This window comes from Tenrec ecaudatus, chromosome 2, assembly GCF_050624435.1.
Source record: "Tenrec ecaudatus isolate mTenEca1 chromosome 2, mTenEca1.hap1, whole genome shotgun sequence".
NCBI lineage: Eukaryota > Metazoa > Chordata > Mammalia > Afrosoricida > Tenrecidae > Tenrec > Tenrec ecaudatus.
This window is the reverse complement of record NC_134531.1, coordinates 38,970,157-39,042,245: the sequence shown is the minus strand read 5'-3', so window position 1 is coordinate 39,042,245 and position 72,089 is coordinate 38,970,157.

Here is a 72,089-nt window from a genome sequence, read left to right as displayed (position 1 = left end):
GTGTTCACAATATGAGCTCTGGTACCATTTCCTCATTTGAATTTTAGTATTTCCTCATTTGAATTTGAATTTTAGTATTTACAGTCCTTGGCTCATACCAGCTGGTATGTTTCTACCATGTGTACTTAGCTGACACTGCACTTAGATGGCTACTTGTCTTAAAACAAACGTTTAAGGCCATAGAAGCTATTCTTTCAGATGGTCAGGCATTATGTGATTTTTTAACAATATTTTCTATAACTTTTCCATTCTTTAATGATCTCTTCATGAGGGTGAATATCAAGCAGTGCCATATCATAATAACTGATTGTTCTTAGATGGGCTAGAATTAAATGTGAACCCCCAATCCATTCGCATGTCTACGGTTTATATATGTCTATGTTTCACTTAAAGACCTCATTAGCATTTTATAATAGAGAATAATATAAATCTTCCCCTAAGGGCATAGAGTAATTATATTGATAGAGGCATTAATTTGACCAATGGTATAGAATTTAAAACACAGTTGAGAAAAGAATGATGTGTGGTATTACATTGTGTGTATGTACCAAAGTTTCTTTATCTGTTCTTCCGTGGATGGTCATTTAGGTTGCTTCCATCTTTTTGCTTTTATGAATAGTGTTGTGAAGGTCCGTGTGTGTATATCTGCTGTGTGCTGTTCTTTAGGGCTTATATTCCTTTAGAGCAGTGGTTCTCAACCTGTAGGTTGCGACCTCTTTGGGGGTCAAATGACCCTTTCACAGGGGTGCCTAAGGCCATCAGAAAACACATATTTCCAATGGTCTTAGGAACTGAGAGACTGCTTCTCTCTCCGTCTCCAGGTGGGGCCACCCACATGCAGATATGCCCATATATGAGAACCCGGGCATGATGGCATCATGGTGCCAACCCCATCACATACACCCCTACAAATATAGGTGTATGTGACAGGGTTGGTGCCGTAATGTACTAATGCGGACCAATCAAACACGTATAGAGAGCAGCTACTATGTAGAAGGCAGCTACTGTGTTGAAAGCAGCCGAATTGGAGGTAAAATGAGACTTCATGAACTATAATCACTGGGTAAATGTAAAAACATTTACTGTAAAATCATCAACTATTTCAAAAACTATCTGTACAATAGGAACTTAATCTGGATTTGAATTTTATTTTTATATTCAGCTGTGGTTATATTTCATTTGTAACAATGAAAATACGTCCTACATATCAGATATTTACATTATGATTTATAACAGTAACAAAATTACAGTTATGACTTAGCAACTAAAGTAATTTTATGGTTAGGGGCCACCACAATATAAGGAACTATATGAAAGGGTCGCAGTATGAGGAAGATGAGAACCAATGCTGTAGCATATATCCCACTTTGCAGGATCGCTGGTTCACATGGCATTTCTATTTCTAATTGTGTGAAGAAGCCCTAAACAGCATTTCTGTCATTCGCTCCCAGCAAATTGAGAGAGGGCTGTCAGAATTTCAGGCCAGATTCAGAAGGAGATGTGGATGAACCATGGCTGAAAGCAGGGGGAAATGCTTGTTTGTTTTATTGACTATACCAAGGCATTTAACTGTCTGAATCATAACAAACCATGGATAACCTTGGGAAGAATGGGAAGTCTAGAACACTTCATTGTGTTCATGCAGAACCTGTGCATAGATCAAGAGGCAGTTGCAGAAACAGACCAAAGGAATACTACGTGTTTAAAGTCAGAAAAAGTGTATGAAACGGTGGTATCCTTTCAAACGCTTCTTCAGTCTGTATGCTGAGCAAATCGTCAGAGAAGCTGGATTATTTGAAGAAGAATGTGGCATCATGATTGTATGAAGGTTTATTAAAAATCTGTGATACGCAACGCTGCTTGCTAAACGTAAGGAGGACTTGGAGCTCTTGTTGCTGATCAGAATTTCAGCCTTTAGCGTGGATGATGAGTAAATGTAAAGAAGACCGAAATCCTCACCAACAGGTAACATAATAATTGGAGAAAGTTTGAATTGTCAAGGATTTTGTCTTGCTTGAATCCACAGTCAATGCTTATGGAAATAGCAGTCAAGAGATTAAAGGACATGTTTTTTAAATCACTTTATTGGGGGCCCACACAATCCTTATCACAATCCATACATCCATCCATTGTGTCAAAAACATGTACATTTGTTGCCATCATAATTCTCAAAACATTTGCCTTCTACTTGATCCCTTAATATCTGCTGCTCATTTTCCCCCTCCCTCTCCACTCCCCTACCTCATGAACCCTTCATCATTCATAAATTATTATTATTTTGTCATATATTTCAATGTCTGATGCCTCCCCCGCCCTCTTCTCTGCTGTCCCTCCCCAGGGAGGAGGTTATATGTAGATTCTTGTAATCAGTTTCCCCTTTCTACCCTACATTCTCTCCACCCTCCAGGCATCGCCACTCTCACCACTGGTCCTGGAAGAGTCATCTGTCCTGGATTCCCTGTGTTTCCAGTTGCTATTTGTACCAATGTACATCCTTTGTTCTAGCCAGATTTGTAAGGTAGAATTGGGATCATGATAGTTGGGGGGAGGAAATATTTAAGAACTAGAGGAAAGTTATATGTTTCATCATTGCTACACTGCACCTGCCTGGTTCATCTTTTCCTAACAACTCCTCAGCAAGGGTTGTCTGGTTGGCTACCATTGGGCTCTGAGTCTCCAGTCTGCACTCACCCACTTTTTCAATGATATGATTTTTTGGTCCTTGATGCTTGATACCAGATCCCTTCAACAGCTCATGGTCACACAGGTTGGTGTGTTTCTTTCATGTGGGTTTTGTTGCTTCTGAGCTATATGGCCACTTGTTTATCTTCGAGCCTTTAAGACCCCATATGCTATATCTTTTGATAGCTGGGCACCATCAGCTTTCTTCAGCACATTTGCTTATGCACACGTTTGTCTTCATTGATTGTATCAGGGAGGTGAGCACCCACTGATATGGTTTTTAGTTCTTTGATATCTGATAGCTGGTCACTTCTGCACATTGTGCTCAGACAGGCTTGTTTGCTTCTTCTATGTGGGCTTTGACGCTTCTCAGCTAGATGGCCACTTATTTATCTTCAAGCCTTTAAGATCCCAGATGCTATATCTTCTGATAGCTGGCACCATTAGCTTTCTTCACCACATTTTCTTATGCACACGTTTGTCTTCATTGATTGTATCAGGGAGGTGAGCACCCACTGATATGGTTTTTAGCTCTTTGATGTCTGATAACTGGTCTCTTCTATAACTCGTGGTCAGCCAAGCTGGTGTGCTTCTTCCATGTGGGCTTTGATGCTTCTCAGCTAGATGGCTTCTTGTTTACCTTCAAGCCTTTAAGACCCCAGATGCTATATCTTTTGGTAGCTGGGCACTATCAGCTTTCTTCACCACATTTGCTTATGCACACATTTTTCTTCAGCAATCGTGTCGGGAAGGTGTGCATCATGGAATGCCAAGTTTTAGAACAAAGTTTTCTTGCATTGAGTAAGTGCTTGAGTGGAGGCCCAATGTAAAAGATTCAATAGAAACCAGGTTATCAACACAGACACTTGGTCATAGACAAGTCATGGGCACGGAGAGCATAAAATACTAGGATTTAACTAGAGGTAAAAAATGGATCATGTGGCTCTCAGACAAGAAGTCATAAACTGGAATTGACCTAGAAATAATACTTTCTAGGAGCCCAATATATAATAGTAGCAAAATTACAGTTATGAAGTAGTCACAAAAGTAATTTTAGGGTTGGGGTCACCATAACATGAGAAAACCTGTATAAAAGGATTGCGGCATTAGGAAGATTGAGACCCACTGGTCTGGATGCTTGTTAAGCTAGAGAAAGGGACTCATGTCAGGGACAAGATTCAGAATAGAGACCAGATATTGACAGAAACTGGTAAATCTATGGCAGGGGGCGAACAAGGAGAGACTATTCTATCTTCTCTCACCCAGATGCGGGTTTCTAATAGAAACTAAGAGATGCTTCTCATGTCCAGGGACTCTGCTCATAGAGACAGGAAGCTGTTTCTAACTTCTCTGTATTATAGATTTTAAAAATTATTTGTGTTAAATATTTGGCATTTAAACCATATGCACCTTGTACATGTCTTAACCTGCATGGGTGAAAGTACTCTTTTCTGGATTTACATAGATTCCATTTTTGAAGACCTCTTATGGTTCAGGTGCTCCTAAGTTGTATCAAAATTTGCATGCTCAATTAATAACTAAAGGTTGATGATTGAAACCCACCGAGAGTCACCTTGGAAGAAATACTAGAAGTTCTGCTTCTACAAGGTTGCCACCTTGAAAACACTATGAAGGATGGTTCTACTCTATCACTCATAAGGTCTCACTGAGTCAGAATAGATGTCAACGGCAACAAATTTAGGTTGACTTCTTACATGTCAGGCATTTGGCCAGTGCTTTAAAACCATTTTGATAGTAGAGCTGTCTTTGTGGTTCATTGCAACGGATTAGATTCCTACTCCCTTTTGTCCATATGAGGCTTCCCGAGTGCTCCTTAGAAGGGAGGATCATAAGGCTTTCTCTCACGTACTGTGGGTATGCTACCTGGAAGGACAGTTCCTGTAGAAAGATGTTATGCCTAGGGTAGTAGTTGGTTGTGGTAGTTACATAACCTGGTCTCCATTTGGGACTTGAGAGAATTGAGAGTGAAGGGGTGGAGTTTAGTCTGTCTATTAGGTCATAGCCCATGAAGCCTCTGTGTGGGCATGGCCTTCTCATGAGGATTCTGGGAACTCCTGTATTTCCTCCTTTGGAGAAAGATACTTACCTCTTTCTCTCTCTGCTCACTGCCTGAGACAGGCTCTACTGACAAGACAGTGTTCTATACTAGAGAAGCCAGGTGGACCTACCCTGATGCAACCAGACTTCCGGAGCTGGGGAAGCCACATGGAGACTCCTGTTAGCACTGTGATGTTTACAATGCCACTGACTCCAGAAAACGTCCAACCCACTGGCCTGTGATCCTCCTGCACTTAGCATCATAGCATGTATTTCATGAGTCTGAAGAGGACTTTAAAGATTAGTATGGGACATATAGGCTAATATTGGACTTATGGACTGGCCTGGGACTTTTCCTTAATGTATAATTACTCTTTCTATTAAGCTTCTTCTTATAGGCATCTGCATGTCTAAATTTGTTTCTCTAGTCCACCTGGAGTAAGACATTGGTGGTGTTGTTAGGTGCCATCGAGTCAGTTGACCCACAGTGACCTTATGCACAATAGAAGGAGACCCTGCCGGGTTCCGTGCCAGCCTCACATCAGTCCTTGGCTTGAGCCCATTATGACAGCCGCTGTGTCGTCCATCTCCTTGTTGGCATTCCTCTTTTTCATCCCTCAATTTTCTAAGCATGATGTCCTTCTCCAGAGACTGCTCTCTCCTATCAACACGCCCAAAGTATGTAAGGCAAAGGCCCATTCAGGAAAAAAGGAGATCCATGAACACAATTGCTGCAAGAATTGCCTCACACTTAGCAATCGTGAGAAGGATGTTTAATTCTGCTGCACACGGGGCCTTTATGAGACAGCACTGACCGGACAGCACCTTAAAAACGGTGCTGAACATTGTAAAATGAGAAGCGATAACTTGTGCATGTTCACTCTGCTAGAAAGAGGCAGGGCTGGAGTTTACACTCAAATAGTAAAATGTCACAATCATTTTATTTGGAGGGGGATGCTGTTGTTTTCCTTGTTTATTCTCTCTCACTCCTCATGCCTTATTTATTGCCATGCAGTCACAGCCCGCACCACATCTTGCTGGATGAGATTGGGAATATGTGCATGGGCGCATAGATTCAGAAGCACAGATGGGTGCTGCTTATTAGAACAATACTTCTTTTTATGGATTTTGGCAATGGGAGTTGATAAATGCCTTCTAGGGCATCTGAGAATAAGAGTGTGGTAGAGGGATCATCAAATGAGTCATTCTAGGCTGGTCTCTCTGCAGGGTTGCTTTGAATGATAATTGTGAAAGAAGCATTGTTTTCCTTGGATCCCATCTTTCCACATAGGCAGGATTGGGATAAGCATGTAAAGCATCCAAAGCAGGGATAAAACACAGAAACAACCGACTTATCTTACACACAGTCTTGGTAAGCCAGAGGATCCCTGATGTTTCAGCGCATGAAGCCATTACGGTTCTACTGTGATTCCAATGGTCAGCTGTTCAAACCCACCTTTTGCCACAGGGGAAAGGTGAAGCGGTGTACTGTAGTTCAGGATTACAGCCCTGGAAACCCTGCTGGGCTGTTTTGCTTTGTCCTACAGTGTCAACATGAGTAAGAATCGACTCAATGGAAGTTTGTTTGCGTGTCATTTTTGTCCTGTGTTATTTTTGTTCTAAACCTTACCTGCTCTCCTCTAGCTCTTCAGGAGGCCAGCCATTCCATGCTAGCAGTGTGAGCGAGTTGGAGACTCAAATAAGAATCTGGTCACTTAACAGCCATGTAAAGTTTGAGTGAATCGTTTATTCATGTGCATACCAAGCTTTCATTTGTGAGATGAATACTACGATCAACTTCACAGAGTGGGTGAGACAACTAGATCCAGGATGACATGCGGAGCATTTAGCAAATCAAAATGATCTCATTGTGATCATGTGCAATTTACGATTATGCACATTTCTTGACAAATAAAATATTAGTTCTCAAAGTCAGAGGTGTAGGTGGCTCTCTTTTTGTACTCCCGTTAGCTGAAGCCATAAGAACATCTACAGAACAAGAACAAACGATTTCATGAAGAAGAGTAACTCTGCGTGTTGACTATCTGCCAGCATATACACTTGTATCTAGACAAGCTGGCTTCTGAGGGACAAGAGTAACTTATGATCAAGAACTGTGGTTTGGATATAGAAAATTCATGTCTAAGCTTCTGGAACAAAGTAAAACAAAAATTATTTGAAGTAGGCTATCTTAGCCATGAGTTCAGATGGAATTAATCTATCAGGAAAATGAAAATTAAAAAGTATTAAAGTCCTTTAATATGACCTAATTCTGAGAAATAGTTTGCTAGAGTTTATAATCTATAAGTTCCATCTTAGTATTTCTTTTGAGACATTTGGTAAGATTTGTGAATGCTTTAGATATCTAGGAAAATTTTCCATCTTGGGGCTTTAAGGTAGATTAAAAAAATTAAACAATGCCATATAAACAAAAGAAACCACATTTAAATAAATAATTTATTCCTTTGTATTAGAATTTTGGCAAAGAACATTGAATATACTCATGGAATACCAGAAAATCAAATGTGTCTGTCTTGGAAGAAGTACAGCCCGAACAATTGTGAGGATGGCTCAGGACTGAACAGTGTTTTGCTTTGTTTGGCATTGGGTTGATATGATTAGACACAGTGGTAATTAAAAATAACAAAGCAATAGCAACAAAAATAATTCAATTCCAATGATAGCATGATGATTTTTGGTGACAGTTCATTTTAAAATGTGTTTTGGTGAAGCTAATTCTCATGCTACCTTTAAATACGTGTTTACTTATTTAGTCCATTGAACTCCTAAATTCCATAAAAAGGTACACTGTCCCTTCAATCAAGTCTAAATAAAATCAAAAGGTTTTACCCTTGAAATTAGTGGACAGGATTCAGCAGTGCCGCGTCAAGCATGTGCCATTCCAACGGAAGGGCTTGTTGGAGTTTGGTTTTCCTCCATTCTTTCTCTCTGAAGCATCATTTTCTTGCACCATCATAAAATACTTTACAAACAGCCCCTGGCAAAGGATATGGCACAGAATCTAATAAGTGAAAGCAATGTGACTTCCTGGGACATTGTGGCTAGATCACACCCGGAGCCAAAGCAAACAGGAGCCAACACAATGAAAAGGGTTATGTCTGACTTTGAGTTGTTGTTCTCGTCATTGTCAAATGTTAGCCAAGCAAGATGTAAACTACTCAGCAGCTGACTGGATGTGTTGCTTATTGGAACTAGGCAAAGGGCATAAAGTTCAAGCTAATTCCTTGGGCAAAGGCTTGACTGCACTGTTCATTTTCTAAAGTAAACATCCTTAAAATTGTTGGGGATTTACAAAGGGCAAATGGTGTACTCTTGGACTTTGGGATTCATAGTTGCGGTATTGAATCTTTTTTTCTACTGCTGGCAGTAACGGCCTTGGGTAATTTTAAAGATATCTCAGAACCCCAGTTTTCTCCCCTTTAAAATCATGGTCTGCCTTATTGAAATTGCTGTGAAGATTAAAACTACTCAGATGAGATGAACCTGTAGGAACATGGATTTCTGTGTAAACAAATCTCCTGGCACTTCCTGGGCAGAAGCACCAAAAGGCTAAACCACAGGAGAAGAGCCTGGAAGAAATGCCCTGCTCGGCTTGCCCCGCACTTGCATACACTGATGCTGATTTAGGTGGAAATCCGTGCTTCCACCATGCCTGGCCATAGTTCTGATCATTAGAAACCTTGGGGAAGTGTGGTAGTTGGATGATTTTATGTCAAGTAGACACAGCAGGCTAGAAGTAGAGTCAAATTTGTCCATCACATTTGTCAAGCTTGATGACACCTCTTTGGCCATGTGGCCTTTTGTATCAGTGTGAGGGACTCTGGGGACTGCTTCTCTGTTTTTCCTTTCCCCGTTCTGCTGTCTGGAATTCTGCCTCTCTCCTTGAATCCACATGACTTTGCACCCATAAATCTGGGATCATTCTACTTCACGAGTCAACACTCGTTGTCGTTAGCATGTGGCTATGTGAGTTGCAGAGGGACTTACAGACTAGCATCAGACTCATGAACTTGGGCTGGACTGGGATGCCTTCTTTTAATATAAAATTATTTGATATAAACCTCTTTCTTATATGTTGTGTTAGTCTGGGTAGACTAGAGAAACAAATCCACAGAAATTCATATATGAGAGAATTTTACTTCAAGGGTAAGTGTACATTAAGAAACCGTCCCAACCCAGTGCTGTCCAAGCCCTTAAATCCAGCATTAGCCCATATGTCTGACACCAATCTACACAGCCCTCCTCAATCTCACCAAACACATGCAATGATGCCGACTGCAGGAGGAAGGTCCAATCAGGGAACATGTACGCATCTCAGCGCTGGCAGGGGTCTCCACGCTGTGGCTGCAGCACCCAGGGCTGCATCGGGGTAGGTCCATGTGGCTTCTCCTCAGGGATGTTTCTCAGGAAGTGAGCCTTGACAGCTGAAGCAGGGAACTGGCTAAGGCAGCTGCACCCTGGTCTGATCATCAGAGAGCAAGAGACCTGAGAACTGGAAAGGTAAGGCTTACCTAGCCATTTATCCCTCCACCCTTCAATTAATTCTTCATGTGTTCCCAAGCCAGCTTGGCACAATAAACCTTAACGATCACATACATCTATGGGTGTCACTGGACACCTTGTCCTAGCACAGGAAGAAATGATTACCTTACACCTGATCAACTTCGCAGCACATAATTCCCTTTCTAGATGGCTTGCACTCTTCCAGGACTGGTTACTTAGTTCAGTTCAACTTGGACATCTTCATACAAAATTTCTGTTCAATATTAACTACTGTGTTTTTAGCTGGTTGTCCCTCTCCATAAAAAAACAATGAACTTCTTTTTTTTTAGTTATAATATTGGAGGCTTTATTAAAAAAGTTAGCATATGGAAGAGTAGGAGAGAATGTGCTTCTTTAGAAATGTTTATAGCTATAGATGATTTTTATCATTGAAAATAACCTTCCCAATTTATAAATTATTAAGGGTTTATGACGGAAGTAGGGTGGGGGAAGGCGGAGGAAAAATGAGAAGCTGATACCAAGGTCCCAAGTAGAAAGAAAATGTTTTGAGAATGATGATGGCAACAAATGTACAAATGTGCTCGACACAATGGATGGATGTATGAATTGTGATAAGTTGTACAAGCCCCCATTGAATTATTTAAAAAAAAGAAAATAACCTTCCCAAAGATTTTATTGTAAAACAATGAACTTCTTAAAGGCAGATAATATCCATTTTATGTCACTTGTTTTTAATTTCAGAATTTGGCACAGCGACTGACTCAGAATTTGTCTTAATAAATGCTTGCCTGTCGTATGTGTGATAGGTTTGTTTTCTGTGCCCTAAAATATTTATTGTCACCAGAGTTAGGTAAGTCTTAGGTCACTTGTTCATTGTGAAGACATGAGCTATCGATCTTAAATGCTCTTCCAGTAACCCTGTAAACAGATGAGGCATTATTTCTACAAACATTGTTTTGAGCACTCCACTCCAGACATATTCATTACAAATTTCTTGAGCTGGGACTTATGAAGCTGGAACTTTAAGTTTCCTAGTTTATTTTGATATGCATTCAGACAGTTGCTTGGCAATTCTATAGCTCTTAGAAATCTTACTCGTGGTTTAATAGAAGTTTGTTCTGAAGGTGTCCATGGTGAACTATCTAAGTACAGACAGGATACAGAATAGTTTTAAGTCTTCTGGAAAAGCGGTTCCAAGACATCAGGTGGGTATGTGTGAGGTGAGCAGCTTAGCTGATGCTTCCTAAGCATATTTTAGGACCAGAATTTGGGCCAGAATTGTAAAGTTGTGATTTTCACGCTCTGCCTTTTAGACTATAATAGAGTAGCCCTAGTGCATATTTTCTTAAATCTCTAATTTACTAAATGTTTTTTAAATAAATTTTTTACCATATATTCATGGTGAGTATTAGGATTAAGGCACAAAATGGAACTGAAAAGGAGAGAGGCCAGATGAAAGCGAATGCTTAATTCTCAAAGAAGGATCCAGACTATGAGCAGAAAACATCTGCTTTCTAATCAGGAGCATTCAGAACACCCTTGGCTCTTGCATGACTCGTGTCCTGGATAATGTTAGCAACGACAATGATTCTACACCCTTCAAGAGACAGAATAATCATTGTGTGAACCAGTCTTTAGCTATTGGAAGTAAAACCCATTCGAGGGGTGAGATGCTTGCCCATTTCAGAGATGATTCAGGACATGAGGGAAAAAGAATTTACATGTTCAGGATGACAAAAGATAAAGGTAGAAACATGCAAATCCCTAAGAGGTAAAGAGTATGAAAATCAGATTTGATTAATTTAGAAGAAGGGCCAATAATAAGGGAAGGATAATATTAACCTTTATTCAGAAAGGAAAAGAAACCTTTTAATTCCACATAATATTTCCCAGCGTTCTTAATAAATCCTTTTGAGATCAATGAATTTATCACAATTCCATTCTCTGGCTGAGTCACTATCTCAATTTCTTGATAAAAATGGAAATGCAAGCCAATATCACTCCTAGTTCATTATGGTGACCTCTCTAGAGATATTAGAATTCTTCAGTTAGATAAAATTATTTTATGTAAAACTAATGTCATTTATAGGAATTGAAAAGTGATTATTCTCATTTACATTTATTACTACTTCATGACTTGTGACAAGTTGGTGCTCCCACATACACTGGCATCCAGTTTTCCCTCCATCAGTCAAGTTACACTAGACTCGTGGCTAATATAGGAAAATATTGGCAAGGATAACGTTTTCTTATGATTGCTGAACTCTTCTTTGCCTCAGTTTCCTTGTCGGTTAGTAAATGAAAAAATGCATTGTATTGGGCAATTCTGCTGCACAATATCTCTTTAGTTTTAAAATGCCAAGTTGTCAGTTTGAGGACTAAAGCATGCCTCTTCAATGACCTCTTATACATATGAAAGCTGCCCATCGAGAAGAAAGGATGCAGGAAAAATAGATTCATTTGAATTATGGTGCTGAGAAATAATAGAGAAAATATCATGAACTGCCAGAGAAAGAGGCGCATCTGCCTTGGAAGAAGTACACTTGGAATACACCATGGAAGTGAAGAGGACAAGATTAGTCTTCATATTTTGGACACATTATCAGGAAAGATGGGTGTCTGGGAAGGGGCAGTATGCTTAACGCAGAGGGTCAGGGAAGAAGAGGAAAATCCTCAGTAAGATGAATCGACACAATGGTTCCAACTATAGGCTCGACCATCAACGTCGTTAGATTCGTGTGTAATAGGGCATTGTTTCATGCTGTTGTACACATGGTCCCTACAAGTCAGAACCATCTCAAGGTGCCTAACAAAACAGCCACATTCACAGTCTGTTCATCAATACAATAGAGCCAGTAGTTCAATCAGGTAATCCATGAATGGTGCATCGCTTGGTTTAAGAGACTGCTTAGTTCTTACTAACAACATCACCATTATCTTTTTATTTAAGGTCCAATTCGAATCCTATATTCTCCATGAATTATCCCTGGGAAGTTTGATTTACCCCCTTTTGAAACAAATAAGAGTGGAGAAAATCAATCACTAAAAAAGAACTAATAATCAGTCCATAGGATTAGTGGATCCTGTGGACAGCTGCCACTGCTGCGGTTGAATTATGTGGCTCATAGCTACCACCGCCGACCACTCTAATCAGGAGCGCAGTAGAAGACCTTGGAAGAAAATAAAGTAGAACAAACTCAAATTCATAAGAAAAATTCAGAGCCTAGCTCACCTGATAGAGACTGGTGGAACCAAGGGCACTGTGGTCCTTCAGTATCCCTCACGGTGAAACTAAACCCATCCCCAAGAGTCAATTTTGAACTTGATGGTCTCTAAAGGGTAGAAGAACACTAACAACATTGTACATTCACCCACATGTGACCCAAAGAGCAACATTTGCCAAAAACAAATCTCAGAAAACATGAAGAGTCTAAAAGAAGGGTGATTTGAAGTGGTCATCCCAAGACACAAGTTAGAAGAATGCTGTTACTTTGAGGAGCCCTGAAATCAACGTTAAAAAAAATGGTTTTAAGTTTTCAGTGGAAAACTAATATGCTTTGTACAGTTTTACTTAAACTAAAAGAAAAATAGGAAAAAGCTTCAAATCGGACCCTTAAGATGTATATTAGTTCTCCAAATGAGAGCATAGCTGTATTGATGATTGAAATTGCAGTACTCATGAAAGGAGTGTCAAGGAGCTTGTACAAAACTTCTTCACAGACCTGACCGAGAGGCTAGGCGTAGTGCAGCTCCCAACGACCCCTTCCATTGTTATGACTGGAACCCCATAGTGCGTTGACTTGCTACTTCAATGTTGATTTCACTCTATTTTCAACATACTCGGACCTAGAACTCTTAATGCCCGCATGAGTCAATCCTGTTCTAAAATTTTTGTATATGTTTTGGTAAACTCTTAACATCTGTAATTATTTAGAATTATACATGTTTACTAAATTGACATATAACTATGAACTTGAAGGTAACCTGTGATATATTAACTTGTGGCTCTATTTGTGCACACTAATGAAGGTAATTTAAAGTTCAAGCAATCCAATCGTCATATTGAAATAATAGGACTGATTTGGTAAGAGATTTATTAGTTGTAGATTATAATGTGTAGACTTTTAATATCCTAGACCTTCACCCATCTGTTATATTGTTACTCTAATTTTACTCAGCAGGTTAAACTAATGTTAGATGTTCTATCACCTTTATCTCAAATGCTGGTGGGTCATCCATGATGGATAGGTCTTAATGGAGCTTTCAGATTATAGCGGATTCAGAAGAACATCATATGGTGATCTACCCTCAAAAGTTGTTAGTCAATAAAAATCTTATGGATCATAGTAGAATATATTTTGATGTAATTCTGGAAGAAAATTCCCTTGGGTTGAAAGATACTACACAACACAGTGGCAACAATGGTTTCAACCATATCAATGTTCATAAAGATGATGCAAATGTAGGTAATGTTTCCTTCCATTATCCCTACGGTTATCAAGAGTCAAAGTCAACCTGATGACAACTAATAACAATATTTTTTTAAAAAACTGTTAAGAAGAGACATATCCAAGGTCAGATGCCACACTGAATCTATCTGATGGCAGTGAGAGCACAGTACCCAGAGGCCCCTAGCATAGCTGTACTCGTTCTCTAAGCAAATCCATGGTTTCCTTGGACATTGATTATGAATTTGAGATACTGACCTTCCACCATAAAGCTTTCCATACCCTCCTGAAGTGGTTCAGTTTTGAGATTTCTGAAAGTAATTAACTGATACTGAAACTTCATGGTTTTAGTTTTGAATCTTAATATACTCATATTTTGAACAAAGTGACTCTAACAATTGGCAACCTGATCTTTGAATCTGTGAAATTTCCAAGTTCAGCTTTGTAGATCTGTCTCCTATGAAGGGTCATCTGTTTAAACTTCTTTATGTTAGGCTGGGTTTTGTAGAGCAACAAAAAGTGAGGCTTCAATTATTTATATTTTTTAAAATGGCTCAAACAGTTGTAGAAGTGGGTGAATCCTGGGAGGTTCCACGTGTGTGGATTACATGGCAAGCTGAAAGCTTCTGTTTATCAGGTAACTTCGAGGGCTGATGGACCTACGGTTAGGACAGGTTGGTCACAGTCTGGTGATGGCAAAGAGATAAATCCAGGGTTAGCAGGATAGGCTTGTGATTGGAGAGTCAAGTGAATTCAATGTTGGCAAGTCAGATGGAAGGCCACTGATGGCTCTTGGAATCGGCAGATAATATGGCAGACCATTGTCTCAATTCCAAAGAACTGGCTGTCAATTAGCCAGATACAGAATATAGATACAGAGAAAAGCAAGCTTTCTACTTTCTCTCACATCCTCGTTTCTGAGATGACAAAGGAAAGGCACAACAAAGTTCATACTAAGAAAGACTAAGGCCTTGTGCAGCCTATTCACGGCATGAAGTGCTCCCACTGTGTGCCCAAAGACAAAGCCATTGAGAAGTTTGTAATAAGAAACATAGGGGGTAGGGGGTGGGGGGCGGGGGCGCAACTGTCAGAGACATTTCGAAGCAAGTGTCTTCAACACACATGTGCTTCCCAAGCTGTACATGAAGCTACATTATTGTGTGAGTCTGGTGCCTTTCTCAGCACGGTGGTTAGGAACTGGTCGCGTGAAGTGTGAATGGACAGGAACCCTCCCTCCCCCCCACCATTAGATCTACAGGTGCTGCCCCATGACCTCCTCCTAGCCTATGAAAGATTAGAAGTGGAAAAAAAACAATCCTGAAAGGAAAAAAAAGGAAATTGTTTATTAAAAAAAAGCAAGCTCTTCTATCAAATCCAATGTAGGAAGGAGGTCACAATCCTGAGAAAATGTCCAGTCAATTGCATCAGGGCTGTGCCCTGAATACAGGAGGTGCATCGTACCCTAATGGTTCGACTGCTCCCTGCTAATCACCTTGTGGAGTTTGTGATAGTGTGCTGGGTCTCATCCTGAGGGCTTAGTAGGCTTGACCTTTCAGAACACTGAACAGCCTGACCCAGCCAAGTTAACACAAACCGACCAGTCATACCCTTCAAAGAAGGATTTCTTCTTTCAAGGATTTTATAAGTACTTGATTCTACATCGTCAATGTATGGGGATTAATTGTTTTCACTCTCCTGAAGTCTTTCTTTTTTATCAATGGGAATATTTTAATTAAATTTTTGTTGCTGTTCTGTCCATCTTGAATAGAGTCCATATGGAATGTTCCACTGCTTATATAATTCTCTAACACAGTTTCCACAGTGCTTTCTTTTCTCTAAACGTAATATAAGCTAAATTTCTATTAAGATTTGCTTTATCTAATGATTTCTGGTGTTTGCCTCGAGGTATCTTCAAGTGTCTTACATGCTCACCAATGAGGATTTGAAATCCCAAGATGCCCAACAACTTTACCGCATTAATGTTATTTTATGTTCCTTTTAGCAATCGCATCATGTTGTCTAAAAACCATTCCATGATGGTCTTGAAGTCAAATGTATTTCAGTCATTTCCTGATCACCGGAAATGAACCTTAAGACTCAACTCTAAAGCGATGACTTTGTAGAAGTGTCTCCTCTTACCTCTCTGCTCTAAGTGATTCACCCAGAAATCAGTTTTATTTTTTAAAGTCTTGGCAGCAATGTTGTGCTAAATTGCTTTCAGAATTTATTTAACATCTCCTAAGTGCCAGAGGAGCTGACAAGAAACAAGAATTAGCATTAGTTTCTGTGAGATGAGAATTACATCGATGTAGTTTTTGATGTGAAAGTGGTATTTACTTGAGGAAGATAATGTTTTCGGAGCTCAATATGTCAGGGTAGTTGGTTGCACTCACCAAGGCTTAGGACAGCCTGGTTTTAGTGATTCCTTACAGTGAGGGCTGCACATCTATTCACGTTCATGTACATGTTCTAAAGAACATTTCTCCAAAAAGGACATCATACTGTGAGCTCCTTCAGTAGAAGAATTAACTTATGGATTATATTTATCCGTAGGCAAACTTGCCTGTTTTTTGATGACTCAATTCCTGCAATTAAAATGTATACATTTATTTCTTGTTAGCCAAATAATAAGATAGAGCAATAAAAAAATCAGCAGTTGTAAGTAACATAATCATTATTTTATCTTTCTCCAAACAATCTAAATTATTAAATACTTCTAAAATATACAAGACAAGATAAAACTGAAAATGTAATTTTTGTTTGAAATTATCTTTTCATTAATGACTTTTTAATTTTAAATTCCACTGTCTTAGAAACTTAGAGTATATAAAATAAAATCAACTTTGTATATCTGCTTATGTTGCAGTGTCTTTTAAAACTTTGCTATCTATAGAAATTCATAAATCCAATCTACTGATTGATCCACAATCAATGCTCATAAAAGCACCAGTCAATAGATCAAAAGACAAGTTTCAATGCATAAATCTGCTGTACAAGACCTCTTTAGAGCTTTGCAAAGTGAAGGTGTCCCTTTTAGGACTAAGGTGCACCTAACCATAGCCATGGTATTTTTTAATTACCTCATATACATACAGAAATTGGACATTGAATAAGGACGACCAAAGAAGACTGGATACATTTGAATCCTAGTGCTTGCAAAGAATATTCATAGTACCATGGACAGCCAAAAGGACAACCAAATCTGTCTTGAAAGAAGGATGGCCAGAGTGCTCCTTGGAGACAGGGGTGGCAAGACTTCGTCTCATGAACTTTGTACACAGTGTCAGGAGAGACCGGTTCCTGGAGAAGAACATCATGTTTGGTGAAGTAGATGGGCAGCGAGGAAGAGGAGGACCCTTAATAAGATGAACTGACAAAGTGGCTGCAACCATGGGAACACAGGAGCAATTGAGGGGATGGTGCAGTGCCGGGCAGTACTTCCTCCTTTCATGCATAGTCAATGTTGCCTGGCAATAAACATTACAGTGCGAACCTGGAAAAGACCTCAACCATAGATGCATGAGTGGACTTTGAGCTCTTACTTGATCATTTTCCTGCTGGGTATTTACCCCCACGAGATCACAGCGTGCTATAGCAAAGTATGCTGAAGAAACTCGCTGGTTTTTATCCCAGCTATCAGGGCCTTTCTCAAAACAAGTAGCCACCTAACTGAGGGTTCAGCTAAGTCCACATGGGAGAAGCAAACCAGTCTGTGTGATCCAAGATTGTAAGTAAGAAAATCTAAGCCCAGAGCAAGGAACAGTATCAGAGGTTAAATTTTAAACACCTGATTTAGGAACACTGTGGACCAAATTCATTTCCAGGGTCTCCACGTGGATTGCATCTCCAAGCCTTGGTAACAAGCAAAGAGATTTTTGAAGGGAATTTTATCAGCTAGATTGACTGGAATGTAACTCTTTGTCATTTGATTTCCTTTATGATCCATTTTGAATTTATTCTACTAAAAGTTTTCTTTTATTTCATTTCAATTGAGGCTTTTTTCTATAATTTATTTGTTTATTGTTGTTGGGACCTGTTTAATTCGCCTTTTCTTTAAATGCTTTTAGAAATAGGAAGTCAGGATGTATGTATCTATGAAAGCAGTAATTAGATTAATACTAACCTGGGGATGTGGAAGGAGAGATTGAGATGAAATAAGGAGTCAACAGTGATACGTACAAGAAGGAGGGAAATGTGTGTGGTGCTGATTACCTTCAACCCTTCAAATATGATTACTAGTGGATTATATGATATGTTGAGTATTATCTCATTGAATTTAATAAAAAAATGAACATTTCAGGATCACTTCAAGATCTATCTTGAAGTACAATGCTACTTGTAATAGGCTAGTATCTACCTACATACAAGGAAATCTAGACAACATGATTATTATTCAGATTTATGCACCAACTACTAAAGCTCATGGTGATGAAATTGAAGAATTTTACCAACATTTTCAGTCTGAAATTGATCAAGCATGCAATGAAGATGGATTGATGATTATTGATGATTAAGAGGCAATAGTTGGAAACACAGAAGAAAGAACAGTATTTAGAAAATATGATTATAGAGTAGGATTTTGCAAGACTAATGAATTCTTCACTCAAATACCCTTTTCAACAACAGAAAAAGCTCCTAAACATGGAGACTTCTCCAGGTAGCACACACCCCAATCAAATTGACTGCACCTGTGAGAGGAGACAAAGCAGAAGCCTAGTTTCAGCAGCTGAAAATGAGGCTGATGGTGGAACAGCCAATCAAGTTCTCATATGCAACTTCAGGTCAACGCTGAAGAAAATTCAGATAAGTCAAGGACAGCCAATGCAACTGTGAATGTATTCCACCTGAATTTTGAGTATGTCTCAATAGCAGATTTGACCCATTGAACAGTAAAACAATGAACACGCAATTCAGTTGCTCACATTTCATAGGGGCCCAGTAAGTGAGCAAGGTGTACACTGTAACTCAAAACTCACTGCCATTGAATCAGTCCAATCTGAGAGCAGCCCTGTAGGGCAGGTAGAACTGCCTGTGGGTTTCTGTGGCAGTGGCTCTCTGTGGGAGAAGATGGCGAGCTGTGGGAGGACACCAAGGACATCTCCCATGAAGAAAGCAAAAGGGCATTACAATTACTAGACATGGAAGAAATGCAAGCTCAAAGTGGGTGTAAGAAGAGACTCTGAAACTTGCTCCTGACTAAAACTAGTTAAATCAAATGGAAGAAATGTTGAAGTCAAAAATGAACAGAATGTTTTAGATGGCAGCTCAAGAAGACAAAGTAAGTAAGGATGGAAAACTTCTCCTGTATTTTGGACAAGGTACCAGTGCGTGGACAAGGACATCTTGTTTGGTCAAGTGGAAGAACAGAGAACGTGGAGGGCTCTGGATAAGATAGAGGGACCCAGTGGCTGCCACCGTTGGTTCAAACAAACAGCTGTGAGGATGGTGCCCAGCCGGGCGATGTGCCATTCTGTTGCGCATTGAGTCGCTGTCCGTCGGAACTGACAGGATTGCACCCAACAGTGACAAGCTGTCTCGCCTCAAGGACCCTGGGGGTTCAGTAGTTTAAGTGCTACACTGTTAACCACAAGAGCCGCAATTTGAACCAAACACCCACTCTGCAGAGAAAAGGCCAAGTGACTGCTCCCGTAAACATCACAATCTTAACACCCCATAGAAAAGTCAGAGGGTCGCTATATGTTGAAACTGACTGGACAGCATAAAACTACAATATATTTGTATATTTTGTAGAAGTGAGATCATACAATATATATATAGTTTTTCTACCAACTTATTTCACTCAACACAACGTTTTCTTCATATATCCTTATCGAGGCTCTATATTTTTCTTTTAGATGAGTGATATTCTATTGTATATATATATATATATATTATATTTTATCAGTTTATCTGTCATTGGACGTTTTGTTATTATAGCTATTGTGAAAAGTGATGTAATTAATATTAGCATTATAGACCCTGCATTATTATAATTATTAAGAGATCTACTCTTTTCTTTATTCAATTATGACAGGTTTCCTTTTTTCTTAAAAAAGCTTCCATTTTCCTCACTCTTCTTACAGTGCATGCGTTCAGTTAATATTAATATACCATAAATGTCAACCTTAGTGGCAGGTGTTTTATTTCATTAACTTTTTGACCAGAGTACACTGAATCAATTCTGAAATTGAAACTTATCTAAAGGTCAAAATGTGTCTTTGTGTTAGTTGGGGTTGACTAGATAAACAAATTCATAGACACTCGTGTATAAGAAAGAGATCTCTATAAAAGACTAATTGTATATTAAGAAAACATCCCAGCCCAGTCCAGTTCAAGTCCCTAAGTTTGAAATTAGTCCTTATATACAAGACAAGTCTATAAATTTCCCTTCAGAATCATGCAACACATGCAATGATGCCGAATGCAGGAAGATCACAGGGCAGTGGGTGGAAAGCCTTGTGGATCCAGTGGCAGTGGAAGCAGCTCAACACTGGCAGGGGTCTCCACATGGCTTCTCCTCCAGAGCTCTGGCTCCATCAGAATACCTCCATGTGGCTTGTCAATGGGAATGTCTCAGAGAGGGTGTGTGTCCTGCCTCCTGGGAGGAAGATAGGAGTTCCCAGAATCCTCTGGAAAAGGCCAGGTCCACACAGAGGCCTCATTGGCTATGACCTGATTGACAGGCTAGAATCCACCCCTTCACAAGTTGAAAGCTTATGTAACTACCACAGTCTTAAAGGAATGACCTATTAGTAAATACTGGTATGTATAACAGGAATTTTTATATTGTGTTTGGGTAATAATGGGCAAAATAGGTTAAAATGGGTTCTTGGAGGGAAAAACATGTTTTGAAACTGAATGTACATGAGAAATAAAAATAAATATCAATGTCTAAAAGGACATGGGCTGTGTGATTGGGAATGATTATACTGTTAAATAGTTAATGTTCAGCAAGCTCGATGTGCATGATCTCAATTGACTGACAGTATGATCTATTTGATCCGGGCATAACTCCAGTGAAAGGCTATGTATTGACTTTGGCATTTATCTTAACGCATTGCTATGGTGCTACTTGTGCAAAGCTCCTTGTACCGGTAAGTTCTGGGCAAAGCTTCCTGAGTAGTACATGCAATGGATGCCATTTGCATTGTAAAGCACTGTGGAGCCATTTAATTCCGCAACACTTAACACTGTACTTATGCCCCTCGGATCTGATTTGAATTCAGTTTTGCTACATCTTGGGTGTCTATCATTGTTTAACTTATTGAAACTCAATGAGCTTCAAACCCCTTATTTCTAAAATGAAGTCAGTCGTACCAGCGTCACAGGATTAAGTTAAATGGCAAAATATGCGCGAAACTAAAATAATATTTGATGGTAGCATAATTCAAAGAAAAGGGTATACGCCTTGTTGCCACTGAGTTGACTCCAATTCATAGAACCCTATAGGATAGAGTAGACCTGCCTTTGGAAATTTCCACGGCTGTGATGATTGCAAAAGCAGGTTGCCACATGTTTTTCCTGTGGGGTGGCTCGTGGCTGCGAACTGCCAATCTTTCAGTTAGCAACCAAGCACTTACCCATTGCACCACCAGAGTTCCTTACATTGAGACTGAAAAAAATTGCTACCCTGACCTATAAAATATTGGAATGTCATTGTTTGCAATTCTCCAATTACAGCATTAATATAACTAAACATCCATGTCTTTTGCCATATGACTTGATTGCGTTTCCCACGGTGGATAAACATATTTTTCTACCTCCTGATGTTGACCATCAGAATTGTCATGGGAGTACCAAGACCTTGAGACACTCCATGCTTTCCCACTCTCTGTTATTTTTCATTTGCGTGAAAATATATACGTAAATTAGTTCATAGATGCAGAAATAATGAGAGACTACAGGGTACAAGTGAAATCCAATCTGCAAATTGGAGACCAGCAGCTGATCTTCTCAGAGCAGTGAGTGAGAAATCAGTGCTGGCGTTGCCGTCTTGTCAGGATTGTTGAGTTGTTTCATTATATGGCACTAACTGAATGTACTCCATAATCTTGACTGCAGACGTCCTCCCCAAACTATTTAGAATGTACAATGTGTGTTTTGTGTTTGTCTGGGTGGACTGGAGAAACAAATTCATAGACACTCGTATGTGTGTAAGAAATAGGCTTGTATATAAGAGCAATGGAATATTCTCCAGTTCCCAGGGGCTGGGGGCTATCACCGTGGTGCCATGTGTCTACTCAGTAGAGGGTCTCCCAAGGGAGTGAGCAGAGAGACAGAAGTGTCTCCCGACTCCACGGAGGAAACACAGGAATTCCCAGAATTCTTAGCAGAAGGCTATGCCCACAAAGAGGTCTCGTTGGTTATGTCTTGATTGACAGAGCAGACTCCACCTCGTCACTCTTAATCTTCTCAAATTGACACCAGATTATGTAACCACCACATTTCCTTTCACTTACACAAGTTATTGAGTGCCTGCTCTTTGCTTTAAATTTCGTTTCTTCAAATATCTGAAAACGATTTTCTTAGAGATATGAGATTCTCATTGAACATACATGGAAACCCATGGACTGAGAAACTAAATGTCTTTTACTTGATTGTTAGTATCAACATAATTTCATCTTTATGCATATTTTCTGTATTTTTGTTGCAATAGCAGTGAAAGGAGACACTCGCTGATTGGTAGGTACTCCAATCATTGTTGTTGCTATGGTTAATGTTCCTCGAGGATTCCAGGCTCTTCAGTGGACCTGTAAGAATGAAATCCCACTCCCTAAAATAAACTCTCACTTCTTGGACCTCTCCCTTCTTTCGCATCCCAGTTCCTGGAACTATTGGTTTACTCTCGACGTCACATGGTGGATTCGGTCAATGTATCCCTCCCTGGACCTTCATCTATTTTTAGATTCTAACATCTGCCAGTGCTCGTCCCATCACTCCCTAACGACCCCTATCTGATCGTTGCGAAGATGCCCAGGGCCAGCCGTAAAATTATCTACCAGATGTACAGCTATAACACCTTGTGCCAGGAAGGGAATTTCTCTCCAGAGTTCAAACAGCACAGTTTGCTCAGTCTCTGGCAATGACATGTTGCTCGGTGATTGTGGTTTGTCCAGGCCTTGCAGGGAGCTCACAGACCGAACTGGGAGTAACCGTGAGAACTATTGCACTAACGGCCTGTTCTGACACCTTCACCATGTTCCTGAGCACGAAACTCACAGACCTAACTTTGTGCCCATGCGTCCAATGAACAAGGGTGAAAGTGTGACTGAGTCACTGCAGTGGCCATCTCCCGAGTAAAGAGGAACTCAAGCTTAGGTTTCCTAAAAAGCTTTCTGGTTTATGAATGCTCACAATTTCTGATGTGAGGAAGTGATCTTACCATTTGGATTCCCGAGTTTAATAATCATGTTCAAACTTATTACTCCTTCAGCTAGCAGATTCGTTAGAACTGTATTAATAACTTCTCATAACATGTAGCTATTCTGAATTGTGATGTGCTACAAGTTTTAAATAGACATTGCTTTCAAAGAATAAGGATGAATAAATAAATTATAAAGTATCACTTGAATAGTTTATCATGATTACATGTTGAAAGTATGTTTTCATGATATTGAATTAAATAAAATGTATTATTAAAGCTCATTTCATCTTTTACTTTCTATAGATAATATGGCTACTAAAATTTTATATTACATATGCAACTCACAATTTATGTGGGGCAAAATTTTTTTCTCCTGGATAGCAATGAATTCTATGGACCTGAGTCATAAAGGAATATACATTCTAACTTTCTTTCTTCCAGTAAATTTAAGGAGATCTCTAATCACAGAAATGTAATTTGTTGGCACAAGATCAATATTACACAGGCCTTTGATTACCATTATCTGACTTTACTGCTGTTGATCAAAATCATAGAGCAGAAACATTTAGGGTCAATAATACCTGGCATTAAATAACTCCGAATTGAATTCTATAAATTTAAATTGGCATTATATTTTACATAGGGGTGAGTCAGTTAAGATGATTTGAAAGACACACAAGCTCTCCAAGCAGCACACAAATTGCAAATTATGAGAGATGCATCATTTCAAATAACTGGTCCAGACATGTGTTTTTTGTGTGTCCATGGAATTTCCTTTCTCTCCATGTTTAATCAGAGACAGTCATGACATTCTGTATGGACATCTCAAGGAGATGCTAATTAGCTGAGGACATGTCTTTCCATAGAAGTTCCCTTCATATTTAGATCAATAAGATAACTACTTAGTCAAATTGGTGGGTGGAAAAACTCTCATGTACAGGAATTGGTCTTCAGCTGACTTTCATTCCATAAGGATGCACTAGTCTGTCAGACCCACAGGTTCTTAAAGGTCTGATATTTAGAAACGTGAGTCTGATTTTGTCTATGCAAATCAGTATGCAATTAGAAAAGGCAGAACTAGTACGATTGTCACTGCTTTCCTCAGGTGCCATGAACTCAGTTCAGACTCACAGCGACCCGATGTACAATGCAATGAAATGCTGTCTGGTCCTGCATCATCCTTACCATTGTTGAACTTGAACCCATTGTTGCAACCACTGTGCATATCCATCTCATGGAGGTACTTCTACATTTTCACTGCCTCTCCACTTTACAAAGACTGATGTCCTTCTCCAGGACATCCTGGCCTCCAAGAAGTATTCTAAATATACTTCTTCCAAGAAAGATTTGTTTGTTCTTTTGGCAATCCATGGTATTTTCAACATTTTTCACCGAAACCACGGTTCAAATGCACTGATTCTTCTTTGGTGTTCCTTCTTTAAGGCGCGCTTTTACGTGCCCAGGCAGCAACTGGAAATACCATGACTTGAGTCAGATGTATTTTATTCTCAGGTAATTCTTGTTCCATAAATTTATCTAATGCAGGGTCTAGGTACTATGGTAATGAACTTTTTCATTCATTTTTGTATGTATGTTAAGAATTTTATTATAGAGGTTTGACCTTTTGGAATTGGGGGAGTTGATTATGCATTCTGTGAGACTATTATTATTGTGTCTCTTTCCAGAGCGCAAAGTCCACAAGGAGAAGAAAAAATGGAGGTAAAGTAGACCACCAAAAAAAGGTAGAGCAAAGTAGGAACATGGTAGAAGCCACAGCATAAACAAGCGCATGCGAATAGCCAATGGCAAGATTCCCTCTTGATAGCTTTCTCTTTGGTCCCCCTACTGCCCTGCAGAACGAGGAGCCCTTCATCGTGGAGCTAAGCGCACACTTGAGAAAAAACACAACAAAACAAAAACACCAAGATAGTTTAGGAGAAAGTCAGGCAGTTATAGCTCTAGCCTCTGACTCAAACCAACATGATGAGCCAGAGGATAAATAATCATTTATGGTACATAAAAAAAATTGCTATTGCTTTACCCCCACCCTCCAAATCTTGCATAAGAGTCTCTCTGTGGCTCTCCCTTACTGGAAGATGCAGGGAAGGAAATCTTGCCAAGTTGCTAAAATATAAAACCCGCTCTCCATGAAGGATTTTATTTCTCTTTCCATCTGTCTGTCTGTGCATCTTGTCATTTGGTGAATGTGTGCATCCTTTCCTAGGGTATCTTCCCTGTGTGTTCTTCTTTCTGCATAATTTAAACACAATTGCAGTGCTCTCCTTGGTGTGTCGTTGTGACTGTTTGGGGCCCCATTTTCCCACAACTATCTTCTACTTCCTGTGCCTGCCTTGGGCCTCTTGCCTGGCTGATTGCCTCACTCTCTTTTCCTCTTTTATGACCATGAAACTTCCTTGTCTATAAAATATGTCTTAGTTTTTAAAATAGTTCTTAGTTAGTAGATGTTTACAGTCTCTGCTCTGGACTGTTTGGATTTGGTTTTCTGAGAGTAAATAAATATCCACTTTAGTTAAAGCTATACAGCCTTAGATGAATGTTTTCTGTGAGGAAAAGGACCGTGGTGAAAGGAGGTCTGCCTTCTGTGTCGCATCAACATCAAGCAAAATTACATGATGCAAAATTTGAATGGGTGCCTTGAAACTGTTCCGGCCACTGCCAGGCTTCAACTCTGGCTCCCGCACAGCCCTTGGCCAGTTCTCCACTGCGGCCTTCAAGGGTGTTTTATCACATCATGTCACTGCTTTGCATATTCCAAGCTTAAGAGTCACTTCATGCATGTTAGAGCACACAACTACCTCTAAAATGAAAGGATTCTCTGGAAACCGCTTCTTTCTGAAAGTATCTCTACAGCCTTTTTAATCATTATCCACTTCTATCAATCACCAATTTAGTAAACATTAAATTGCCATACTTTCTCTTATATGGATCAAATTAACAGGCCATTGTCATTCCATAGCCTAACGGAGGGGAATCAAGTTCGGCGGAAGAGTAATTTGAAAACACCAGGCATTGGTTAGGAAGTTTTTGGAGACATTAACCATCATATTAACTTCCCTGTTGAGGGAAGGCATGGGATTGCTGGAGAATAGCAGAGAACCTAGTAAACTGGTTGGGGACACAAGAGAACATGTCAGGAGAAGGGCAAGATGGGATAGTATCAGCTAACATTCTCCTCTCCTAGCTTAACAGAACACAGCTGCCTACCACAAGTCATCATAAACCCATTTTTATCCCTGAAATATCCATTTAGTTAGATATATGTAGATAGTTTACATATATAAGCAAGCCTAGGCACTATGTATATATATTTCAAACTCCTCTGGGAAGAAAGGAATGATGGTGGCCTTAGTCCAGGTTGGAGTATCATTCATGACAGCTGAACTTTCTATTGTAACTCTCAAAACCAGGTTGCAAAGGATGAATTCCCTGATCATAAGATAGCCTGATCATAAGAGATCCCTATCCAGTGGAATTTTAGAGATTGCAGATGGCTTTCATATACATATAATACATAGCCATGGACAATAATCATATACATATAATACATAGCCATGGACAATAATTAGGAGGACTAAAACCACCTGAAACCCACTGACATTATTTTGTAACTGCACGGGGCAGAATAGAACTGCTTCACAGGGTTATCAAAGTAACACATCTTTACAAAAATAGATGATCATATGTTTCTCCGCACCATGCCAGGTGGGTTCAAACCATAAAGCTGTTGGTTAAAGTTTAAGAACTGTGTCACCAGAGTGACCAGAGAGAGTTGGGAGGAAGGAAAGAGAACGGCGGTAGACAAGTGGATAGCGGAAAAGACTGTTAGTTAATAAGGGAATTTGGTATCTCATCACTAACCGTATTAACTAGTGACATGTTTTCAGTAAATTCCCCTTTGTTGATTGCTGGTGTGGTCATAGAGTAGGCTCGTACTCATAGCGATCCCAGGTAAAAGAGAAGGAAGCACTTAGCTTTGCACCATTTCACAATCGTTGGTATGCTGAAGTCCCTTGTTGCAGCAAAGGTGTCTTGGATGACTTCCAATCTGGGAGCTCATCGCCCAGCATTATACCAACCACATTCTATGGTGACCAGTAGGGTTTTCATCGCTGACTTTCGGAAATAGGTCACTAGATCTTTCTAATCTGTCTCCTTCTGGAAGCTGTGAAAACCTGCTGGTGTTTGCAATGCTGGTGGCAGGGGTTCCAGCATCGTAGGAGCACTCACACTGTCACAGTTCAACACACTGAATGTGTGCCCCTGAGCATCTGGACAAGGGACATAGCAGACTGAAAAGTGTTGCCATTTTCCAGTGCAGACTCTGAAATCAATTAAGAACATCTGGACAAAATACTATCCACATGCCAGTGAAGGGCCGCTGTGCCGGCTGCAATGGCTAGCTCCGTGCCAACTGTGCCCGAAAGAGAAACGCAAGCCTCCTTTTCAGGTTTGGAACATGGATGAAAGTCCCTATGTGCTCCATCCAGCCCTTTGACCATGAAGACACTGCGCTTGACAACCCATGTGCTGTCATCTCATATGCCCTTCATGATATGGAGGAGGTGGTTGGCTATCTAACTAAGCAGACTGCCAAGGGCTGGGCTGTGAAGCTTGGGAAAAAACCAGAGTAGTTCAGGAGATAGGAGTTCAAATAGATGTATCTAAAGCTGCCAGTTATGTGAACTGGGTTGGTCACCCTTAGGAAACCTGGGAGGCCACTGCCTGTCCGTCTAGTGCACCGCCAGCGCTCCGACGATGTCCAGAGAGAGACGGCATCAGTTGCCTCGGTGACATCATTTAGGAATGCAGGAATAACTCTCCTGCAGATTAGATCCTTTTCTTTCCATACTTTGTGTTCCTGTATCAAAGTTATGCATTTTTCTTTAAAAATGGCATTGTGGTGGTTTCAAAAGCACCTGGGCAGGTTGGGGGTGGGTGGGGGACATCAGATAACAAACATAGACATGGAATGTTATTTGCATAAAAAGATAGTGAGTTTGGTTTCTGCAACTAAGTTATATATATTTTCCCCTTTGGAGTTGTCATGTCCCTATCTTTTCCTTTTTAGGTCTCTTTCCAGACAACGTTGTCAGACAGCCTTATTATATGTACAACAACTAAAGCTTTATGCAAATATGAAGGATTGTGAAGACACTTTGATATGCCTACTTCAGTTAGGGGAAAAGCAATGGCACGTGGCTAGTTGATAGGAGTGAGACAATAGATGTCCTGAGAGCTGGAATAAACATTCTAATACACGAGCTGATAAAACAATAGGGTGGAGAAAAAAAAAGAGGACCTGATGCAAAGGGCTTAAGTGGAGAGCAATTGATTTGAAAATGATTGGGGCAGGGAATGTGCATGTGCGGATGTGCTTTATACAATTGATGCATATATATGTATGGATTGAGATAAGAGTTGTACAGTTTAAAAAAACAAAACAATAGCTCTTGTGGTTATGGCTGGGAAAGGTCTGGGTGCGGATTTTGTGGCTGTCTATCAGGATAACTATTCTTGTGAGAATGTACAAATGTGAGGTCCCTTGGAGTCTGGGAACCGAACCAGGTAAAGCCCCTGCACACTACTGCGGCCTGGTTAGAGGAGTGATAGGTCTATGGCATGACGGTGTTGCCACAGCCACTTCTCCTTCAGTCAGAATCTCTCAGAAAGTGAGGCCCAAGCGTGTACTGAGTTTCTAAGGGTAAACACATAGCAGGTTTACCATGAGATCCACTGTAGAAAACCGCCCTCAGTGTCTCTGGTGTCCTCGTACAAGGCTGCGTGTGTTGGCAAACGCCACTCCAAGTCCTGTCGTGGTGTGGGACTCCGTTCAGGGAAGTCCACAGAGAGGACACCATCCTTTATTTCACTTACAAAAAATCTTCCTGACGCCAAGGAGTAAGGTAGAGGCCATTAATTTCCCTTTAGTGACTAACCAGGTGGCTTCCCTTCCTAAGCCTGCTGCGACAATACATGACAACGCTGGCAGTTTATCAAAGCAGAAATGGTACTCTCACCGTTCTGGAGGTTCAAAGGTGGTTTGTATGCAAGCTTAGTAACCTGTCTGATGCCTCTCTCATAGGTCCTGGTAGTGTTACCAATTTTTGGTGTTTTCTGGCTTCTGTCATTCTAGATCTATCACTTCAGCTTCTACCTTCATCTTCACGTGACTTTTCCTCTGTGTCTCTACAATCTTTCTATTTTCTGTCTCATAAGGATAACTGTCACTGGATTCGGAGCCCACCCTAATGCAGGATGATCTCATCGTGAGATGCTTCCCTATTTTTTCTTTCTATTGTAAATAGGATGAAGGTTTCAGACAAGTCATCAGCGTGGCATTCCACATTTTATACGCACTTTGTTTCACCAGGGCACAGCTCCACGGCATGCAGAGTGGAGCTGTGCAGCCACGCGGAGAGGAGAGTGGGGTGTCAGAAGCCGCTGTGTGGGAACCAGCAGAGTGTGGAAACAGGGGGTATCTCATTCCTCTCCTTCAAGATGCTGCTGTGCCAGCCCTCTGTCTTGATCAGATGCTGCTCACAAAATTTCAGGATGGCTGCTCTGGGTGAGACCAAGTGACCATTCATTTTTGTATTTCCTTTCTGGTCCCGCCCTTTCCTCTGAAGCTCAGGGTTTGAGACATGGCCTCTGTATCTGCTTCATCGGATTCCCCAGGTCTTTGTTGTAGAGCAGAGGTTCTCCACCTTCCTACCACCACGACCCTTTCATACAGTTCCTCATGTGGTGGTGACCCCCCAACCATAACATTATTTTCGTTGCTAAATCATCACTGCCATTTTGCTACTGTTATGAATTGGGAGATCTCTGGGAAAGGGTCATTTGACCCCCAAAAAGGTCACAACCCACAGGTTGAGAATCGCTGTTGTAGAGAGTCTTTGTATTTGAGGGGGTACCCCCAAAACACAAAATTACTTTTTCAAAGTTATGTATTTAATTTTTTTAAACAAAACAACATTATTACCTTCAAAGTACTCTTTTTACACTCAAAACATCTTTTCAAACCTGTGATTCCAATCTTGGAAATGTTTTTCAAATTCATCTGTTTGCATAACGAACAGTACCTCCCTTGTTTTTCCTGCACCTCTTTTACTTCATCAGCTCACTGTCCTTTTATGTCCTCTTTCATTTGCACAGACAAGAAGAAGTCACAGGGAGCGAGGTCAGTTGACTAAAGTTCGTGGGGCAATAGAGGCATGCTACTTTTTGCCCAAAACTGGAACACTGAGATGGCTGAATGAGCAGGTGCATTGCCATGGTGGCAAAACTAGTCCTCAATCTCCCACAAATTAGGCCTTTTTGGTCACACATTGTTATGCAATCTTGTCAGAACATCTAAATGTGAGAAAGCTTGATTAACAGTCTACCCAGTGGAACAAACTCCAAAGGCACTATGACTGGACATGTTCGTCTCTTTGGGAAGTTAACAGACGTATAGAATGAGGTTGGCCATCAATTGACATTTCACCTTTTTTGAAATAAGAAAACCACTTGTACACTTGAGTTTTTTTCCATAGAACTGTCCCTAAGACTGTGTTCTACATCACAATGATTTCTGTGGCATTTTTCCTGAGCAAGAAACAAAATTTCACAGCTGCAGGCTGTTCTCTTAAATCAAATATCACAAAAAATCGAGGTTTGAGCAAAACTGCTTTTATGAAAAATTCACTGTGACCAGAGAGAACCTTTCCAGGAGAAGTCACTGGATGCACTAATGCAGAGCAAGTTGTGGGATGCTGCCCCAGCAGGAAAAAAAATGTGTGCTACAAAGTTCTGCTCTGCCCAGAGGAATTGTGGTTTTTGGAGAGGTAGCCTCTCATACTGTCTATCTAGTTCTCCATGTTGCTAAAAGGCCTTGAAATACTTACATCTCTAAAAATCTTGTTTCAAAGGATGGTTATTCATAGGTACCTGGGATCAGGACTTGGATGGATCTTTTAAGGGCACGATTCAACTCATTATACCAGTATCTCACCTAGGTCCATGTTGTGTGCAACTTAAGAAGTAAACACAAGAGTAAATTGAACAGGCATTCGCTTGGGTTATTTTACCATCCTCTTCTATAGTCACATTCCTATTGTTGCTTTTTTTTATAATCATGCTCATTGCAAAGATTTTTAAAAGTAAAAAATATAATTTAAAAATTATATTACCAATAGTTTCATCCCAGAGGCCACGGCTATTAACGTTTGGATATATTTCTTCCTTATGGTTTTCTTTGTTGCAGAACATATCATTAGCAAAACCAAAAACTAAAACTAATTTTAAAATGGATATGACCCTTATTTCCTTCATTAAAGAGATCTTCCATAAGCAAAAACAGATATACAGCAATTTTCAAAGCAGAATGTGTAAGGCTACCTGTGTTAGGCTTTTTATAAAGAAGAAGAAAAACATATATATAACATAAATATCTAAGAAGATCTGCCGGCACCATCTCTGACAATGTTCTGCTTCTATTCACTAGCTTTCAGTAACTAACAATGTTCCATGCTATCCTAAGGATTTTCAGTGGCTAATCCCTTTGAAGGACAGCTTATTCTGTCTTCGTAGTCTGTTCTTAGTCTGGAAGCTCTGCTGAACTGGGTTGACTTTGGGTGACCCTGCTGGCATTTGAAATTTGATGTCGTTTCAGCACCACAACCACCACTATATGACAAACCACAACCCAAATGGAAACCAAACTCACTGCCCTGCATTCGATTCTGATTCCTAGCAATCCCATAGGACAGAATAGAGCTTTCCCTGTGGGTTTCTAAGGCTGTAAATCTTTCTAGGAATAGAAAGCTCTTGAGGAGCAGATGGTGGCTTTGAAATGCTGACCTTGCAGTTAGCAGACCAGCTGGTAACGCACTACAACATCATGGCAATCTCCAGTGCCAGGAGGACTTCTTAATTAAAGGAAAAGGAAAAAAAATTAAGAGGCTTCTGTTCAGTTACCGATAATGTTCTAACACGGAATATAATTCAATATGGAACTATTTTACAAAGTAAGTTTTTGATAATATTTATATCATCTAAGAAATGTTACACTTAAACAATTGATAATTATATAGCATCTTATTATATGATTAAATTGATAATAAATACTGAGAGAGTGAAAGAAAGAGAGAGAGAAAGAGAGAGAGAGAGAGAGAGAGAGAGAGAGAGAGAGAGAGAGAGAAGCTTATACAAAAAAAAATGCTTCATACAGTTATAGAAGGGCTTAAATCCAGTTTGGTTGTCAGACATTACACTGGAGGCATTTCCTGACTCATGTAGTGGCCTGTAGCCAGGGCACTGGGAGATTAGAGGCCAGTGGAGGAAGAAACATGGTTTGACAGGTGGTTAACAGCTCCCAAGATCCGTAGTTTAGATCATATACTGTAGGCATATGTCCCAAGAGACCACACACAGGATCCACATCAGCAGGATGTATAAAGGAAAGAGAGGGACCTGTTCTCTACAGCATCTCTTCTATAGATATCAAAATAGATCATAGTCCCAAGGAGACAGTATCTGACGGACCTGCACCTTATGGGGCCGGGCATAGTGCCAAACCATGGAAAAGCTTGACCAGGCCAAGTTGACACAAATCATAACTATCACATAGACCACATTTGCCTTTGCCATATTTAATATTTTAAGCTTTGTTCTGCCAATTTATTCCACACCCCAAGTGCATCATGATGATTCCATTTACCCGCTCCATTTTATCACACCAACAGCAGTACATTCATTTCACTTGTTGTTCCCTGATAACCATTCTCCCATCACTTTTTCACTTTCTACCATAAACCTCTATTCAGAGTCAAATAGGGATTCCTCAACTAACCAGTACTCATTGGCATCAAAGCTTAAGCACGTGACCCCCTTGCCACTGAGGCGGAGTGAAAGGCTTTGATATTCTATTGCTGTGGACAATCAAGTTGGTTCTGACTCATAGCAACCCTTTTTAAAGAGAACAAAGCATTACTCAGCATTGCATCAATCTGACGATTGTGGCTTTACCTGAGCCCATATTCTAGACACTTTGTCAGCCACTCTCATTGAGCACCTTTCCCTTTTTAATTGACTCCATTTTACCAAACATGTTGTACTCTCTGGTGACTGGTCCCACCAGATAACATCCTCAAAGTCTGTGAGATAATGCCTTCCATTCTGGATTCTAGGGAGTCTTTCTGATTCCTTATTCCAAGAAAGATTTGTTTATTCTCCTGGGAGTGTACTTTAGACTTAATATTCCTAACCAGTACCACAACACGAATCCCCCAATCTTCTGTGGTCTTTCTTATGCATTGTCAGGCATCTGCGTGGACGTGAGGCCAATAGAAAATGTCATGGCATGGTGCAGGACCATCCTAGTTTTCCAAACGGAATCTTTGCTCTTTTACCCTTTAAAAAGGTAAATAAAGGTTTGCATAGTTCAACACATCGTGTGGTTTTTTAAATGGTCATTTCTATGAGTAGTGATGCGCCCAAGTTAAATAAAACGACACCCTTGGCAACCTCATCTTTTCCGCATTTTATATCGTGTTGCTTGTTGTTCAGCTGTATTATTCTTTCTTCGTGTTGAGACGTAATCCATCTTGAAGACTGTAGGCTTTGATTTTTATCACTTAATAGCTCCAAGTCCTATTTATTTCAGCAGGCATGCATCACTCACAAATCATAGGTTTTAAATGGTCTTCCTCCTACCTTGATGCTACTTCCCCGCCCCCTCAGATTATCTCGTTTCTAAGATTATTCGCTCAGAATACAGACTGAATAATTATCATGAAAAGATAACTTGGCATACATTTTTATGCATTTTAAACAATTCAGCATCCTTTTTCCGTTATAACAACTACCATTTAATCTATGTACAGAGTTTGTTAAACACAATGAAATATTCTGGAATTTCCATCACTGCAATATGGTCTTTAGTTTATTATGATACATATTGTCTCATAATTTTTCATAGTCATCGAAGCACAAGTAAACATCGTGTGGTATTCTCCACTTCCAGGAAAGATCCATCAAATGTCAGCAATGCTACCTGGTATTCCATGTCCTCCTCTGAGTCTGGCTTTACTTTCTGACCTCTCTGCCGATGTACGGCTGCAATGCCTGGAGCTTTGTTTTTGCCTAATGCTTTCAATGCATCGTGAACATTTTCCTACAATGACACTGGTTCTTGCTCATCTGCTATCTCTGGAAGTAGTGGAATGCCAACTAGTTCTTTTTGGCATTGTCACTCTTTATATTCTTTTCATTGTCTTTTGATCTCTACATCATGTGGTAACTTTCCCTTAGAATCTCTCAATGTCGCAACTTGAGGCACTGCCAGGTTGTACCTGCCTGAGCCTGGGGAGAACCCTTGCATTACAATAAAGGATGGGTGAATTCAGTGCAGTCTTAACTGGTGCAAAAAATGTGTGACCTGTAGCAAGAAGTGCAACATGGAAGAAATGAAAGACAGAAAATAAAGAACAAGACTGAATACAATTAACAAATGATGTGACCTTAGTACAAGCTGCTTCTCATAAACCCAGCATTTTCAATTTTGATATAAGGTAATTGTTCTATAGTCATACTTTTTATTGTGGGCTACACCCTGGAATCATAGGAGTTCTTTAAAAATACTGATACTTTGGCAGCATCCTCAGAGATTCTGGTAAAAATGTTCTGGTGCCTCCTGACTATTAGATTAAAACAACAACACCTTAGACAAGGTTGAAAGCCAATAGTTTATATTACCTAAGAACTCATTCAGTTCTAGCATGCTATAATTCTCTTATTTTTAACATTTCTAAGAAAAGGTATTCCCCAAAACCTTTCATAAACCAGATATATTTAATAAACATATATTTAAATAAAAACATGAGATTTATGCTTATATTATTAATCATAAACATGTTTCTCTTTGGGAAACTTTTCAATTAAGCACATGAAAGCAGATTACTCAATTCTAGGCAAATTATTTGAGTCAGTTTGATTGACCTTTGCTTAATATGTTTTTTCTTTCCTCAAACTATGTCACAATTTTTATTAACTTCATAATCTAGTTATTCAGAAAGTCCATTTGGCATTTTATTTTTCTCCTGCCAAGTTTTGCTTGAGAGAGTACTAGCTAAAATTATTTTTCTTATTTTTAAATTATTGGAATTATTTCTAATCCCTCTTCTCTAAAACTCTTAAATACTATGTAGGTAGAAAATTGCAAAAATTATGAAACATGCATGAAATAAAAAGAAAGTTCCTTGATGGCGTAAATGGTATGTGCGAGACAGCAAACCTAAAGTTGATTGTTCAAATCCTCCCAATAGGAATGGAGGCAAAATACCTGGTGATTTGTTCGCACTAAAATTACACTTAAGAAAAATAGAGAGAAGCCAGGAACACAGGAGGTTGTTATTAGTTGGAATAACTAGTTACAAACTAACAACAATAATGGAAAAAAGAGATACAGACTACTTTTATAATATTCACTGTCCATGCCTCCATCATAAGATAAACAAACACAAATTATCATTGCACCAAAGTCCCCAAAGGGTGTGCAGTTGCACTGCAGCCATGCGATCGACTCAGTTAACCTCCTTCCTGTACTTTGTTTAAGCATCTCTTGCATTTTCTTAGAGTCTTATAATTTGAATATGTATATAATATTACAGCAAACAATACATACCTTACTTTTGCATATATTGCACTTTTGAATATGAATAAAGTCATGCTCCATGTATTCTTTTCAACTGTTTTCTGCTCTGATTCATTAGCGATCTATTTTTTTTAAAACATTTTATTAGGGGCTCATACAACTCTTATCACAATCCATACATACATCAATTGTATAAAGCACACCTATACATTCTTTGGCCTAATCATTTTCAAAGCATTTGCTCTCCACTTAAGCCCTTTGCATCAGGTCCTCTTTTTTTCCCCTCCCTCCCCACTCCCCCCTCCCTCAAGAGCCCTTGATAATTTATAGATTATTATTTTGTCATATTTGCCCTATCCGGAGTCTCCATTTACCCCCTTCTCTGTTGTCCATCTCCCAGGGAGGAGGTGACATGTAGATCCTTGTCATCGGTTCCCTCTTTCCAACCACTCACCCTCTACTCTCCCAGTATAGCCGCTCACACCCCTGATCCTGAAGGGATCATCCACCCTGGATTCCCTGTGCCTCCAGCTCCTATATGCACCAGTGTACAACCTCTTCATTAGCGATCTATTTGTTGCTGCTGCTTTTCATTCATTTTTGTTGTCTAAGATGTTCCATGGTAAGACTGCACTGCGACTGATCCTTTTCTCCAGATCGGAGTAAATGCAGTCATGGCGAAGCTGAAAAACCTGGAGTTGCTCATTCCGTGGTTCAGTAACTTCAGCTGCAGGAGTACCTTCTTGGATTGTCTGCTAGGCTAGGCTCCAAGCAGTCAGCTCTGGGATCCAGGTTCCTTTCATGGTGTGCATCCAGCAATGTGCAGTTCTTGAATTGTAAACCCCGAGATGGGGATAATAAAGATGGGTATGCAGGAGAGAGACAGAGAAGTAGAAGGGGAAAAGGGAAGGGAAGTAGGAGATAAAAAAAGAAGATACGGCCATCTAGCTCAGAAGCAACAAAGTCCACATGGAAGAACACACCAGCCTGTGTGATCGAGTGGTCCCAAAGGGATCAGTTACCAGGCATCAAAGAACAAAAAATCATATCATTGACTGCACACCTCCATGATAGGATCGCTGAAGACAAATGGGTGCATAAGCAAATGTGGTGAAGAAAGCTGATGGTGCCCGGCTATCAAAAGAGATAGTGTCTGGGGTCTTAAAGGCTTGAAGGTGAACAAGCGGCCATCTAGCTCAGAAGCAAATAAGCCTGCATGGAAGAAGCACACCGGCCAGTGCGATCACGAGGTGCCCAAGGGACCAGGTATAAGGCATCATGCAAAAAAAAAAGATATAAGTGTGTGTATGTATGTGTATATATGTGTATATGTATATATGTATATATATCATATTAAATGAAGGGGGAAGTGCAGAGTGGAGACCCAAGGCCCAAGTGTCGGCCAATGGAGATCCCCTCATAGAGGGGTTTAGGAGAGGAGATGGGTTAATTAGGGTGTGAGGTAGTATCGATGAAGAACACAGCTTTCCCCCAGATCCTGGATGCTTCCTCCCCCCAACTACCATGATCCGAATTCTACCTTGCAGGCCTGGATAGGACAGAGGCTGTACACTGGTACATATGAGGGCTGGAGGTACAGGGAATCCAGGGTGGATGATACCTTCAGGACCAAGGGTGTGAGGGACGATGCTGGGAGAGTGGAGGGTGAGTGGGTTGGAAAGGGGGAACTGATTACAAGGATCCACATGTGACCTCTTCCCTGGGAGAGGGACAGCAGAGAAGGGGGGAAGGGAGACTCCGGATAGGGCAAGATATGACAAAATAACGATGTATAAATTACCAAGGGCACATGAGGGAGGGGGGAATGGGGATGGAGGGGGAAAAAAAAAAAGGACCTGATGCAAGGGGCTTAAGTGGAGAGCAAATGCCTTGAGAATGATTGGGGCAGGGAATGTATGGATGTGCTTTATACAATTGATGTATGTATATGTATGGATTGTGGTAAGAGTTGTATGAGTCCCTAATAAAATGTAAAAGAAGAAGAGAGAAAAAATTATTAGGGCAAAGACTGTACAGATGTGCTTTATACAATTGATGTATGTATATGTATGAACTGTGATAAGAATTGTATGAGCCCCAATAAATTGTTAAAATAAATAAATAAATAATAAAAAAAGAAAGTACAAACAAACAAACAAAAAAGAAATGGGAAGCAGGAAGGAAGTGTATAATAGATTTTACATGGTAGGGATTGCAATCAATGACTAGAAACAAAATGAGCACGAATTGTTGAATGGAAAACTGATCTGCTCTATAAACCTACACGCAATTCAAAATAAAAAGTAAAATTAAAAATTAAAAAAAAGAAGAGAAAGGAGAATGAGTGAGAGGCAGGATGAGAAGAAGCACATGACTGATTGCTTAGTAGGCATTTTATGAGCCTGACTAAACGTGATGTACACACGCTTCCCGATGTTTAGTAAAAACTTAACTGTGAAATCTCATCAAGTTCCAGAATGACTAGACTATTTAGTCTTTTAATGTGCCTAGGAAGAAAATACAACGGCTTGGAATACCCCAGACATTTTTGCCAATATTTAACTTGTTTAACATTAAAATGGATTTCTAGGTGTCCTTCATTGCACCCTGTGTGCTGTAGACATTCCTTCATGAGTCTCATGTTTACAAGTCAATAAATCCTTCTAGAACCATGACCTTTGACCGTCTGTCAGCCATAAATCACTGCATGAAATGTACTCTGCATTTTCATACAACAAAAATACGTAATATGTGAAAAGTCACCACAGGTAATATTTTCCCATTATTTTTGATAGAATTTATTAATTTTGAGCTCTCAATTATATGATTTTCAGCCTGCATAAATTTGAATAACATTTTTTCTTAGAAAAGAGAGCAGAAAGTTACTGTTGTGTGACTGTCTCTTGTCCTTTCCAGGAGGAGTCCTGGCGGTGCAGTGGTTCTGCACTGGGCTGCAATACATGTGGCTGGCAGTTGCAAACCACCAGCAGCTCCTTGGGAGAGAGACTGGGCTTTCTACCCCATAAAGTTACAGTCTTGGAAATCCACAGGTGATCGCTGTGAGTCAGCATTGACTTGATTACAGTGAGTTAAGAGTTGTTCTTAGATTCAGTAATCTTTTCAAATATAACGTTAACATAAAAATAATTCAAATATTTGGGGAAAAGTCTGGTTCTCATATTTATAATTTAATCAGGGTTATTTGGTCTTTTCCCTCATTATGGCTGAACCAATCTAAATACAATATTTACTCAAGATCAGATAGAATCACAGATTATTTCACTATTAGAATATTTTCCCTTTAAATTATTCAGTGGTGGATGAAATAACTCAGATTGCTTTATTTTAATGTCTCAGCATATGTATAATAGACTTTCCCCCCTTTCTAATGCTTGTAAATTGAGTATTCTAATATGCATGGACAAATTTGTATATATTTGTATGTAAAATACAGTTGCTGACAGTTTTTTGCCCCTTTCTTTAAATTAAGTACACATAGTTTTTCATACTTTACCATGAGGTGTTCATATACATAAAAACATTTGTATTTAAATAAAAGTTATAAATGTGTTTAGTTTACTTATATACTTTTCAAGAATATTAATAAGGAAATCATAAATATCAATTGGAAGGAAAATTGAAATTGGTGCAGAGACCATTTTTAAAGGTTTTGCATTAAACCATAAAAAGAAAAGTTATTTCAAATATAAAAGAAAAAAGGCATAGAGTCCCCAAATAAGTGTTTCCTGAGCAGGTACATGAATGGAAAATTAATTTTGCTGCCTATAAAAGTGGGTAGTAACAAATTATTTATAAACTATTGTACATACTGCCTGGGAGGAATTGGTAACAAAAGAGAGAGAGGAGGGACTGACTGAAAGAAGAGACACTTTGGGGTGGGGGGTGAATGATGGGTTTGGGAGAATTAAACAGTATAAAGCAAGAGAGCAACTTCCCATAATCCTAGAGGACAACCTAAACTAATAATATATATAAACATTTTTAGAGTATTCAGAAGCATATCTTTCATGGTTGACATTATTTTAAAAGAATTTTAAACCATTTTGTGGCTAATATGTCTTCACGGTAATAATTTATATATATATATACAAATAATTTCATATGTATATATACAATAAGCATATGTGTGGATATATACAATAATTATATATGTATATTTGTACACACACACACACATGGTTTCTTAGGCTGTAAAACTGTATACAGCTTCATCGTTCTCCCTCAGAGCAGTTGGTGAGTTAGACCATGGAACTTGAGGTTAGCAGTCCAATAATCCCCCGACACTGCTATTAGGACGCGAAAACTTTTTGCGTATAGCTCTTTAAATATGTACATAACCACCTTATATAAATGTACAATTTCTTTACTTCTTGATACTTTTTATTGATTTCAGTGTATCATTACTTTTATTTTAAAAGTCAATATATAGATTATACCTAACTATCAGATAAAATAACATCTGGGGTCTTAAAAGGCTTGTTTCCAAAAAGGCTGCCATCTAAGTCAGCTGTCTACTAAGTCCACATGGAAGAGGCACACCAAGAGCATTGACTAAAGGATTGTAAATCATATCATCCTAAGCCAAAGGAGGGGATAGTGTCAGAGCCTAAATTGTGAGATTCTGGTGTGCAGAGGCTAAGTGGAAGCCCAACACACACACACACACACACACACACACACACACACACACACACGATTCATTTGTGAGATCTACACAGGAAATAAGGATCCTGTGGCTTCCCTCTATCCATCGTGGATGGATGGGAACAGACTGGCTACCCAACAGAGGGCACTGGAGAGATGACAATTGAAAATCAAATGATAAACCTGACTTGAACAGTTAAACCTTTGTCAATTGATCTCCCCTCTGATACACGTTGGGTCTGATCTTGTTTTCAGCGTTATCTGATTTTTCTTTTTGCTTGTTTTGTTTTTATATTGGGGTTTGTCTCTGATCTAGTTTGTCATTGGAGGTAGCTCCCTGTTTGCCCTCCCTCATGAACCCTTGATTATTTTTCCACATCTTACATCATCCTCTGTCACCCTTCACCCACTTTTCTGTTATTCATCCCCCTGAGAGGGGTTTTGGTGTGATTCTTGTGATCAATTCCCCTTTTCTCCCACCCCCTCCATCCTCCCCTGACCTTCCTGGTATCTCTACTCTACTTGTTGGCCCTGAGGAGTTTATCTATCCTGGATTCCCTCTATTGTGGGCTCTGACTTAGTTTTATTGTTTTTCATGGATTTTAGGCTTTTACTATTGTACATGTGCACTAAGTCCCTGGAGAAGGACATCGTGTTTGGAAAAGGGACAGTGGGAAAAAGGAAGACCTTCAGGGAGATTGACTGACACTGTGGTTGCCACCATGAGCTCAGACATAGACATAGGTCCAATTGTGAAGATGGCACAGGACCAGATGGTGGTCCTTTGATGCACATAAGGTTGCTATGGGTTGGAACTGACTTGATAGCACTGAATAACCATAACGACATGTGTGTATGTAAAAGCATTTTTCATTTCCTTTTGAATATGTATTGAGATGTAGTATTTTAGTTAATTTTATTGAGCAAGGATTCTTAATTCTGCACTTAATCATTTTGCAAATATGAGGAGGCTTCAAAAAAGTTGAGAAAAATTAATTTGTTTTCACTTAATTTTTTCACACTGCTCTTAAAGCTCCCCTCATATGTTTTCCCCAGTTTGCTATTGAGGGGATAAAATTTGAATACGTTCATTTTATGGTACATCGGTTATAGGTAACTAGTCGCTGCAGAATCAAATGGCTCCAGGGATCCCTGGTCTATCTAGGGAGCCTTGGGCAGCTGAAGCACCATTGAAGAGCATAGCAATATTTTTAAAGAGTTAGATGAATGCCAAGGACTAATTAATTGCCTAACAGGTGTTAGGCATTTAAGAAATATTTGTCGAGTGATTTCCCAAAAACACTTTATCTAGGATTTTTCTTATATCTATTTCTTCAGTAAAGAGAATGTGATACATTTCTTTAAAGGGGGAAAAGTCATTTACGTAATTTTTCATTGGGAACCTCCACGACTCTGTTCTTTGATGCCAAATGGTTGCTGACACTAGTTAACTTTTAGAGGGCAATGTTATTAGTTGTAATAGCTGTTTAAAGAATTGGTTTATTTCTAGGTAGTGTTATAGCTTCCTGATATTTCCCTAAGTCTCCATATAACACAGCAGTGGGTAGAGGAACCCCTGGTTTTTGAAAGTGTGAAAGTTACATCAAAGTGGTGTGTAACTAATAGTCTATTTGGTTAATCTCTGTTATAATACACTACATTGGGTATAGAAAATGCTCACTTCAGATGGTTATAGTTCCTTGTACACCCAGTTCCTTATTGACACAGAGGGAAGGTTTTGATTAGCATGGTGAACCCAGCCTTTGTTGCTAGTTAGATCCAATTTTTTCAGATATGGATCAGAATTTGACTCGAGAGATTCTACAGTTCTTGGTCTGGGGGTGACTGCAAACAACTTAGCTGTGTGAGATTAAATGATCGGACTTTTAAAATTATCTACATATTTGATAACTAATAGGGTGTCTTTAAAATGTTAAGGAGTGTGGACTTAGAATCTTGATTCTGCTTCCTAGTGTATAATCTAAAACCATGTATTTGAACTTAAGCTAGAGCTTCCTCATTATTACAAGATGTACTACAGTTTATTATCGTATTTGCCCTGGTGTCCAAGCTCTTACACACCGCTGCCTTGTATTCTCAATCTTGGGCCTCTACAGGTTCTACTCTCAATCTTTGATTTCACCAAACGAGGATACTTGACATGATCTGAATGTACAAGCTGCAGGATTTTACCTACATACTCATATTCTTCTGCTAATGCTTTACCATACGGGCCCCGTGATTAAGAATGGCTGGACTCAGCACTCTGAGATGCCCACCTTCCAGACACGATCACTAAAGACAAAATGGGTGCATAGCAAATGTGGTAAAGAAAGCTGATGGTGCCTGGCTATCAAAAGATATAGAATTTGGGGGTCTTGAAGGCTTGAAGATAAACAAATTTCCATCTAGCTGAGAAGCAATAAAGCCCACATGGAAGAAGCACACCAACATGTGTGATCATGATGTGTTGACTGGATCAGTTATCAGGCATCAAAAATCCAGAGCAAAAAATCATAATGTGAATGAGCGAGGGGGAGTGGATAAGCAATTGAATATCCCCTTACAGAAGAGTCGTGGGGAGAAGACAGGCCAGGTAAGGTACAACACAGCACCAATGAAACATACAGCTTTCTTCTGGTTCTTTAATGATTCCTCCACCCACTATCATGACTCTAATTCTACTTTACAAATCTGGCCAGACCAGAGCATGTACAGGGGTACATATAAGAGCTGGAAACACAGGGAATATAGGACAGATAAACTCCTTGGGACCTATACTGAGATTAGCCATACCAGGAGGGGAAGGGGAAGGTGGGGTGAGAAAGGGGAATCCGATAACAATGATCTACCTATAACCCCCTCCCATGGGGATGGGTAACAGACAAGTGGGTAAAGGGAGACATCAGACAGTACAAGACATGAAAACATAATAATAATTTATAAATGATCAAAACTTCATGAGGGAGGGAGGGATGGGGAGGTAGAGAAAATATGAGGAGCTAATACCAAGGGCTCAAGTAGAAAGAAAAAGCTTTGAAAACAATGATGGCAACATACATACAAATGTGCTTGAGACAATATATGTATGTATAGAACATAATAAGAGTTGTATGAGGTCCCAATACTGTAGGGGGCCAAAGGCTGGACCAGGTGTTTATTGATGGGGGACTAATTAGTCCCCTGTGCCTCTGTTTACCTTGTAGCTAAAAGCATTGCCAAGTAACTCAGTTCTTGATGACCTTGCAGCTGAAAGCAGTGTGAGATAACTCAGTTCTTTATGACCTCTTTCAGATTCTTTTGAACCTTGCATGTCCTTGCGCTTATCTTAGAATATAGTGCTGTTATTATTCAAGTGTTTAGAAAGTGTGCCTAGTTAAGTAGCACCTGCATAGATAAGAGGTTCAGAATATTTTTAAAGCAAATTCTTTGATGATTGTTTTGAAATAATTCCCTTGTAAGAAGAGTATAAAAACCAAGCTTTGAATATACTCGGAACTTCAGTCCATCAGACTGTCATCCTCCCAATCCCATACTTTGCATGTCTCTTTCTTTTCCTTTCACCCGCACGCTTTATTTCAGACACAGCTTGATGCGGAATAGCTGGTCTAATCACCCGCACAATAAAATGATTTTTAAGAAAAGAATGGAAGGACTCAATGGCAGTGGGTTTGTTTTACTACTCTAACTATACTGATGTACCAAGTTTTACAAGTCACTGAGATAAATAGGATCCCACAGTTGGTTCTGACTCAGCAACCATAAGTACAACAAAGCAAAACACTGCCTGGTCCTGTGTCATCTTCACTATTGTTCTTTGGCCAATATGGCAGTCACGGTGTGGATTTGTCATGTCCAGGCCCTTCGTCTTTTTCACTGCCTTTGCTCTAAACGAAGCATGATGTCCTTTTCTAGGGGCTGGTATTTCCTGACAACTGGTACAAGAACCCGAGATGAACTTACACCATCCTTTCTTCTAAGGAACATTCTGGCAGTACTTCTTCCAAGACAGATTTGATTGTTCTTTTGACGGGCCATGGTATTTTCAATCTTCTTGACCAATACCACAATGCATTGATTCTTCTGTTTTCCTTATTCGATGTCCAACTTTCACATGTATATGAGGCAATGGAAAATATCCTGGATTAGGCCAGGCACACTTTAGTCCTCAAAGTATCATCCTTGCTTTTCAACAATTTAAAGAGCTCTTGTACATCAGATTCACCCAAAGCAATGCATTATTTGATCTCTTGACTGCTACTTCTGTGAGCATTTATTGTGTATTTAAGCAAGACAAAATCCTTGACAACTTAAATCTTTTTCTCCATTTAACATGATTTTAAGTATTGATCCAGTTGCAATGATTTTGGTTTTCTTTACATTGAGTTGCAATCCATACTAAAGGCTGAAATACTTGATCATCAGCAAATACTTCAATCCCCCTCACTTTCAACAGGCAAGATCGTGTCATCTGCACATCTCAGCTTTTAATAAACCTTCCTCTGATCCTGACGCTACATTCATTTTCATGTAATCCAGCTTCTCTGATTATTTGCTCAGCATACAAATTGAATAAGTAGGGTGATAAGATATAATTCTGACACATACTTTTCCTGATTCACACAATTTTGTTCTATCACACAATTGCCTCTTGATCCATTTACAAGTTCCGCATAAGCACAATGAAGTGTTCTGGATTTTTTCTTTCCAAACGTTATTTATAACTCTGTATGATGCACACAATGTCTTTTGATAAATTTATTGGTGCAGTCAATAAAACACACGCAAATATCTTTCCAATATTCTTTGTTTTCAGCCAAGATCCACCTGACATCAGTTATGAAATCCTTTGTTCCATGTCCTCTTCTGAATCCAGCCTGAAGATCTTGAGGTAGTGTATTGTGCCAACCCAACCAATAAACACATGTGGGGTTAATTGAAGGGTGGTGGGATAAATGGCTCCATGAGTCTCACCTTTCTAGTCCTCTGGTTTCTTGCTTTGTGATGGTTGGACCAGGGGGTAGCTGCCTTAGTCAGTTCCCTGCTTTAGCTGGCAAGACTCACTTCCTGCAAGAAATCCCTGAAGAGAAGCCACCTGGATCTACCCCAAATGCAGCCCTGTGTGCTGGAGCAGCCATGTGGAGACCCCTGCCAGTGCTGAGATGATTACACATTCACTGATTCGGCTTTCCTCCTGTAGTCGGCAACATAGTGTGTGTTTTGTGAGATGGAGGAGCACTTTATGTATTAGTGTTGGACATATGGCTTAATGGGTTAATGCTGTACTTGTGGGCTGGAGCAGCACTGGGTTGGGATGTTTTCTTGATGCGCACTTAATCTTTATATAAAACAATCTCTTAGACATGAGTCTCTGTGGATTTGTTTCTCTAAAGTACCCAGACTAACACAGTTCTCGTAACCCCTTGTCAATGTAATGCAACACTGTGGTTGTATGATCTTCAGCAAACTTTTGCTTGCAAGTGTAATTAATGATATTGTTCTATAATTTAAAAATTCTGTTGCATAACCTTTCTTTTGAATGGGTCCAAATATGGATCTCATCCTGTCAGTTGCTCAAATATCCCACTTCCAAATTTCCTGGTCAGTGATTGCTTTCAAAGGTCCACCAGCTTATGGAAACAGTTGAATTATTAGTCCATCACGTCCTGGCATTGGTTTTGACTAGTACTTTGAGTGCAGCTTGAACTTCCTTTCAGCACCATTAGTTTTTACTCATATGCTACCTTGCTGAGTGTCCACTAGGTATTTTTTGTAGAGTGACTTCATGTATTTTTTTCCATCTTTGATGCTTCAATATTTTCCCAATCTTTCAATATTGCAACTGAAGGCTTGAATTTTTTCTCCGGTTCTTTCAGTTTGAGGAATACTGAGCATGTTATTCCTTTTGACTTTGTAACTCCAGCTCTATTGATAACAGTGGTTTTTCTTATCTGACTGGTACTACTTTTCTTATGTCATTCATTCTCAGTTTTACTTTCTCTTTTACCCCATTAAAACTATATCTTCCTTAGGATTGTATGTATCATACCTTAAGTAGACGAGAATATTCTGAGTCCTCTATTGAAAATTTCAAGTCTCAAAGAATGGAATCCTGATAAATTAATTGATCTAGATGAAACTTAAATATATTTCTATTTCAGCAACACTAAAATTTAAAGTTCCTTCCCCCTTTTCCTTATATTTAAATGTTCTGTCTTTGAAACCCAAACTGAATATTGGCTATGTCTTTGAATTCCTATTATAAGAACATTAATTATCCAAAAAGAAAATCAGTGTTTCTAAAGAAAGACTGAGCAAGAAATTGAAAAGGGAAAAATATATACATATATATCATTCATTATATATTATACCCGGGGAACACATGGTGGGTATTTTTAAAATACTTTTATTGGGGGCTCTTACATCTCTTATCACAATCTATACATTCCTCCAATGTGTCAAGCACATTTGCACATATTCTGCCATCATCGTTTTCAAAGCCTTCTCTTCCCACTTGAGCCCCTGATATCAGCTCCCCATTGAAACTCCTCCCTCCACAGCCCACCCTCCCTCACATATGCTTGATAAGTTATAGATTGTTATTTTCATATTTTACATCGTCATCCATCACCTCTCACCCACTTTTCTGTTATGATGAAAGATACAACTTTCCTCCCCCAGAGAAGAGGTTATATGCAGATACTTGTAATTGGTTCCTCCTTTTTACCCCACCTTCCCTTCTCCCTCCAGGTATCGCCACTCTCACCACTGATCCTGAAGGCACCATCTGTACTGTATTCCCTGTGTTTCCAGTTCCCATCTGTACCACTGTACATCCTCTGGTCTAGCCACATTTGTAAGGCAGAATTGGGACCAAGAGAGTGGAAGGAGGAAGTATTTCAGAACTAGAGGAGCATTGTATTTTCATGGTTGATACACTGCACCCTAATTGGCTTGTCTCCTTCCCATGACCCTTCTGTAAGGGGTGTCCAATTGTCTACAGATGGGCTTTGGGTCTTCACTCTGCATTCACCCTCATTTACAATGATATGATTTTTTGTTTTTTTTATGCCTGATACCTGATCCCCTCAAACCTCATGATCACACAGGCTGGTGTGCTTCTTCCATGTGGGCTTTGTTTCTTCTGAGTTAGATGGCTGCTTTTTTATCTTCAAGCCTTTAAGATTGGAGACATTATATCTTTTGATAGCTGGGCACCATCAGCTTTCTTCACCGCATTTGCTTATGCATACATTTGTCTTCAGTGATCATGTCAGGAAGGTGTGTATCATGGAATGCCAATTTAATAGAACAAAGTGTTCTTGCATTGAGTAAGTGCTTAAGTGGAGGTCCCATGTCGATCTGCTGCCTTAATACAAAACCTACAAATACAGGCATGTAGATCTATTTCACAACTATCCTATATAAATATATTTACATATGTACATGCCTGTATTTAAACCTCTATAAAAGCCCTTTGCCTCCTAGCTCTTTGCTCTATTTCCTTTTACTTTCCTCTTGTCCCATTATCTTGCTCACCCTTTATTTGAGTTTCAGTAATTTTTATTGGTTACATTGCCCTTGCTGAATCCCTACCAGGCCTCTCACACCCTCCTTGCCACTAATTTTGGATCACTTGTTGCTCCCTTTTCCCTGGGTTGGTCAACACCACCTCCTTCCCCCCACTCCCCTCTCTCCCATGTCCCCCCAGAAACATCGGTCCTGTTGTTTTTTCCTCCAGACTGTTCATCCAGCCTATTTTATCTAGATAGATCTGCATAGATAATAATATGCACCAAAAAACAAGGCATAGCAAGACAAAGTGACAAAAGAGACACAATGACAACAAAAAAGAAAACCAATGACCCAGAGAAGAAAAATTAAAAGAAAAAGAAAGTTTTTAAAAAAAAATTAAAAAGAAAAAAACCTGTAAATAGATCAAAGTCTGATTATTTACCTCTAGGTGTGTCCTCCTGTCAAGTCCGATGGAGTGCCATGTTCTGGCCCCCAAGTCTATCCTTTGCACTCACTTGGGAGCTCCCTGCTCTGCTCCCCCTGTTGCTCGGCCGCACACCTGTAGGGTTTTGCCTCAGTGTCACAGGGTCAGACTGGGTCAGCGTTGTCCTCTGTAGGGCCATGGGTCAGCGAGGGACATCATGTCTCATAGTGGGATCAGTCATATAATCCACTTTGTGCATTGGCTGTTTGGAGCAGGGATATCGTCCTCCAGGTCTGATGGACCAGGGTGTTCTCCACTCTCTCTTCCTCCCCACTCATTTGCTCCCTTGTGCTCTGATCAGACCTGTCCCTCTCCCCTAGATGCAGCTTCAGTGCTTTCCTCTAAAGTAAATTCTTCTGGGGGGAGGGGCAGTTGTCCACGTAGCTGGTATTGGGACTGAGCCCGCAGGACCCTCCACTGGCTCCCCTCTCCATGCCTACAGGCTGCAGTCACACCCTGGAACACCGGATTTAAGCCTGGTCCCTTTTTCCCTGTGGAGACCCAAACAACAACCTCCCCCTTGGTGGATCAGTGCCCTATTCCCCCACCACATCTCTCTTTTTTCCTTTACTCCCCCGCCCCTTTTTTAGTTGGCTACAATATACACCCCTGGATTTGGTCTGGCCCCTGCCATACTACCTGAACCTCATCCCTGGAGTATTTGTATACCATAGCTTTTTTTCCTGTTTCCCTTTTGAATTTTTCTTTCTTTTTATAAACTTACTTCAGTGGACTCATGTTGTACTTGTCCTTTTGTGGTTGGCTTACTTCATTTAGCATAATTCCCTCTAGTGCTTGCCATGCGGTGATATGCTTCATGTGTTCATCACTGCATTTAAGCAATGCTTTGTGCTCCATTGTATGTATGCACCACCGTTTTTTAATCCATTTGTCTGTTGATGGGAATTTGGGTTTTTTCCAACTCCTTGCAATTGTGAACTGAAACAATTTTAAAAGGGTCCAAAGTGTATTACATTTTAACATAAATACCGAATCAACTTTACAATGCTTGCTGTATGATAACATGGCTCTTCATATCTCTCGACTATAGTGTGATAGGTAGGTTTATTGTGCCAACCTGGTCAATAAGAACATATGGGATTAATAAGGTCACCATTTGATTGGAGGGCAAAGAGATAAATGGCTCAGGAGCCCCACTTCTCTCTTGCTCTGCTGATCAGAACAGTGTGTGGCCACCTTAGCTAGGTCTCTGCCTCATTTTGCAAGCTACACTAGCTATGGGACACCCAACCCAAGCTAGAGCTTGAGGCTCCTTCAAGACTTGCTTCACCACACTGATGGTGTATACATCTCTTGAGCTGGGGACTGTCGGATTCTGTCATCTGGCTAACTGATGGTGACCCGCCCTGCTGTTTGCTGCCTGGGGATGGACTCCCTGTATTGGTCTACAGAAGACTCAGCTGTCTGCTTCCTTGACTTGGACCCAGCAACTCTCATGACTTGAAGGACTTCTAGTATATAAACTGTTTCATGGAAGTGAATTGAACTGAGTACAACCCTCTGTGCTGCAGTATGGACTAATTAGCTGTTAAATGCCTTTGTGTATTATATATGCATGCATACATACATGAGTGTTTTGTTTCTCTATAGAGCCCTGTCTAACATATATGGTAAGAGGAGATTCATTTAAGAATTAACAATAAAAAAATTAATCCATGTGTGGACTCTGCAAATGGATTTTGGGCTGCCGCTCTCATCTATAGCATTCTGCAAATTGAGTGCTCATAATTAAGCTCTGAGATTTGTTATTTCTAATCCTTGGACCATACAGGCTGGTGTACTTTTTCTGTGTGGACTTACTGGCACCTTACTTAGATGGCTGCTTATTTGAAGACAAGCCTTTAAGACCCCATACACTATACTTTCTGATACCTGGGCACCATCTAGTTTCTTCACTACACTTTGCTATGGTAAAGTGATATCCTCATGAACATGACTATCAGGCAGGGCCATGCTAACAATTAATTGTTTATATATATATATATATATATATATATATATATATATATATATATATATATACATGCGTATATACATATACATATTAGGGCAATGATAACACTTTATGAGAGTATAAAGTTTTGTCTTTCTCCCTCAGAGCACCTGATGCTTTCAAACTACTTACCATTTCTGTTAGCAGCCCAATGTGTAACCCTCTCCTCCACTAGGGCTCTTGTGTGGCTAGCCCTAGCCACTATGATCTTGGTTTGGCTAGAAGTTCATATTATTGTACTATACAACAATCTTCTTTCAACAAAACCTAATATATATCCTAATAAACAACCTTGTGATTAATAGAGAAAAGATTGTAGCTGACAAGGAATTCATTTTGACTGAGACTCATTTCAGTACACATAACGTAGTTTATACTGATTAATTACCTATGTGTAACTTAAAGAGGACTTGTATTCTGCAGTTTTTGGTTGCAGAAATCTAAAAATACCAATTATATCAGTTTGCCAATAGGGTTTGTTGCTTAAGGCAGTTGTATATATTCAGGTACATTAACCATTTTCACTTTTGTATACATTTTTTTTCAATCAGATTTTATCTTGCAAGCAAAATGGATACCTACAGGTTGCGAAAGTGTAAAATCTGCTGGCTAATCCCAACTCATAGCAACCTATATAGTGTTTCTAGATTTGTAAATCTCAACAGCACCAAGCAACTTCATCTTCCAGTGGAACCGCTCGTGGGTTTGAGCCATGGGCCTTGTGGTTAGCAGTCCAACACTTGCCCAACAGCGAGTTGGACAATGACTTCTGTACCACGAGTGCTGCCATGGCTCCTTAAAGAGATTGCAATGCCGCTGAAAGGAGACAGATGATCAGATGTCTTGTCTTCGAATGACCAGTTCCTCTGCTTATGCTCTAAGCATGTTCTCCATGAGCTTCATTAGTTCTCATATATGCAATGGAAGTTAAATATTTGCCCTCCTAGTCTTACAAATTACTGTGGGACTTTATCAAGCGAAAAAGTATGAAAATGTTCTGTAATAGTGAAGTATGAGGTGATCCCCCCCAAAAATATGGAATTTTTTTTCCAAAGCTGTGTATTTAAATTTTTTTACAAAACAACCTTTTCACCTTCAAAGTCATCTCCATTACACTTAATATATTTGTCAAATCTGTGATTCCATGCTCGAAAAAAATTTTCAAACTCATCTGTTTGGATGGCTGATAACCCCTCCCTCATATTTTTCTTCATCTCTTCCAATTCTTCAAATTGCTGTCCTTTCATGACCCTCTTCATTTGTGGGAACAAAAAGAATTTGCACAGAGCAAGGTCATGTGAGTAAGGTGTGTGAGGCAAGAGAGGCATGCTACTTTTGGTCAAAACTGGCACATGGAGATGGCTGCATGAGCAGGTGCATTATTATGGTGGCAAAACCAGACCCCTGTCTGACATAAATCAGGCCACGTGGGGATCACACACTGTTATGCAATTTTTTGAGAGCTTCTAAATAGAAAGCTTGATTAACAGTCTGACCTGGTGGAATGAACTCCAAATGCACTATCTCCTCACATACAAAATGAATGAGCATCACCTTGATCTTTGACTGCACTTGACAAGTTATTTTTGGGCAAGATAACTATGACGTCTCCTACTGGCTTGCTGTTTGCTTTAGGGGTTATGAGAACAGCACCGTGTCGCATCCACAGTAATGACCTTGGGTAATGCGTCTGGGTCACTTTGGAATTGTTCTTTCAAACCACAGCATGCTTACACTTGATCCTCTTTCCCTAGTCAGTCAGAACCTGAGGCACCAATTTTGCTATGACCCTTTGTGTTCCCAAATCTTCCATTAAAATTTGCTGACCCAAGCCCCAAGATAATCCAGGTAACTTCCCCATCTCTTCAATGGTCCATCGCCAGTCTTTGAGCATAAGTGCATGAACTTTGTCAACATTTTCATCCATTTCATTAGTTGACAGTCATCCATGAAAGTCAATCGACATTTCGCCTTCTTTGAAATGAGAAAACCACTCATACAAATGAGTTTTCCCACAGCGTTGTCCTTGAAAGATGTGTTCAACATCACGAGTTTCTGTGGCAGGAAATGAAATTTCACAGCTGCACGCTGCTCTGTTAAATTAGCTATCACACACACAAAAAGGTGCAAGTGAAACTGCTATTACAAAAAAATTTTCTGTGACCAAAGAGATCCTTCCCAGGCAATGCCACTGGGTGCACTAACTCAGAACAAGTTGCTGGATGCTTGCCTAGCGGGAAATATGTGTACTACAAAAGCTCAGCCCAGTGGAACTTTTTTCATTTTTGGGGGGGTGGGCAGGGGGAGGAGAAGGTATCCCCTTGTATTATATAAATTTGGTTTGTTAATATTTTATGCTACAAATCTGTTCTTCTCAAATGAAGAAACCAAAACTCTGAATCACTACTTACCCCAGGTGACATAAATAAACCTCTGAAACAGACAGTCTGTAGTGTAAAATTTCAGAAGCCCTCTGATTAGCTCTCTGAATATTCTCCACTCTCAAGTGTATATATTTCCCTTACCCAAAGCTCCTGTGTTTATATAAGAAGTGAAATATCTATCATTTTTACTGTGCCTAAATATGTCTTCTATACAGTGATTGCAGCCAGTTGTCCACTTAAAGTTACTGAAGGAATTAATTTTAAGGGGCATATGCAATTTTTAGTTGCAGGCATAAACATTATAATTCCCTAAGCTCTCTGGATGTAACAAAACCATATCAGGTCTTAATAAAATATGGGAGGCATCCTTACTATGATTTTATGCAACCTGTCAGAGTTTCTCTTTGTTTTATTTTTATTTAATTAGAAGAGTGTATCTTAGCTTCCTTCAATGTTGAATTCCCAGCATGTAAAATACTAAATAAAATAAAGTTGAATCTAATAAGTATCTGTGGACACTAAATGAAGTCTGGTTTTATGATGAAAACTAGAGCAAGTTGTTATTATTCAATAGTATTTTTGTCAGTTTAGAAAATTATGTGAGCAATGGACTTAAAAATACTGTGTATCAGCAGTTTTCAAAGTGATATGGGGAATATATATATATACAAGTATATCTTCAATCTTATATATAAAATATACAATATATAATCTTGAAGGAGATATATATATATCCATTAATAGAGAGAGAGAAAGATTCCATTTTTTATGTCCAGGCTAGTGGGAAACTTATTTGAGAGAGGTATAATGCAGATTCAAGTTTTATTGAAAGAAAGAAAGACAAACAACAATGTTCACTTTCTGGGTCTCAGGCAGCAAAAATTCCTAAAGGAGGAACTAGATCATATGGAGACATGTAAATATTCAGGTTAGCAGTTGAAACTATTGCAGGTAATTGTTTCTGAGACAAGGTTTTAAAACAAGAAAAGTACATGACTGCAGATCAGAAGAAGATCCAGGGAGAAACCCATACTCACTTCTAAAAAGTGTTCTCCCGATGTTTTATACATCATTCTTGTTATATTCTCTACATTAAGTCTTCACTGATAGGAAAAGACAAAGTTCTATCAAGTTACTTCCTTGGTATTATGCCTTTCAAAAAAAGAATATGCCTTTGAAGTAAAATTCTGACTTAACCAGTTACTTCATCTTTCAGAAACTCAGTTATCCCATTTCTAAAACAGAGACCAGTGTGACTGGTTGGGATGGTACATATGTGTATGCTCTATCCATGTCTTGAAATATGCTCATTTCCCCCCTACTCCCTTATTTTCACACTCTCTTCCTGCCTAACCCCTCTCTCTCCCTTTACTTTCTCTCTTCTTTGAGGATAAGAACCACTCTACACTTCAAGGAAGCCTATTCACTCCATGAGCATTAAAGAAAAAGTTTAATTAACCATAATTTATTGTCAAGATTCCTAATATTGTTTGAGGTTTCCCTTGTTGGGAAAACAGAAAGCAATATGTGATGAGGTCTCTATACAATCGTTTTTAAAATGAAAGATTTATGTGTTTGGTCAATAACATGCTAAATTAAATGTATATAAGCAAATATTTTACAAAGAATGATTTCTAGGACCTAATATAGAAGGAGAAAGATCAATGCTACTTAGTAGTTACACTTAGAACTGGAACAATTAGACTAATTCAATCTTTCTGGCAAATCAACTTTCACTGAAGAATAAAATGCAATTTTCATATGAGTCACTTGAGGCATCTCAGTATGAGACTGGTTAAAGCTGTATATCACACGTATAAATAAGACAAGTTGTTATGGTTAATAGGACTGAAGAGAATATATTCATCAACAAAAGTGTTGGTTTTGTATTTTTTGATTCCCTAAAATTGTTAAGTATATGACTGTGTTTAATCTCACAATGTCTGAGAATTTTACAATTGTAGAGGGAGGATATTTTTAAGATTTCTACAGTATTAAGATTTCTCAGTAAAGAAGGGAACCAATGTAACCCTAGAGAGATAATTTTCTTCACTTTAACCTTCCTTTTTCTGAACTTCTTCAAAGCCCCATGGGACTGGGGAAAACACAGCAACTTAGAATTGAACTGTTTCTTGGGAAATTTCTACTTTATGAAAAATACTTTTGAAATGGAAAATATGATATATGAGTTTTGTTTTCTATCTCTGCTTTAAAAATACTTTGATATCTTGTCAGGCCTATTACTCCAAGGATGAATCATGCTTATTTTCAGGAAAAGTCACCACTTCCCCAGCTTCCATTTTTAGGGAAATGGTAAGATCTATGAAAATACTTGTCAAGCTTGAGACCACATTAGCAGAGTTCAGGATCCCGCGAGGTGTGCAGAGGCTCTGGTTCCTGAGGCCCAATTACGGGGAAGAATGGCAAGACACAAATGTAAATGCCTTCTTCCGTAGGCTATGCACACTCTGAAGGTAACTATTCACAGAGACTCAGTCAACGTTGGTCAGTTTCTGCAGTTTTCATTTTTGTACCTCTAACAAACAAAAAGTTATATAAAACAAAAGCGGCAGGAAAAGCAATACACACCATTTCCCTTCTCTTAATGATTGTGCATTCTTTAATATTGAAGAATGTAGAATATTAATTTTTAGGGATATTTACTGTGTATAAGCTCTCTGTAAAAGTATTTTAACAGGACACATAAGAGCAAAAGCATGGGATATACACACGACAAAATGTCAGGAACCATGATAAATGTAGCTTACCTTTCAGAAGAACTCTTACTAATGTGGCCTCAACCTTGACCAGTGCCTTCATCGAGCTTAGCATTTCCCCGAGTATGGATACTAGACTAGGAGAAGCTGCATTGATCCCTAAACTAAAGTAGGACGCAGGACACAGAGATCTGCAGTGTTCTGGCTGAATGCTCATTCATTGAACTCATTACATCTCAATCCTGTTTTTGCAATCTGGGTCCAAATACAAATTACTGAGGTGTCGATGCGTGGTGACCACTGCCGTGGTAGATGGTTGCAAGTGAGGAGTGCCCGGTTCGCTGGGAGAAACGCTAACAGCAATACTTCTCTTTAAGTGGGTGCACTTGGCTTGCCACAGGTCTGGCGGCATTTATAGAGCTAAGCATGGTAACAAATGCCAGGTACCAGGCTGGATTTATAAACATGCACCAGGTTTCCTATAAATCCAGCTGGGCTTCGTGATGGTTAAGGCTCTGTGTTAACTTGGCTAGTCCGCAGTCCCCCGTGTTTTGGCAGCTGCTGTGTAATCATCCTTCATGGTTGGCGCTGATGTAGGCAGTCAGTGAGTTTAAAGGGGCGTGTCCTCTAGGGTGGTGCCTGCATCCAGCACGCCTCAGTCAATCAGCTACGCTACTGGAGTCTCAGTTCATCCAGACACAGGTTTATTTCATGCAAGATGTGTTTCAACGGGTCCTGCTGGCCAAGTTCTCTGAGTGATTCACACGGCTTGGTCTAATTAGGACACCTTTAAAAACATCGGGTCAAGCAGTGGCTTCTGAAGGGAGTTGCTAAGCCAGTTCAATAGAAGGCAGAGAGGTCAGCTCAGAAGGTACTGTTTCTGTGGGAGCCCAGAGGGGTAATCTTAATAGATCTCCTCAAAGGACCCAGGATGGTAATGGAGGCAGTTCATGAAGAAGTTTTAAGAAAATGGAAAACTCTATTGGCGACGAAAAGACTAGAAAAGTTGTGCAGAGGAATTTTTAGTTTTTCATCACGATAATCAACTGGCTCATTGATAAAGGCAAGCAGCACTTTCCGATGAAAATTAAGTTGAGAACCTTATTCTATTCACCTTACAACCCCAATTGTGGCTCTTGGGACTTCTTATTGTTCCCCAAACTCAAGACACACTTACAAGGACATTTTTTTGAGATTCCGGAGAACACCAAAATGGCCAATTTGACCTGGCATAAGTCAAACCACACTGAATCCTTTGGGGGAAGGGTTAGAGAGAAGTTAACCATGCCTTCAGATATGGATAGCTCTAGATGAAGGGCAGGTGGAGAAAAATAGTTTCACATTTGATATTTTTGTTTAATAATTTTTCCATGATTTTTGTAGCATAACTTTTTGACTCACTCTCACATATGAATGCTCTGGCAAAGCTCACTCTCGATCCTGCACCTAATTCATCATCTTCTGACCTCTGGTTCTTTGGAGGCCTGCCATCTGACATGCCAGTTTTGAGTTTGCCAGTCCTACAACAACCTGAGTCAGGAGAAGCCTCCAGCCTGATGGCTGGCCCATGCATATGAGACTTCCCAGCTTCCATAACTCTGTGAGCCATGATTTTGTATACTGTTTACACAGGCACACATACACAGATGTGCATCAGAAAGGACTTCAAAAAAGTTCATAAAAAATGCCATTGTGTTTTAATTCCATTTCCCACAGACTTTTAAAAGAGAACCTACCCTGAAACGGACTTGACAATATTCACGGACCTCATTTGGAACCTGCCTTCTGTCCATTTAGTGTTCCTAAAACTTCAGGTGTGCAACTTGAAGAATGACTTCCTGGCATTCTGGAATGAGAAGAGTGGAGTCAGGATTGGGTGGCAAGGAGCAATTGGGTGAGACTAGAACAGGCCCCTGTAGATCTAAGCAGCTGGGAAAAATAAGAGCGCTTTTGTTTCATTTCAAAAGGAAAGACTTTCACCTCATGGCAACTCCGCTGGCAGAAAGATTGCCCCGTAGGGTTTTCAAATGTGCCATCCTTCTGAAAGGGAGTGTATTATCTTTTTCTATAGGAGTACCTGCTGAGTTTCATCACTGACTTTTCAGTCAGCAATTGAGGGCTTAATCATCGCCCCACCAGAACTCCATAGTGCCAAGCACGGATTTGAAGACTGCTTTTTATGAATGATGCGGGCATTTTCCCCTGATGGTCTCCTGTAATATCAGGGCAAGAAGGAAAAAAATCAGCTGTCATGGGGTCATTCTTACCCCATGTGAGGAAGGAGAACTGTGCTCCAGAGAGAACAGTGTGCGGCTCATTCATCTTGGAAGTAGATCTTCAGAACTATCCTTCCAGGCATCTTTTCGTGCCTTTGGCTCGCAGCCAAATATATGAGTTGTTCACACCACTCAGGGAATCAGTGCTTCCACATGGCCAAAAAAATGAGTGAAGTATTTCTGTCCTAAAGGTAGCTCCAAAAATTTAAGGATTAATGAGATGAAATGTTTTACCTGGAAGTAGATGTATGTTGTCTTATTAACAACTACAATGAAAGTATCTGGAGACATTTGTGGAAATATGTACTGGCAGAGATACATAATTAAATGCTGCTTGATGTAAATACAGATGTCGAAAGGAGTTTGATTACTGTTTTATTTGAAAATCAGATTTATTCTAGATGAGCAATTATTCTAAATGAATAAAGAACAACCACTTTCATTCCAGAAAAAAAAAGCAAGTGGCTTGAAGATGATTGGTATTATGAGGCTTATAAATAAAAGCAGACCTAAAAAATCAACCCCCCTGCTGTGGAGTCAGTTCTGACTCATAGCAATCATACACCATGACCCTGAGGTCCCAAAGCTCGATGGGTGACCTAGGAATCCAATGTTTACCGGCCAGTGTCACGAGGGCTCTTTCAATTAGAAGAAGGAGAAGCGCACATCAACTATAGGCTAATCTTAGTGTGATAGGTTTTACTAAGATTAATTGATAACAGGTCACAACAGGGCCTCTGGTCCTCCAGCCAGCTGTATATTTTGAAATTCAAATTTAATAAGCCTGGCCTGGATCAGTAATGGAAGGATTTGCAACTTAGAGTGAAAGGAAAGATGCCGGTATATTAGTTTTGCTTTGAGATTTCTTTAAAGTGAATACTTGGTTTCAAGGATGGAAAAATTTCCAAATAGCAGAATAACAGAGGATCACGCCAGCAAGTATTTAGAAACCGCATACAACAAGGAAGGTTTTAAAAAACATTTGAAAAACTTTCAGTTATAGAATAAAGTATAATATGGCCCAAACAGGAATTGAATTATTATTTGATATATTTTACTGCCTGTCCTGTTTACTTTCTGTGACTAGTAGTAAGCTAGTTTATTGGCATCCTACTAGTTCAGTGGGTTATGCATGGAACTGGTAACCACGAGGTGACGAGGTTCCAACTCACCAGCCACTTTGTAGGAGAAAAGATAACTAACTTCTCCTGTAGAGACTCATAACTTCAGAAAGGGGCAGTTCTACTCTTTCCTATAAGGTTGCTATGAATCATAATTGACCCGATAGCAATGAGTAAGAACTACAACAAAATCCCAAACAAAAACAACCATTACCTCCCCCACTCCTAAGAAGAGGTGATCCCATTTATTCCTCACTTGGTTGGGGATTTGGAAATAGTTGGTTACGTTTTGCAAGCCATTTCTTTGAGTTCCATATATTTTATTACTTTATATGTATAAAGCCTGAATACATTTATGAAAAAGGACAACTGCAAATATATTATCCATAAAATATAGAATCTAGGGAGCTGATGTACTTCAGGAAAGCCCGTGTTTGTGTCCAGTTCAACTCTATATTTAAAGATTTTGAAAATTTAATATAACAAGAGATAGAATTTTAGTCCATATAGACTCTCCCTGTATAAACAATATCTTCATTGCATCCTTGAGATACATATCAGAAAGCAAATTGTTCCAGTCACTATAGACTCAATATTATACACTTTTAGGTGAATTGAATTTGATGTAATGAGTGCATTATAATCTTTCTGTCATAATGCGGGGTATAAAATTCAAAAGTAGGGCAATAAAACACCAAAAATATAATCTACTATCATTGAGTTGATTGTCCCTCATAGCAACCATAGAGCACACAGTGGAGGCACTCCATCAGCTCCAAATCGCTATTGCAGCAGACTGCCACGTTTCTACCAGAGAGTGGCTGATAGGTTTGAGTGGCCAATCTTTTGGTTAGAAGTTGAAAATTATACCATTTGCCACCAAAAGTCTTGCTACACTGTATTCATAGTTGTTTTTAGGTATCATGGAGTTAATTCCAACTCATAGAAATCCTAAGTAGAACAGAACAAATCACTGTGTGGTCCTGCACCCCCTCAATAACTGCTGCTGTTTTGAGTCCGGAGCCTTGGTGGCTTAGTGGTTACCAACTGAGCTGCAATCTGCTAAGTCAGCAGCTCCAAACCACCAGTATTCCTCGGGAGAAAGACGGGGCTTTCTACCCCTGCAGAGAGTGTGGTCTCAGACACCCACAGGCCAGGTCTACCCTGTCTCGCAGGGCACCATGAGTCAGCATCGACTCAATATCGATGAGTGCATTTGGAGTAAGATATTTGAGCCCATTGTTCCAATGTCATAGGCCAGCATGGCCATCCAACTGCCAAAGCTCTCTGGGGCAGAAAATGGAACACATGGATATCTAGTGAAGAAATCACAGGGTTCTTATGCGAAGATTTAAACATCTTCCTAGAATTGAGTCCATCAATATTTTAGAGCCATCATTTTTGAGATTTACGTTTTTCTGTTAACATACAGGGCAAAGGAAATGTAAAAACCACTCCACTGAGTAACTAATTAGGATATGCTCAATATTAAACCTTTTAAAATCATTTCATCTCATGTACTTTTGCTATGTTATCAGACCAAGTCTTGAAAAAAGACATCATTTTTGGTATAAAGGAGGGTCGTGCTTAAGAGGAAGTGGATTCAATGAGTGGATTCACGCACCGGCTACAGAAATGGACTTGAGCATGGCCAACATGAGAGTGGTAGTGATGGTGGGGTGTGTCCCAGTCTCGGCCATGGAAGAAATCACGGGGAAAGGTACTCCTGATCATGAAGGGAACTGAGGAATTGCCCAGTGCACTTGCACTGTCAGGAAGTTCCAACTGTAAAAGAGCAGAGACTTAAAGTGAAACAACTTTGAAAGAACAGTATGGTTCTACTGCCTGTGGTAAGGATCCCCGGTGGCCTCGTGGGTTCACAGTTTGAAACTGCTGACCCTCAGGGGGAGAAAGGTGAGGATCTTTTACTTCCCCAAGGCCTTTTAAACCTGAAGTGTTCCGTCTCAGAAACCCAGAGTTCGCTCTATCGGGTGGGTGTAAGTTGGAATCAACTTGATGGCAGTGAGTTTGGAGTTGAGCCTATTTTAATCTGACCTGATTGCCTCACATTTTCCTTTATTCTTTTTAAGAAGAGAAACAAAATAATAAAATCTCAACTTAATTGGAAGAAAAACAAGCACCTAAAAGTGACAACTCAGTAATTCAGTCCCACGGGCAAGAAGACAACCTTGGCCGCTGATTTCTAATCTATGGCTGCAGCATGTTTTCAAAGCATTTCATAATTTCATGCCAATGCTTTCTGAACTATCATACGTTGCTCTTCAATTGAAGACTATGTGGGCAACTAAATATGAGTCACATGTGTATTCTATGGTAGAGAATCGAAATGAGTATTTTCATAATCTGGAAACAGAAACGGGTTTTGTTTTTTTTTGGAGGAATCATATTTAATTTTCCTTAACCCAACAAATGCACATTTTAAAAAAGTTTTTATTTACTGATATTAATGTTTTCAGAACACAGTTTTCAAAAACTCGCTGCTGTGTGCAATGAAACGTTTGTCAGTTAAAAGCCACAATGGGAATCAGCAGCATCACCAGCAAGCCCATCCTGCACTGTGCTTTGCTCTGGAGGTTGGGGGTGCGCAGTACTGGGCCAGCTGCTGCAGTCAGTGAGTACGGATTCGGGAAGAGAATCATTCTGTTTTTGGTTTTCACCATTTTATATCAGTTATTTTGACTCAATTTGTTTAAAAATATTTTCATGCTGTATTTTCTGGATGTATATGTGAAAGCAGCCCAGTTCACACCTGATGTCCAAATAGCTGGTTGATATTTTGTATAACTTCCCATCAAAGTCACCAATTATATCTCTTTTAAATTTATTTTCTTTGTCCCATGTTGGCATTTAATTTGTATTCCTTTATGTAAAGAAGTATGCACCAAGAACATTCATTTATCAATAGCAGAACCATACTGTTCTTAGAAGTGTACTTGGCCTTGGTAATTTCTATGTGTAAAGTGCTGATTAGGATGAACATGAATAGAAGACATTTTCTACATATTTGGAATCTATTTCTTCAAAATAAACTTCTTGATTATTTGTCCTATCGATTGTAGCTCTTAATATATTTAATAGTTTATGTTCATAGATACTTAGGCTACTGGAGCTTTTTAATTATCAAAACATATCACAATTTGAATACACCCAGCTCCTTTCCTGGTCAACTATAACAACGTCTGAGAACTGAAGCATGTGCAAGCCATCATGCTGCAGCTCCACCCACATCTTGGTGATTAAAGTATTGTTCAATAACTGCAGAGTGTACTAAGTGTCAAAGTATGAGGTAGATTGGAACTAGCAATTTCCAAAAAACTGATAAGTATCCTTCTATTATGCATCCCCACAAAGGTTGAAGTTCAGAATATTTGTTCTGCTAAGTAGCAGTAAGGACTTAAAAATAAAATAGAAGGCTGGAATGACGTGGACTTTACTAAGCCAAATATTGCCACAGGAAGTATTTTGCGGAGAAAAATCTGACATTTAACCCTTTATAATGAGGCCTTACGCGTGACCATGGAACGTTTGAAACCACTAACAGCTCCGAACACAGACTCCAAGAGCTTCCTGATGGCCTAATGCAAACAAACCCAGACTCACTGGTATAGGATCAAGGCTGACTCATAGTGACCCCTGTGGGTTTCTGAGACAATAACTATTTATGAGAGGAGAAAACCCAGTCTTTCTCCTGAGAAATTACTGGTGGTTTCGAACTGTCAACAATGGTCACATTCCAATGCATCACACCACTACACGCTCCCTCTGGGTTGGCAAAGGGAGGGTGACCTTCCAGTTTAGCAATATAGAACTTTAATATTGTGAACTTGATCAGACCCTGCCCAAATAGCTCTTTTGAATAACCATCCTAATTTTAACCCTTTGGTTATAATCATGCTGTAATCATAAGTGCGATATTTCTGTGATTTCTGTGTCGATCCAGTAAATGGTCGAGATCAAGGAGTAGTAAAAGCCAGCATGGAAAAGGGAGGAAGACCCCAGGAACCCAGATTTGCAGCTGACATACAGGAGGGATAGTGAGAAAGCTCCAAAGTTGCCCCCTACATGGCAAAAGCAACCACGTGTGGACTCAGGAGTCCGTGGCTGGCACCTGCTTCTGTGGCTGTCTCAAGGACGGCATTCTTTTCTTCCTGAGCTCGGATCTTCCTTTGGTGTCAGAGAGGATCAAGATGGGGAAGGGAAGACTTGTTTAGTCTTCACCTTTGGAGTATTGCATTTATGTTGATTCTTGCCACTTTTATCCATAAACTCATCTTAATGAAGTTGCCCTCTACATTAAGTGAAATGAGATTACATGGTATGATTTTTCTACCCATAGCCTTTGTCATTACTAGCCAATGACTGGGTGGGAGCATGCAAATACCCCTTAGCCATCAGGACAGAAGAGTCATGAGCTTAGGGCACGTGAGATCCCTGCCTCGAGTAGTGGAAGCAGCAGAGGCCATACCACCAAAACCATGAGAGAGATCTTCCCAGTCAGTTCTGACTGGCAGTGCCCCTAAAGACAGCAGAATGGTGCTCCCTGGTTTTCAGCCACCCTCCCACCTGTTCTTACGTTTGAGCCCCCCAGTGCAGGCACTTTGTCAAAACATCTTGTTGAAGTTCTTCCGCTTTTTCACTGCCCTGCTACTTTACGAAGCATGGTGTCCTTCTCTAGGGGCTGTCCAGGAGAACCAAAATATCCACTGGACTATGTCCTATCAGAACTATGAGAATCTCTCAAGGACATATTTGATGGGTTGAACCCTAGTTACAGACCACCCGATGAATGTGAATGAATGATCAAGGACACCATCTGTGACAAAGCAAAAGGCCCTTACAAGCGAGGAGAGAAGAGATACAAGGATATCAGGAGAGACCCTCAACCCCATTCTTCATCATAGACTAGGCAGGGCAAATGGAAGAAGCGTTGAAGTCAAAGAGCTGAACAGAACATTGTAAAGGGCAGCTTGAGAAGAAACTATAATATGAGCAAACACCTACAGCTAGCAAACCTAATGGGAAGAATATGCTCAGCATATCTCTAAACCAAAACAACGAAATATATAATCCAAGTCTTAAGTTGAAATACTGAAAGATTCTATGGGCAAAATAATGAGTGAGGCATGAAATACTGAAGGAAGATAGTAAGATACCAAGGATTCAAGTAGAAAGAAAATATTTTGAAAATGATGATGGCAACAAATAAAATATATGAATGTGCTGGACACACGGATGGATGTATGGCTTGTGATAAGAGTGATATGAGACCCCAATAAAATGATTTTTTTAAAGAAAGAATACACAGTTACTGTATCAAAAAGGACTGTTGGACATCCAATCTATTCAAGAGATAACTTATGACCAAAGAACAATGGTACTGAGGAGGAAGTCCAAAGTGCACTGAAGAAATTTGCCAAACACGAGGTTCCAAGAATTGATGGAATGCCAATTGAAGTATTTCAAAAACTGATGAAATACTGGAAGTACTCACTCATCTATGCCAAGAAATTTGGAAGACAGCTACTGGCCAAACTGACGGGAATAGATCCACATTTGTACCCATTCCAAGGAAAATGGGTCCAACAGAATGTGCTAATTATAGAAAATATCAATGATATTACATGTAAATAAGATGTTGCTCGTGGTCCTCCAACAATTACAGCATTGCATGTAGCTGCTAGAAGGTTAGGCCAGATTCAGAAAAGGACCTTGAACAAGGGATATTTTTACTGATAGAAGATAGATTTTGGCTAAAACAGAGACTATCAGAAAGATGTTTATTTCTGTTTAATTGACTATGCTAAAGGATTCAACTGCGTGGGCCCTGTCAAACTGCGGGTAGCTTTGAGAAGACTGATAATTCCAGAACATTTCATTATGTTCATGTTTAAATTGTACATGGACTAAGAGGCAGTTTTGCAAACAAAACAAGAGCAGACTTCATGGTTTAGAATCAGGAAGGTGTGCATCAGGGTTGTATGCTATCACCATACTTACTCAATCAGCATGCTGAGCAAATAATTAGAAAAGTTGGATTATATGAGGAATTAGGTGGCATCAGGATATGCAGATGACACAACCTTGCTTTTTCTTGAAGAATAAATTTTAATTTTATTTGATTCAAATTCTGAATTCAATTTCTTAAAAAAATTATAAGTTTTAAATTTTTATTTTGTTGGGGGCTCTTGCAGCTCTTATCAATATATATATCAATCTATCTATCTATCTATCTATATCTATATATATCATGTCAAACACATCTGTACATATGCTGTCATCATCTTTTCCAAAACATTTTCTTTCTACTTGAGCCCTTAGTATTAGGTCCCTTTTTTCTCCCCACCCCCACCTCCTCCCCTATGAACCCTTGATAATTTAAAAATTAGTTTTTTACATGTCTTACATTGACTGCTGTCTCCCTTCACCCACTTTTCTGTTGTTTGTCCTCCTGGGAGCAGAGCCATACTCAATTATTGTGATCGGTTTCCCCTTAACCCACCCTTTCCCTTATGATCCTAGTATCGCTATTCCCCTTATTGGTGCTGAGAGTTTTATCTGTCCTGGATTCCCTGTGTTGCAAGCTCTTATCCGTACCGGTGTACATGTTCTGGTCTAGCTGGATTAGTAAGGTAGAATTGGGGTCATGATAGTGGGGCGGGGGGAAGCATTAAAGAACTAGAGGAAGGGTGTGCGCTTCATTGGTGCTTTACTGCATCCTGACTGGCTCTTCTCTTCCTTGTGGCCTTTCTGGCAGAGCGTGTCCAATTGACTACTGATGGGCTTTGGGTCTCTATTCTGCCTTCCCCTCATTCCATCAATATGATTTTTTGTTTAGTTTTGGGTCTTCGATGCCTAATGCCTGACCCCATCAACACCTCGTGATCACACAGGCTGGTGTGCTTCTTCCATGTGGGTTTTTTTGCTTCTGAGCTAGATAGGCACTTGTTTATCTTCAAGCCTTTAAGACCCCAGACGCTATATTTTTTGATAGTTGGGCACCATCTTTACCACATTAATTTATGCACCCATTTTTTCTTTAGTGATCATGTCAGGGAAGGTGAGTATCACAAAGTGCCATGTTAATAAAACAAAGTGTTTTTGCATGGAAGGAGGACTTGAGTGGAGGCTCAATGTCCATCTGTGTAATACTTTATAAATAAATATCTGTACATAGATCTATTTCCCTATCGTTATATATAAATGTATTTACATACATACATGCCTGTATTTAGACCTTACTTGTTCATGTGAGGTGGACTTGAAGCACTAGCTTATAAAGATCAAGGATTGCAGCCTTAAGTTTAGATTGCATCTCAATAAAAAAAATTATCACAGCTGAGCAATTGGTAAAGTTTTGATAAATAGAGAAAATATTGATGTTGTCAAGGATTTCATCTTGATTTGATCCACATTAAAGGCTCATGGAAGCAGCAATCAAAAGAGCAACACTGAATGACATTGGGTAAATACGCTACGCAAGGTAGGTCTCTTTAAAATTGAAAAGCAACGATGTTTCTTTGAGGACCATGGTATCCCTGACCCAACCTATGATATTCTCCATTGCATCATATGCATGTGAAAGTTGGACATTGAATAAAGAGAATTGGGGGGGGATCGATGCATTTGAGAGGTGGTACCAGCAAAGAACATTGGAAGAGCCATGGACTGCCCAAGGACGCAGCCAGTCTGTCTCAGAAGAAGCACAGCCAGAAAGTTCCTTGGAAACCAGGACGGTGAGCCTGCCTGTTGAGTACTCTGAACATGTTATCAGGAGATGTCAGTGCCTGGAGAGGGACACAGTGTTTAGTACAGTAGAGGGACAGACCAAAGGTAGACACTAGATGAGATGGCTTGTCACAGTATAATAATTATGATTATCTTTTTTACATGACCATGTATTTGAAGATAGCAAACATGATTTCTATTTTGTATTGATAAATGTGCTTGAAAACTTGTATAATTACTCTTATTTTCTCTGTTTACAACTTTTGTATTCTAATCATCAATAGTTATCCATGGATATTACAAATAACTTTATAACCAACTGCCTAAACTTGTTCAAGGTCAGCCGGAGGTCTGGATGACCTATCCCAAACTGCTTCACATGGTCTGTTCCACTAGTCATACCTGAATGAATCAGTCCAATATTCAGTAGAATAGGAACTGAGATGAGCCAATGGGGTCTTGACACCAGATCCCCTGTAAAATCCAATGTGTTACCCCTAGACATCATTGTCTTCCTCAAAATGTGAGGTCACCTGCTTCATCATTGACATGTATTGTGATTATTAAGTTTATTATCCATTGACTGTCTTCTCACAATGTCTTGTCTCGATGTCATGTGTGTGTGGCTTCCTTCATTGCTACCTCTGGTCTGAGTAAGAAAAGGCTGGTGACATTGACTTTGGGCACGTACCCAAATTGTGCCTACACATATAACTCTTGCCAGACAGAGCAGAGGAATCCAACTGGTTTGTCTGTGAGAATAGAACTAAATGCCTTAAAACCAGGGAAGGTAGGTGTCAAGGCTGTTTCCTTTCGTTATACTGATTCCATTTTTATGCTGAGCAGATACAAGAAACTGAACTATTTGGAGAAGAACATGACATGTGACTGGAGGGAGGCTAACAATCAGCAACATGCAGATGGTACAGCCCTGCTTGCTGAAAAGAAATCAGATGTGAACCATTTACCTACCCGGATCAAACACTTCCACCTTCAGCATGTATTAAGTCTCAATATAAAGAAGATAAAAAAATTTCTCACAACTGGACCAATAGAGGGGATAAAGATGCAAAAGGGAAAGGTAGGAGTTGTCAAACTATCTCATTTTGTCTGGATCCACCATCAATGAACAGTCAGGGGATCCACAGGTAGGAAATCAAATGACATGTGACCTTGGGCATATCTGCTGCACAAGACCCTTTTCAAGTTTAAAAAGCAAAGAAGTAAGTTTGAGGATTGAAGTGTCCCTGAACCAAGACTTGGCAATTTCAATCACATCATTTGCATGTGAAAGATGGACAGTGATTAAGAATTACCACAGTGCAATTGATGCATTGAAATGGGGGTGCCAAAGAAAGACTCTGATGTTATGGAGTGAGAAACCCTATTTTGAAGGAGTTAAACCAGTACGATTCTTGGTAAAGAAAATGGAGAAACTGTGTCTCACATACTGTCATGCCTAGTAAATTGGAGGGTTATGGAGAAAGAGGAAAATCCACAAGCAGATGGATTGACAGAGAGGCTGCAACAGTGGGCTCAAACATATGAACTATTTTGAGGAAATGGTAGGGCCTGGCAACATTGTCTTTAGTTTGAAGAGTCAGATCTGATTCTAGGGTCTCCAACAACATAGATGCTTGCATATTAAAAGGTCTGCCAAAATGTGAAACCTATTGTTTTTAAAATGGAAACCAGTAGAAGATAATTTTTGTTTCCAAGAGGGGAAAAAAACAAAAACACAGTTTACTTGCATAATCTCTAGAGGACATTTTATCCATTATCTGGGTTATCTATTTCAGAGTTACCTTATCAATCAACGTTTTATAGTGAAGAAAGTGAACAGGGAAAGCCTTGCTATTTTGGTTCAGAAAAGAAGGATGTTTACATTTTTTTTCTATTTTAAGAAGTGATTTATGGTTTGATGATAGAGTATGGGAGCTTTATTGCTACACATTCCCAACATCTGCACATTTGAGATAAGCTTCCATGCGCTGCCTATTGTAGAATTTTGTTCAAATGTATTGTTAGCAATAAGACTGATTTGAATTACTTGGCATGCTTCAGAATAGCATATTTTCTGTTATCTAGCCATGTCATGAAGCTTCCTCTTAAACTACTGGCAACCTAAAGAAGCCACTGACAATATGCAATGGATTTTAGTGCCTGTGATTTATTTATTATATTGCTATTTTTTTCTAGCACGTCTATAGTGTATATTCATTTAGTGGATCAAGCAATTCATTGAGTAGCAATTTGGTACTCCAAGGTAAGCGTTTGTCAAGTTCTGCTGAGGTGTCTCTGCTCATAGCGACTCCATATGAATAACAGTGACAAACACTGTCCTTGGAAATCCTCACCATGGTTTCCTGTTGGAGGCCCTTCTTGCCGTCCTTGTGTCCATCCATCCCATGGAGGGTGTCCCATTTTCTTTGCCTACCCTCTCCTTTACCAAGCACGATGTCCTTCTTCCAGAACTTGCTCTCCTGATAATATGTACAAAGTATGTGACATGAAATCTCATCAGCCTTGCTCCTAAAAAAATACTTGTACTGTATTTCTTCCAAGACTAATTTGCTTCTTCTTTCTGCAGTCAATTATACATTCAACACTCTTCACCAACTTCATAAAACACCATGCCACGTCTTAACAATCCACAGAAGATGGTGCCTGTATTGCAGTAGTTTCCTGACTCAACTCACGCCATGCAGTCGGCAGTTTCTGAGACTGCAACTGTTTATGGGAGTAGAAAGCCCTATCTCTCTTCCATGGAGTGGTGGTGATTTCCAACTGCTTACCATGCAGATCACCACCAAACTCTTAACTAATACATGACCAGGGCTCCTAGCTTCTAGTGGAGACTCAGAAATGTGCATGAAATAAAGTCAAATGGGCTATTCCTTAGAAAAGCACCGGTACTTCAATTATACCAAGGACCAAACATAAATTATATCAGAGGGACCCAGAGAATCCTCACAGAGAAAATGAGGATGATCATAAGTTAAGCAAGCTTGCACATGTGGGATTATTAGTCTACTAATAATCAAGACATGGAATGTAAGAATAATAAATCTAGGAAAATTGGAAGGCATCAAATATCAAATGGAACACAGGAAGATTAATATGTTAGGCAGTAGCGAACTGAAATAGATCGGTATGGGCCATTGAAGAATTTCACTGACATCTTCAGTCCAAAATTGAGCAATCAAGATTCATTGATAATTACTGATGAATGGAATCCAAAAGTTGGAAACAAAGGGGAAGAGTAATTGGAAAATATGATATTTGATAGAAACAAAGCTGGAGATGACATGAGGAAATTTCACAAATCATAGCAAATGGATTTGTTTTTAACACACAAAAGGTGACTGTACATAGGGCTTCTCCAGAAAGAACACAAAGAAATCAAATTGACTACATCGGTGGGAAGAGACAATGGATAAAGTCCTCATCAGCAGCTGGAACCAGGTGAGGGGCTGACTGTGGAACAGACCATCAGTTGCTCATATGAAGACGAAGAAAATGGAAACTATCTATTAGAGCCCAAAGATGACCTTGAATTTATCCCACTTAAATGTCTAGAACATCTCAGGAAATACTAATGCATTGAACACTAATGACGTAATGAATTGTGGGAGGATATCAAGAATATCATTCATAAAGAAAGCAAAAGGTCATTTAAAAGACAGGAAAGGAAGAAAAGATCAAAGTGACTGTCAGAAGAGAGTGACACTTGATCTAAATCACAGAGTAGGTAAGTCAGTGGGAAAAATGATGAAATCCAAGAGGTGAACAGAAAATTTCAAAGGGCAAATTGATAAGACAAAGCCAAATATTATAATGGAATATTCAAAGACCTAGACTTAGCAAACAGAAAAATGAAGAACATGCTCAGCATAACTTAAGCTCAAAGAACTAAAGGAAAAATGCAAGCCTTGTGTTGCAATATTGAAATACTTAATGGGCCAAATATTGAATGATGCAGGAAGCATCAAAAGATGACGGAAAGAACACACAGTTATGATACCAAAAATAACTGGTTGACAGTCCACCATTGCAAGAGGTAGCATATGAACAAGCAACAATGGTGCTGAAGGAAGAATTTCAAGATACACTGAACACATTGGCCCAAAACAAGGCTATGGGAACTGATTGAATATCCATTGAAATGTTTCAACAAGCTGAGGACATCCTGGAAGTAGTTTCTCATCTGTGCCAGGATATAGGAAATCAGCTACTTGGCCAACTGATTTGAAATGGTCCATATTTGTACCGATTCCCAAAAAAAGGTGATACAACAGAATGCTCAAATATAATTGATATCACATGTGTGCAATATTTTGCCTAAGAACACCCAACAATGGTTGCAGCAATACATTGACAGGGAGCTGCCAGAGATTCAGGCCAGATTCAGAAGAGGCCATGGAACAAATGATAGCATTGCTTATGACAGCAGGATCTTGGATGAAAGCAAAGACTATCAGAAAGATGTTTAATTGTGTTTTATTGACTATGCTAAGGCATTTGATCATAAGGCTTATGTGTATCATAACAAACAATGAATACCTTTGAAAAGAATGGGCATTCCAGAACACTTCATTGTGCCCTGTGCAACTTGTACATGGATCACGAACAGAACAAGGGCTTGTTTCATGGTTTAAAATTAGGAAAGATGTGCACCAGCTTTGTAGCCCCTCACCCTATTTGTTAATCTGTACGCCAAATAAATAGTTAGAAAAGCTGGATTATATGAAGAAGAATGTGGCACCAGGCTTGGAGGAAGGTTTATTCCCAACCTGTTAGATGCAGAAGAGACACCTTACTTGCTAAAATTGAGGAGGACTTGAAGCAGTTGTTCACAAAGATCGGTTATTGCAACTTTCAGTATGGATAACAACTTGGTGTAAAGAAGACTAAAATCTTCACAATTCGACGATTACGTAACAGGACGATAAATGTGGGAAAGGTAGAAACCCTCAAGGATTTCATCTTGTTCAGATTGGAATTCATTGATCAGATGAGCAACAATTAAGAGATTAAAAGATGAATTGCATTGGGTAAATCCACTGCACAAGACCTCTTTAGAGTACTGAAAAGCAAGGATGTCACTTTGAGGACAGAGGTGCACCTGACCCAAGCCGTAGTGTGTTCAATCGCCTCGTATGCACATGACAGTGAGCACTGAATTAGGGAAATGAAACAAGAATTGATGTGTTTGAGTTGTCCTGTAGAAGAGTTTGATAGTACTATACTGCTAAAAAGACCAACAAATCTGTCTTGGAAGAAATAACCCAGAGTGCTCCTTAGAGACCTGGATGGTGAGACTCGGTCTCATGGATTTTGGACATGTTGTCAGAGGAGACCAGTCCCTGGCGGTGGACATCATGCTTGGTATCATAGAGGAAGGCCTTCAATGAGATGGATTGACTCAGTGGCTTG